General features: G+C 42.7%; 5 protein-coding genes across 9 annotated transcripts; 2 read left to right on the top strand and 3 right to left on the bottom strand.

Annotated features, from left to right (window-relative positions):
* Window positions 1–8,159: 8,159 nt before the first annotated feature.
* Window positions 8,160–20,305, bottom strand: LOC1268534 (glucose-6-phosphate 1-dehydrogenase). Of its 3 annotated transcripts, none has more exons than XM_061661493.1 (5): window positions 19,931–20,305; window positions 11,752–11,927; window positions 9,912–10,058; window positions 9,618–9,835; window positions 8,160–9,540 (listed from the first exon to the last, which is right to left on the bottom strand). In XM_061661493.1, the coding sequence occupies exons 1-5, from the start codon at window positions 19,968–19,970 to the stop codon at window positions 8,481–8,483; spliced, it is 1,641 nt and encodes a 546-aa protein (XP_061517477.1). In that variant the 5' UTR covers window positions 19,971–20,305; the 3' UTR covers window positions 8,160–8,480. The 3 variants fall into 3 exon arrangements, with proteins under 3 accessions (XP_061517477.1, XP_061517476.1, XP_061517478.1); XM_061661492.1 differs by lacking the exon at window positions 19,931–20,305 and adding an exon at window positions 12,591–12,968; XM_061661494.1 differs by lacking the exon at window positions 19,931–20,305 and adding an exon at window positions 12,136–12,262.
* A 4,320-nt stretch (window positions 20,306–24,625) lies between these two features.
* On the top strand, window positions 24,626–25,949 carry LOC133393960 (uncharacterized). Its single transcript, XM_061661491.1, has one exon. It carries the CDS (start codon window positions 24,792–24,794, stop codon window positions 25,743–25,745), a length of 954 nt encoding a protein of 317 aa, XP_061517475.1. The 5' UTR covers window positions 24,626–24,791; the 3' UTR covers window positions 25,746–25,949.
* Window positions 25,950–27,755: 1,806 nt separating this feature from the next.
* On the bottom strand, window positions 27,756–30,129 carry LOC1272539 (glycosylphosphatidylinositol anchor attachment 1 protein). The gene is made up of 4 exons (XM_311451.5): window positions 29,580–30,129; window positions 28,237–29,516; window positions 27,992–28,157; window positions 27,756–27,928 (listed from the first exon to the last, which is right to left on the bottom strand). The coding sequence occupies exons 1-4, from the start codon at window positions 29,946–29,948 to the stop codon at window positions 27,809–27,811; spliced, it is 1,935 nt and encodes a 644-aa protein (XP_311451.5). The 5' UTR covers window positions 29,949–30,129; the 3' UTR covers window positions 27,756–27,808.
* A 13-nt stretch (window positions 30,130–30,142) lies between these two features.
* On the top strand, window positions 30,143–33,209 carry LOC133393959 (serendipity locus protein alpha-like). Its single transcript, XM_061661490.1, has 4 exons — window positions 30,143–30,319; window positions 30,394–32,020; window positions 32,082–32,180; window positions 32,251–33,209. Exons 1-4 carry the CDS (start codon window positions 30,224–30,226, stop codon window positions 32,427–32,429), a joined length of 2,001 nt encoding a protein of 666 aa, XP_061517474.1. The 5' UTR covers window positions 30,143–30,223; the 3' UTR covers window positions 32,430–33,209.
* Window positions 32,899–53,577, bottom strand: LOC3291150 (uncharacterized). 3 transcript variants are annotated; one of them, XM_061661486.1, is made up of 6 exons: window positions 53,024–53,577; window positions 37,633–38,891; window positions 37,106–37,305; window positions 36,451–36,855; window positions 34,875–36,372; window positions 32,899–34,755 (listed from the first exon to the last, which is right to left on the bottom strand). In XM_061661486.1, exons 2-6 carry the CDS (start codon window positions 38,815–38,817, stop codon window positions 33,730–33,732), a joined length of 4,314 nt encoding a protein of 1,437 aa, XP_061517470.1. In that variant the 5' UTR covers window positions 38,818–38,891; window positions 53,024–53,577; the 3' UTR covers window positions 32,899–33,729. The 3 variants fall into 3 exon arrangements, with proteins under 3 accessions (XP_061517470.1, XP_061517472.1, XP_061517473.1); XM_061661488.1 differs by lacking the exon at window positions 53,024–53,577 and adding an exon at window positions 43,407–43,658; XM_061661489.1 differs by lacking the exon at window positions 53,024–53,577 and adding an exon at window positions 42,054–42,110.
* Window positions 53,578–62,895: the final 9,318 nt, after the last annotated feature.

Raw genomic sequence — 62,895 nt, 5'->3', positions numbered from 1 at the left:
TTTAAATAACCATAAAAAACCAAGTCACGCAATTTTGTTATTTTTTTAACTGGTGTTCAAAAATAAGGTTATTTGTTACGCACGTAAAGTACCAATGAATCTTATTTACTTACACTTATAAGTAATAACAATGATAATCATGATTGGCGAGTGTTGTGGCCATTTTGATAAAACAGAAAGTTCAGTAGCTGCATTCCTACTTATTTTCAATCGAAGTAATACGTTCAATGCCTCTGTTGACACAAATGTATAATTTTTTTATTATTATTTTTTAGTTATCGGCGTGATTTTATGGAAAGCATAGCTAAGTAGTAACCTCAACAACGTGTTGATTGAATAACGTATTGATGTGCAGTGGATTAAACAATTAGGGTGCCGCTAATACATATACAACGTGTTTAGATCTAATCCCAATTGCTTACTTAAAAACATAATATTTTTGAAATGTTCACTTCTGCTTCAATCCAACTTCTGTTTTTTGTGCCCATAAATGTAAAATTGTTCTACAAAAATATGATATCGCACGTGGTTAGAATTTCATTTCTACTCTTTTTTTCGACTTATGTTTTCTTCGTTAGGTAATACTTAATCGATGCTTACAACAATTTTAATGTAAATTTTATCGGTCTTTAATTTCATGAGGGTCATTTCCAAAAACGCTATCAAAATTTTATTTTATCGTCTTGAAATTGGTTTTGAAGTATTAAATGGAAATGGTATTTGTGCATGAGACTATTGTTATTGTTGTGCAAAATATCAAATTTCAACAGTGAACATATTACCTCAAATAACTATTTCAAGGGTGTAGTTCTAATATTCCGATCTATACTGTTATAGAAAAGAATGGTTCAACACTGTTATAGCCTTCCCAGATCAATTAACTAAATTCACGTTTACTTGCAAACTACTTTATTTACTCTTGCCGCCCCACATCTTTCAGATTTTGCTTCTAATTTGACGTGTCCTTAATTATAACGTGGTTGTTCTTAATCAACACCGGTGATAGCAGTACGGTGATAGCATCACATGGTAGATATCGCCATCACTCTTGATAGATACAGTCAGAATCAATTCAGCCCTCTTGGGCACGCTACAGTAAGCATAGTTTCATTGTGGATCATTCTGCAGTTTATGCTTATCCGGCTAAATGCAGTGCGCACGGTTGTCTCACCTAACGCGCTGTATGTTGCAGCCATGTTGCGCAATGAACCATCTCTCCCTTTAGTGCTTTGTTCCGGAAGGACATCCTGAAATAAGTAGTTCTTCCCACCCGCGAGCAAATCGTTCCAAATTCAATTTTAATTTTCAAGCCATCTACATCCGCCGCTTTCTTGCTCGGAATTTCAGCAAGGTTTTTTAGCATATGGCCGCTTAGGGTCTCTCGGCTACATCCGCCTCTTATTGTCATGCGTTTTCCTTGTCCCGACTCAGCCAATATTGCGGAGTAGTAGATTTTTGCCGGTCCCGTGGTACGTGGTCATCAATTCGAACGACTCAATAACATACCCGTCATGGGTTCAAGCCCGCGCACCAGCCCCCCGTAGCAAGGATTGACTATTCGGCTACGTGGTAATGAATTAAGTCTCGAAAGTCTATACAGGCCGGCATGTCCGCATAGGACGTTACGTCAAATAGAAGAAGATTTGAGGAAGTGTACATGTTCGACGTCCTGGCAACCCGTTTTACAGGATATTCTGTACCACACTTATCTGCCGATGACGATGGTGTATGTAGTATTCGAGGTGCTTAAGCACCAATAATGAGTATGGTTGGCTTTATTAATGATTGAATGAATTGGAATATCAATTATTTCACAATTAAGCTATTTTGCATAGTTTTCAAACATGTTTTTTTAAATATTGCCTTGAATATCTTGATTCATAATGGGAAGGGGTATGAGATAGGACACGTTATCATCAGGTGGCTAATTTGCAACTTTCATTATTAAAAAAAATCATTATATCCAATACCATGTGTTTTCAAATCGGTTTGTGTAAACAAAAAATCTAAGTAACCATTGCCCTCATTACCCGCAGGCTGGCAGTGTGGCATGGAGCAAGTGCGGAAAATCCGGAGCAGATAGATAAAAATAGTGAATTATGTAAAATACTATTTTACAATTTTTTTTAAATTTTAGGACCATTTTTACATAACTTAGTACAAAAAAACGAATTTTGTGGTCGTACCATTAAAGATACTTTGAAAAATAGGTTTTTTGCACTTAATAAATCATTTAAAAATTATTCAAAATATAAATAACATACTTTAGGAAGGTTTTATAGCAATACATTAAAAAAATGTTTTTATAAGTTTTTTTTAGGTTTATATGAGTTTTATAAGGAAAATTACCAACATATTTTTTTTTTATATACATATTCTCATATTCTCAGAAAACTCATTTTTTGCAGTTAATTATTTTTTTTCAAAATACAAACCAAAGTGAGGAAAAATATTTAAAAAAAATAATTTTGAATTGCCGAGAGCCTTATCATTTTAGTAAATAACGGTTCAAAACTGATCTGTTCAAACCAAAGCCACAAAAACCTCATTAACGATGTTTTAGCACAATCCAGATGTTTTCTATTGTTATATACATAGTTAAGGAATCATAGCCTGATATTTTGTTTCCTCCCAACACCCAATGCACCATAGATGTTCTCTTAGAAAGATGAGAAATAAATACAAATCGTTAGTGTGCTATGCTTGTTAGACGAAAGAAAATCAGTACGTACCATATCGTTAAAAAAATAATTACATAGGATTCATTCATACACCACGTAACACAATATGGGTAATGTTTTACACCCTTTCTTGTCCCTAATACATGTAATGTAATGTTGTGAACAGACCCCCTCCCCCCTCCTCTCACCCATTCACAATGTTCTCTCATTTTTAATTATCTGAAATAGGAAGCTTCCCTTTTTGTGAACGTTACGTTTTTAATGGAAGAGCCTTTACTCCATTTGATTTATTTATTGTAGTCTTAAGATGAAGTTACGGGAGGTTTTGAACTAGTGATGGATTTTTGGAATCGTACCCACGCCTCCGAACCACTTCCAATCATCGATTCCGGCTGAATTCAAAGCCACGTCGGCTCTGAAAGGCTAAGAAAGTTTCCCCGGATTTTGGCGATTCCAACGGTTCAGGCTGCTGTTTCCGGTCGCCTCCAAACGGATCTACATGGTTCTGAGTTTACAGCGTTGCTCCTATATTCCGAATTTTGATGAAATCATCCCGAAGTAATTTCGATTATTGTCTAATTTTCACTTTGAATCATCAATTACAGATTTCCAGCACCCTTCATTAATTAATAAGCATCTGCTTTCTCATTGTGATCATCTTACCCCATTCATAGCTCATTATTTGTGTTTGGGGACGATATTGAATTGTAATTGTCTTACTCCTGAGCTTGCTTTGAAGACTCTTATGGCGAAAGAACCCCATTTGAAAGCATCATTTCAAATCACGGGAATAAACGAAAGGAATGTCAAGAATTTTCTTGAATCAGCCAATAAACAAATTGAAAACAAAAAGGGTGATATAAGCCTGAATGTACGGTAAGATGAGTGCAATGTTAAAGCCCAGAGCTTGTGATTGCAATAATGCCCAAGGGAAAGCATTTACCGATTAGTGCCCGGCGTATGAAATTTCAAACGCAAAATATTTCATTTTTGGAAAGCTATTTTCTATGAAACTAAACTGTTTAGCGTATTGTAAATGATAGAAGCTGATCATCTAAGAGTGTTTTTTGTGTCAGAGTCACATCATTTGTCTTTTTTCCGTTACGTATAAAGCGAATAAAGTTTGAAGGTAAATCCCCTAAAATAAGTATTAAAGTTCTATTTTTTTCTCCTAAAAGAAACAAATCTAAAAAGAGATATCTAGCACAAGATCTAAAAAACAGTAAAATGCTCAAAAATTTGCGAAATTTCATACGCTGGGCTAGTACACTACAGTCTTTCCCCGAGATACGCGACACTAGAGTTACGCGTCTTCATCAAATTGTTACTGAGGTGTGGGATAGCGAATCGATGCCTTGTGATTGCAATCTCGGCATCATCTACCCCATATACAAGAAGGGAGACAAGTTGGACTGCAACAACTACAGGGGTATTACGGTGTTGAATACCGCCCATAAAATATTCTCCCTGATCCTTCAGGATCGCCTTGTTCCGCACGTCGAAGAGATAGTCAGAAACTATCAAAGAGGATTCCGAAACGGAAAATCAACCACTGATCAGATCTTCACCATGCGGCAGATCTTGGAGAAGATGGCTGAATACAGACATGACACATACCATCTCTTCATAGACTTCAAAGCCGCATATGATAGCATAGCCAGGGTAAAACTGTATGACGCTATGAGCTCTTTTAGAATCCTGGCCAAACTGATAAGGCTAATCCGAATGACTATGACCAACGACACTTGCCAGGTGAGGGTGGATGGAAAACTCTCATGACCTTTTGCTACCACCAAAGGTCTGCGCCAGAGGGACGGGCTTGCTTGTCTTCTATTCAACCTGGCGCTAGAGAGGGCCATCCGTGACTCGATGGTGGAGACTACGGAAACCATCTTCTATAAGTCAACCCAGATCCTGGCATACGCTGATGATATAGACATCATTGGTCTGCGGCTCTCCTATGTATCAGAAGCCTACCAAGGGATCGAGCAGCCGGCAGAGAACCTCGGATTGCAGGTAAACGATGCAAAGACCAAACTGATGGTGGCAACATCAGCGGGCCTACCGATAAATAATCAGAATCTACGTAGGCGTGACGTGCAGATAGGTGAACGCACTTTTGAAGTCGTCCCATCTGGGGTCAAAGATCAGCAACGACAACAGCATGGAAGCTGAGTTGCGCGCAAGGATGCTGGCTGCCAACCGGTCATTCTACAGCCTGAAAAATCAGTTCACCTGAAAGAACCTGTCGCGACGGACGAAGCTGGGATATGGATACTGTCCAAATCTCAGAAAGGAAGATGCTCAGAAGGATACTTGGCCCCGTATGTGTAGAAGGACAATGGAGGAGCCGCTATAATGACGAGCTATACGAGATGTACGGCGACCTCACTGTCGTGCAGCGTATCAAACTCGCCAGGCTCCTGTGGGCTGGCCATGTTGTACGCATGGAAACGGACGACCCTGCCCGTAAAGTCTTTTTAGGCCGTCCGCAAGGACAGAGGAGACGTGGTAGGCCCAAATTGAGGTAGCAAGATGGCGTGGAGGCGTCCGCCATTAAGGCTGTGTTAACGGACTGGCAGACAAAGGCGCGAGACCGTGAGCGGTTTCGGACACTCCTGAGGCAGGTCAAGACCGCAAAGCTTTTGTAGCGCCGGATAAGTAAGTAAGTAAAACTGGGAAAAATTATTTTTTTATGTTTTCCGTGTTTGATAACCAGCATGAAAGATAGAAAGAGAGAGAGAGAGAGAGAGAGAGAGAGAGAGAGAGAAAGAGAGAGACGTATCTGAACATCTAAAGAATTCTAAACAATTAAAAAGTGTTTCACCCTTGTTTTGGCACAAACCTAAGTGTAACAAAAAGATTCATTTCATTTGGATCGAGTTTTTGTACACTTACGCAGTAATGGGTTAATAACGCGTAACATCAAAATCATTCGCTATTTTACATAAATACGAAAATATGTTCAACATATCTCATCGAAATCGCTGCGATTTTGTCAAAATAAATATCATAAATCAATATTTTACATTCCATTGAAACAAATACTCTTCGAAAAATAAATCTTAGAACATATTTGGTTAAAATACGGGGAAATCTTCTCGTACCAGGCTGCTCCACCTCAACAAACCGCAACCGTGCGCCCAGAATAGCAACATCTCAACGGTGCCACCCGCATCCATGTTTAATGTTTCACTGCCCTGGACCGGCAATTTGCTTCTCCGATTATCGCACCATGACATTTAATTTCATCGCCTCCTTTCCCCCTAGCTGCCGTAGCCGGCCATTGTCACTCGCCACGCTTCTCGTTCGCCCAAGTCATTTATTATCTAATTAAGAGGCGAGTGGGAAAACAAATGACACCAATACCCGGGTTCGCGATAATTCGTCCGGTCGGTTTTGCAGCGTTCCGGGACACCAGGACCGATGGTCAGCGCGGTACGGTCAATTACAGACGCACAAAACGGAATGAAAATAGAAATGGAAACTAGCAGCAAACGCCCAAAACGTGGAACCCAAAACTAAGAGCACACGGAAAACCCCCCGAGCAGCGGCGGTTTGCGGAAGGATGAAAGCTACCAGTGGGCCGCGATGCAGTTGGGCACCGCCTGTCTGCCTTCCTGCTTCCTTAGTACGGCAACGCGTCACATCATTAATAAATTTAATTCCCTTTTCTGCCTCGTGCAAAGATCGTTCCCATTCGCACGCTGCTCGCGCACCATTAATCATTGATGCGTTTCGGGCTTGGGTAAGGGATTGTCCTTCTTTTCTTTTTTTTTTGGCGCTGCAAGTCAAGCACGCCGCCAGTCAACTTGTCGGAAAAGTAGGAAACAATACTAAACGCCACACATTTTGCGCGAATCATTCCATTCGCTCCTTCCTGCCCGCCCGGACACGGGCGGAAAAGAATCATTTGCTAGGCGAGCTGAAGAAAAGCTTCACAAATTTGCTTCGGTCAACGAATTTCACCCCGAAATTCAAAGCGCCGAGTTGTTATGTTCTCTATTGCGTACATTTTTTTGCGTTTTTTTGGCTTTTCCTCATTATAGCATCCTTCTTCGTGCGCTGTGAATTATTTTTCATTTTTCCCGTCCGGTAAGTCACTGTAACTAGTCCGTCCATTAATCGGAACCTACGGAACCGTCGCTTCGGTCACTCGCCTTTCGTCTCTTTTTAGGGAACTAAAAATGTGAATGAAAAAAAAGTTTCTACAGTAAAGATTGAATCGATTATATCTTACAAAGAGAAAAAACAGACTTACATTCATGATCAAATAGTAGCGTCGTCAACGGTTTTCTCATACTGCTGTGCTTCCCCTTCACTATTGAGCATTCGTCAGACGAATCGGCACGGTGCAATTCTTCGAAAGAACGATTTTTCCTCCCATGATTGATTGCTTCTCTAAATTGCACTATAATTGAGCGAACTGGCGCGACGAATCTGGGCCTACGGGGATTCCGTTTTCTTTCCACATAACACACACACATTAGAGCGTCTTCTTATATTCGAATAAAAATTAAATTAATCATCACAAATCTGGACAACACACGCGAAAACTGAACCACCGAACGACCGCATCACGATATGGAGATGGCCAAAAAACAAGCGCCAACCCAACCCCAACGTCAACGCCAATGCTTAATGATCTATTGAATGGTTTGAAGGTTGTCGCCGCGTTCGCTTTCTCTCTTGCTCTCGTTCTTTTTTACGGTCATCTCGCTGCGATCGTGCGGTTTTCGTACCAATTTTCCACCAATCTCCAAATGGGTAAAATGGGTTGGAATACGCAAAAAGGTAGAGAAAGGAGTGGGCTTCCACGAAATATTGCCCCACATCAATAATTCTATGCACCGGGGTTCGGGTTCATTTCCATTTATCACAACGCCTTTTGTCCCTTTGGAACCATATACTCGACTAAGCCCTTTTGGCGGGGAGCTCGAAGGAACGGCCGAGCAATAACAACAAGCGGTGATGGGTACAAACAAACAGACAAAAAAATCCCCCACCCAAGGAGAACTTGGTACTGTGTGGGGTCCGTCACGATGCTCGTCACGAAATCGTTACGGTATATTATGGGCAAATAACGGTGCCCACCACGAAAAAGCACGCTGAAAAATTGCGCATGATGATGACAAGACAAATCACTCGTTGATGTGTTTTTTTTTCTTTTTTGCTTCATACTCACTTATACTTTCCCCAAATTGTCCGGTCTGCTGCTCTAAATATGGAAGTTTTTTGTTTGTTTTTGAATACACTCTTCGGCTCTTCTCAGTAGCGAGCGTACACAGAAAAGCTCGCCGTATTGAATTGTTTTGCGGTGTATATAACAAAAAACCCCGTTCTAGGCACAAATTTCTCAAGAAATCATCATACTAACAGCTTTCTAATCAATATGTATGCTTGCGTGAAGAATGTTGACTACTGATCGTGGGAAGAACGCACCGTTGTAAAGAAATGTGGACAAGGACCGCGAGCTGCTACAAGAAAAATGCTTACTTCGTTTTTATTCTCAACGATCAATACAAAAACGGTTAGTTCCGAAAAAACAGATGAAGAAAATGCATTACTTTGCCATTGCCCTAAATACGAGGGTTCCAAAAGAGGTTAACAAACAACCACACAGAAGGAGGAAGGGGAATGATTTAAGTAGTCGCGTAAGTGAAAAGTAAAGGGTAGCAAAAATGCCTAACGTGTTCTGTTTGACGTATGTGTGTGTGTATAAATAAATAACAATGCTTCTCCTATCAGCAAACGCCCGCCATTCGTATCCACCAGCCACCAACCAGATCCTTCTCCTGCTCAATGCTTCTGATGCCACTTGTACGAGCCGTAGTACTTGAAATTGTTCTCATCGCACTTCCGGTCCGCTTCCTTCGGGCCGCGCGACCCGTACACATACTTGATCGGTTCCGGACGCTCCCGCTCGATGTAGTGCAGCAGCGGGGTAAAGATGCGCCACGCCTCGCTCAGCTCGTCCGAGCGCACGAAGTGCATCTGCGAGCCACAGAACACGTCCAGTATGAGCCGCTCGTACGCGTCCGGCAGTGCCACGTCCTTGTACCGATGCCCGTACGTCAGATCCAGCTCCGTCTCCTCCATGTCGAACGTGATGCCGGGCGATTTCGTCATCATCTTCACGTACAGCGCTTCGCCCGGCTGCACCCGAATGACGAGCTCGTTACGCTTCGGCTTGCCGTCGAAAATGTCCCCCGGCACGTCGTGATACTGGATGCGCACTTCCGCCTTGCGCTCGTTCAGCGCTTTGCCGCAGCGCAGTATGAACGGCACCCCGTCCCACCGCTCGTTGTTGATCTTCAGCACGGCCAGCGCGTACGTGGGCGTTACCGAACCCTTCGGCACGGTCGGATCGTCCAGGTAGCCCATGCGCGAATCCTCATCCGCACCGTTTGGATCACCCACGTACTGGCCCAGCACCACGTCCTCGATCGCCAGCTCGCGGATGCTCTTCAGCACCTTCACCTTCTCGTTGCGGATGTCGTCCGGGTGGCAGGTTGCCGGTTTTTCCATCGCCACCAGCGACAGTATCTGCAGCAGATGGTTCTGCATCACGTCCCGTATGATGCCGAAGTCGTCGAAGTAGCCACCGCGGCCCTGCGTCCCGAACGGTTCCTTGAACGTGATCAGCACCGAGGCCACGTGCGCCCGGTTCCAGGTGGGGCTGAAAATCTGATTACCGAACCGGATCGTCATCAGGTTCTGAACCATCTCCTTGCCAAGATAGTGATCGATACGGTACAGCTGATCCTCGGTGAACAGCTTCGCCAGATGGACGCTCAGCACGTTCGAGCTTTGCGCATCGCGACCGAATGGTTTCTCCACGATGATACGATTCCAGCCCCTGCAAGAAAGAGAGGGAGAGAGAGAGAGAGTTAGCAAGTGATCGTAAAAACACACTGCTCGGCTGCTTTCACTTACTTCTCGCCCATGCAGGTGTTGCGAATGTGTACCGTCACCGACTCGAAGACGGATGGTGGCAGCGCAAGGTAAAACAGCCGATTGGCCGCACGACCCACCTCGAACTTGCTGATCTCCTGATTGAGCAGCTCAAAGTCACGGCGCGAATCGTAGCTGCCGGCGACGTAAAAGTTGACCGACCAAAACTCTTCAAACTTCTCCACCTGATCCTCCTGCACCTGTATGGAGGAAAAAATCAGAAGCAAAATTGTTACAGATGTTTTCCTAAAACGATTGGAAACTTTAACACATTACCTTCATGTACTGACGACATTTCTCCTTCAGCTCGGCCACCGACAGCTTACTGCGTGCGTAACCGATAAACTTCGTGTCGGACGGTAGCAGATTGTCCCGGAACAGCCACCATAGGGTTGGATAGATCTTCTTCTTGGCCAAATCTCCCTAAAAAGAAATGTTAAAATGGAACGGATGAGTTTCTGCCAATTACGTTGTAATAACATCTTTTGAAGGCTTTTGAGAAATACAGTAAGATCTGTTTAAGTGAGTCAAAATTAGAAGCTCAATTTCTTAAACTAAACATAAGAAAATAAAGCAAAAATTTGTTATTTTTATGTACGAAAAACTGCCGATCGTTATATCCCGACCATTAAAACCGCATTAAAAGAGTTCTCTTTCATAGAGTGTTACACTGTTAAATAAAAAGGATTATAGAACAAAAACTATTAGTTAATGACCTATCCACTTAAAAACCACGGTTATTGATTGAAAAAATTTTAACAATTGATAGAAATTAAAATATTGGGCAATACCTTAATAAGAATGAATTATATATTGTTTATAGTTTTGTTAGTGAGCTCAATAGTGTTCAATTTTTTAAATTCATTTTTTTTAAAGAAGACATTTTTTTAAAGTTTTATAAAAAGACACAAGGAATAGACAGACAAGGAAGAGAAACACTTTAATAAATATTTTCTTTAGGATTCTCCAAAATTTTCAATTTACAGTCCGCATTGCTATTTAACGTTTTTTAACGTTATTGAGGGTCATTTTGACGTTTCTTTTAGCTAAAGGTAAACATTTAATTTTCGTTTTAATAGGATCATATTAACTGAATATATTAAATTTCTTCCGCTTTCTATTATTGAAGCTTGATTTTCGCCTTTTCAAAGCTTTAAATTTAGATTTTTATGAAAATAGTCAAAACAATAGACTATTTATTTTAAACGCTAGAAAGTCTTCGCAGGCCGTATTACAGGCTCTCCATACTGACCGAGATGGAATAAAGAGATCATGAGGGAAGAAACTCAACCCCTAAAAAAAGCTTATAATTAGGTAAATTAGTTTACGAATACTTATGTTTTCCATCTCACGACAGATAGAACTCAATGGAAAATATTGCTCTGGGTACGAAAAAGCTCGTTAATTTGGCCCAAAATCGGCTTAGCCATAGAAATGGCATTTAACTACGGCACTTAACTAATATCTCCACGGGTAGGTAAATTATATTAAATGTATACTAAACTCACATATGTCTCATACACTCAAAACCACAGCGATACTTGATACATTAGCGGTTTCTTGCTGATCTTCATATCTATCATGTTACTATTATGACGTCGGATTACGTAGCTAATACGAACAACGAGAGAGATCTCATGCGACTACAATTTATTATATAGAACACGAACACGTGCAACGGGTTAGATCGAAGCCAGCACGTTTGCGGAATTCCATTTAGCAATGTCTAATTCTGCTCACATTATTTAACTAAAAAATAAAGGTATCAATAGCGTGCGAGGGTCATTTTTTCTCCACCTTCCCGAGCATTAACTTTGCTACAAAAGCACACGCACAAACGAACACACGCGTAGAAGAGCAAAACGAAAGTATCTGCTCATGAATTTATTCCACGCGGTCAAACCGACCCAACCGTCAACCAATATTGTTACCATAAATTATCGCATGTCTCACTTGTCGGTCCTCCAGCCTGAAGGTCTGAAAGTTCTAGGGCTAAAAAGCACTCCGTTCGTTCTAAAAAAACAATCAAAGCAACAAAAAAACACCTTCCACCATGTTGCGTGTTGTCTGTCACGCGGTGACCGGACACAGCGGTTTGCTCGCCGGCTACACTTACCGATGCGCCGAACACGACGAAAATGTGCGGACAGTTGCAGTCGAAGTGTGTGCCCTCCGTGTCCATCGCGCTCGACTTTAGGTTGCGCCGGATGATGGCCAGCGCCTGTTCGCCGTCCAACGATTCGCCGTCGAAATGGCGACCGCTCGGATGATGATTGCTGCTACCGGACAGTGCTGCACAGACACGAGCGTCGTGACGAGCGTCATATGCAAAGAGAGGAAAGAGCAATAAGCGACACGTGAGCCATTGGAAACGTTCGATGATAATTTAGATAATTAGAACCGTGACTGGGAGTTAGCTGCTTCCGCGGAAGCCAACAACTGCCAATAAATTAGATGGAGAGATAGAGAGAGGGAAGAAGAGAAAAAAGTTCTAAAGCACCTAAAACTGATCTCCCAAAAAACAAATCCACCCCAATCGAGACTTGGCGGACGAACACGATCTTCGCACTTGTACGGCCGCGACGCGACTAAGATGGTTCGCGCTCGCGCATTGTCTTAGCGCGAGGTGTGCGCGCGAGACCACACACAACCTAACACACGCTGCTACTACTCAACCACATGCGTACGATTTTGTTGATTCTTTTTTTTCGCGAATCAAAACCACGCAACCTCACACAAGCACACAATATAGCGCAAATCATCAACCGTGAAGGTAACGTTCGATCAACTGGCAGCTACACGAGAGGGGGAAGGGAGAGGTTAATCGAGGATAAGAAAAAGCCTCGTTTCGTTTTTTTTCCTTCCAACAGAGCAAAGGCCACCACCGTAAAGAACAGGCTGGGATGCGAAGGGCCCACAACATTTGTTGCAAATTCTGGTGCGCGATCCACTTACAGGACGAATCGGCGTCAGGTCCGGTCGACGATGGTATGCTGGACGTGGAATCCGTCCGGGCACGGAAGCGAGCATGAAGCCAGGAACTTAACCGTCTCATGATGTGTGTGTGTCACTGTGTGTGCATTGAATTGAGCACTCCCGAAAGAAAAACGGTGTACAAAGCGCGCAAAACCCAAACTGATGCTTCGTTTCTTTTTTTTTTCTATGAGAGTTTGTGAAAGGGAAAAGACGAATAAAACAATGATTACACCACTTTCGCGACCGTTGTAAAATAAAATAAAACGGTGATCGCAACCCCAAAAGAAAACAATCACCACCACGATCGGCTACCGATCGACTGACTGGGCGGCTGGGCTAGCGATCGGCTACAGCCGTGAAGGTGTGCGGTACCCATCCGTGTCGTATATGTAACAACCGCTACCGCGCGGAGGGTGGCATGCAATTATAACCACCCTTTCCTCCCACTCCACCTCAGGTAAGCTCAGTAACTAGTAGATGCAATATATTTTCACCTCTTATGTGCTTACTTACTTATATATAGAAATATTTATTAGAACTACCTTCAAAACAGTGGGTGCCTTTTCGTTCAACCTCTTACGATCGGGTGGACCGCCGCGTCAGTCACGTGTACGGCACGCTTCGGAAGTGAAGATCATATATTAGCACCCGCTCACCCGTGATAAGGGGACACGTTCTTCAGGGGGACGACGCTTGAAGTGTTTCGCCTTCCCGCCCCTTTCTCTACACACATCACCGATCGTCCGGTGTGACGTAAAGGATGAGAGTCATTTTTTACCAATTTGTCAAACACATCTACATTCACACACACACACACAGGCACCTTTACCCGCGGTTGTGGAATTACGTAAATTAGAAGAAAACGGAATTGGAACTGAAGGAAGTTAGCAAAAACGAAAAAAAAAGCAGAAACCTTGCACGAAGGTTTGGAGAGGTTGCTGCAGTTCGTGAATCGTCCGATACATCACCGTCACACACCGTCTGCTTCGAGGCGGTCGAGTGTGTAGTTTCAGAAACTTGACGAGTCACTCTTTTGCTTCCTTTGTCCACCACGCCGCCTTCGTTGCCCTCGGAACTGCAATCTCGATGAGGGTAAACACAGTGGACGCAAACAGTGAGTTTGCCATCGATTGCTGGGCCGCGACAGTGTAAAGGTGGCCAGTCTGATCGTCGAAGAATTACCCCGTGGTTTGCACTAAATGTGTGTTTATGTGTGTGTGTATTTGAAGATTTTTAGCAAACAAACAATAGTAGTAGTAGATTGTGAATTGTTGTGAAAATAGGAAGAGTTCGATCGTTTGAAATCTCGCATGTTATGAGACGCCATTGTCATTATGTTCATCATTGTTCAAGCAGTGTAGAAGAAGTTGCTATAACGTGTTAGACCAACGCATAGTATTATTTTTTACTTCAAATATTATGTGCCTTTGCAATAATTTTACAAAAAATTACAAACATCCACATGGAAGAATATCTTAATTTACTCAAAAAAAACCTTTAAATTTGATGTATAAAAACCAACCACATTCTAGTGAAAAAAATATACCAATTAACAGTCTATATCACAAATCCCAAAGATCCAATAATATTGTGAGAATTTGGGAAGGAATCAGTTCATATAATTCAAGTGCGGCCTGATACGCAATTTGAATTTAATCCCAAACGGTAGGTGATGATCAATCTATCCGGCACAGAAGCGATCGATATCAGGAGTATTTTTTTGAGGAAAACAATTTAAAACCTCTTTTTAGTAGTAACATTCACGTCATCTGAGTATCTTTACCGGTTATAAGGTCTCGCTGTGTCTAATTAGGCAGCTCAAACGATCTTCACAACCTGGAACAGTTAGTGCCATCGTAATGACATGGCTGCACAACATTGACGCAACTGTACAGTTCACATTGATGTTCTCGTTGTACAATTATCTTAACATCTTCATATCAAACACAAAACATAGATATTTGCCATGATATGTCTCACTTTTTCGTAATATTTTCTACATATGTTACTGTTGCATCGATCAAGTAACAGGATTTTGATTGTTTAATCATTTTATATTTTAAATCACATCCCAGTAAAGTTTTTGTTCGCGTTTTGATGTACTTTATACGTTTTTGATATGTATAATAGCATGGTAGAATTTATATGTTTTAAATACAGATCAACTTACTACAACTACAGGGATTTGTATTTTACGTTTATCTTTCATTTACTATGCTTTAATAAGTCCACACATCTAATGAAAAACAATCATTTTGATTTTTACTTCTCTCTTAATGGTTGGAGTCATTTTTGTGGACCAAAGTCAAATAAAAAGAAAAATAAATATTTCCCATTCGTTATTTTGACAGAAAATCCATAATTAAATATATTTAACTGCATTTCACGATTACTTTATAACAAGTGCTTTCAAATGTACTTAATTCGAATAACTAACATAAAATTGAGGACAAATAAGGATAAAATTAATTATGCAACGTTATTGAATATAACAAATTTAGAATACTGATGTGAAAAAGTTCTCTGTAAATAAAAGACTTGATCATACATTCTTTCAGGTTCATCGGAGTAGGTTTATTGTCCTGAGAAATCCTATGCCATATCCTTCGACTATTCCTAGTAACTCTTTTTATAGATCACAATGATTTAAATATCTAAAAGGCAAATAGCAACAAAAAAAGTTCAACCCCATTTCGCAGTAACTCAACCCATTCTTGCTATTTCGGCATTTACACCTGTTTCCATCTACGTTCGAATCTCGTGCCGTTTGCATCGAATCGCAAACCGCCTGCTTCGAATCGCATGCCACTACGATCGAATGCTTGCACCCATGGTTGAATCGCGTGCCAGTACGGTTGAATCGCGTTCCACTATGGTAGAATCGTATGCCACTACGATCGAATCGTGTGCCGCTACCATTGGATTTCTGAAAGCAAGAGCATAGTGAACTGTTTGTTTACGTTTGAAAGCTGTTTCCTTCTTCGCCGACGGCATTTCGTTTGTAAAATAGTACTAATAAAAGGCAGTTATTCACTGATTACACGTAAAATCCTTGTTATCGACGAATATCGTGGTCCCTTGTTGATGGTAAAATCCTTGTGTTCAACTAATATTCGGTGTTCGTTATTGATGGTAAAATCCTTGGTTTCAACCAATATTCGTGGGGTTTACCTATAATCAGAGAATAAATCCCATTTATTAGTATTTTACAAATGAAATGCCGTCGCGAAGAAGGAAACAGATTTCCAACGTAAACAAACAGTTCACTATGCTCTTGCTTTCAGAAATCCAATGGTAGCGGCACACGATTCGATCGTAGTGGCATATGATTCGACCATAGTGGAATGCGATTCAACCGTACTGGCACGCGATTCAACCATGGGTGCACGCATTCGATCGTAGTGGCATGCGATTCGAAGCAGGCGGTTTGCGATTCGATGCAAACGGCACGAGATTCGAACGTAGATGGAAACAGGTGTAACTGATCTTTAGATCTCCAACCATTGTTCCGTTCACATTGTTCCTTGTGTCCCAATTCCAGGTAGTCTTAATAAATCATGCAGAATTCCAAACATTTAAGGCATTGATCTAATGTCGAATGTTTATTGAACTCAGGGAAACAAGGAGGGCCAGCAGTAGTGTTGAGTGCAACAACATTACAGGGTTTCCCTTGCTAACTCAACACTGTAAGCTTCATTTCCAATACGTAAAATCCCAATTCAACTTTGTCAAATGTTAGTCGAACGTATACAAAGCAATCAATGACAGATCATTCGAGTTTCCATTGTTATTGTTGAAATGTATTTTACGGGATTGAATTGTTGGCTTACGTTGTTGTGCTGGCTAGAGCAACCCTGTAAACCAATGCTTAGCTTAGAATAAAACAGTACACAAGGTCGGTCTCGCGGTAGAGTCGTTAACACGCGCAACTTAACAACATGCCCCTCATGGGTTCAAGCCCCGTGGACCGTGCCCCCATACATACTGACTATCCTGATATAGGCCAAGTCAATGAATCACTGAAAGCCAAGCCCACACTAGTGGTACAGGCCGGTCTTGACCAACACTGATTTTTGTGCCAAAGAAGAAAAAGAAGAAATATACACGTATAAATCAGTTAATAACATATATGCAACGAGACTAGCCATAAAAAACATAAACACATAGATTTGATTGTAGATATAGGTGGATTTCAAATTTTCCATCAACGATTTTCATCTTGAATGTTCTGATCGTTGAATGTTGGCCCTAAAGTTGAATTTTTGAACTGTGACACACCCTCACCGAAGATAGCACTTGATCAATCACCCCAAAATCGTGACAAAATCTAGCTCAAATCACTTCCCCATCCCTCCCAGCCGATCCTTCTCACTCTCGGTGGTACATTGTGGTAAAGATCGTAACAGGAACCACACCGTGCATCACAAAGTAGCCACCGTCAAGCGTCACCCTTCTGAATTGACCTTTACTTTTGTTTTTCACTAACCTAAAATAACGAGATCAATCGGAACTTGCAGCTCGAGAACCGTCCCAGAGGAAGGTTTCCTCCGATGATCCGTTCACTTTCGCAGCAGCATTCGCTACATTCGAAATTCAACCTCAGTCCGGAGCGAATCGTGCACTGGCGAGCACGAATTGCATTGATCCGCCGAACCAGAGCCCTTGGCCTTGAACGGGAGAAACTGTGGAACATGCGAGCGGGGTCTTGGCAGTGGACCCGGTGCGGTAACAGTGGGACGGCGGAATCTGAAACGTAAACATAAGCGCGGACGGGGTAGGACGCTACACATACCACCACACCGGCCTTAAACCGTTGCTATGCAACATGCGGTCGGTGGCATTGGGTGCACAAGTAAGTATCGATACTAAAAGTGCGTTTAAAATGGATAGCTTTCTTAAATAAACCAATAACAATATAACAATATAATGATCTTCTAAACGATGATAGAATTTAATAATCATTCGGCAATTTAGAAATTCCATTGTTTTCCATTGAGTTTGTTTATCTTTTCCATTCTGAAGAATGTGTTTCGAATTATGTTTTTACTTAATTATAATAAAACTGTTTTTTTACAAGTTGCTTTAAATAAATAAATAAATACATTCATTATCCGATATACGCTATCGTACCGGACCGAGCGCAATAGCGTATCTCGAGTTTTCGCGTATAGCGAATTCTTTTGGAAAAATAGTTAACACTACCGGTTTGAGGGTTGAAATATATCGCCGCAGAGTTTTGCATTAAAGTTTTTTGTTACAAAACAGGTATCTTTTGCACAAATTTAATGCAAAATGCATTAAGAACATTAATAAAATTCAAAAAGAGCATAAAATATTTGAAAGAATTTAAATATTTGCAAAAAACATATGGAGCTGTCAAATTTAGAGGAATCGCGTACTGCGAATTAGCGTATATCGAGTATCGCGTACTGTAGATAATTGCTGTATGCAATATACGCTATTGTACAGGATCTTGCATAAAAGCGTATTCCCGAGCTGTTCTCAAAAAATTGGTATGTTTTACCTAAATATCATGATATATTATTTTTAATAATAACAATGAAATTCTGCCGAGCATTAAATATGTCAAAAATGTAAACAAAAAAGTACATTCACAAAAAACAGGACAATGCAAAACAAACAATCACATGCTGCAAATTCGCGTATATCTCGTTATCCGGTTACTAGCTGCAATTTAAAAAACAGATTTGTATAGCAGCTACAGCCAGCAACTTCACACCTTGTTTTCGAGCCCATACAGGCTGCACTTATTTTATATCTTGTTATCGAACAATTGCAATTCGGCCCATTTCAATCAACTCCAAACACTGGATGATTTAATTATCAACACTTTTTTACAAAAATCTATAGGCGCAAAAACGGGAGTGACAAAATGCTATTTTTTCGAAAACGTGAGCTTTTGTCACTTTTTTTAGCTTTTGTCAAAATTTCGTAACCTGGAGCAGCCTGGAAATAAAGTTGACAAAAGTTGACAAAAAGTGACCAAATTTGACGTTCGCGAAAAAGCGTAAGCGTAGCTATTTGGCGCAATTGTGACCCATTGCTATGATAATAATGCTAAAATGCATGTTTCTATTTGATTTATGTACTTATTCAGTACTTCTCAAACAAAATATCGATGATATTCAGATGTTTGAGCTTTTGGTCGTTCATGCATAGATTTTTTATGTGGTCACGAGAAAAGCTCTTTTTTGCAGTTTTCTAACAGTTTTCACAAAGTTGAAATTTTTTTCAACATTATGTCACCTCCGTGGCGCCGTGCCATTGAAGTAAAGTAATTTTTTTTTTTGAAGATGAGAACGAAACTAAAGATTTTTCGATTGTTCTGGGTTTGACAATCAATTGTGACATTAATTTTTATTGTTTTATTCCAATTTACAGAATAGGGATTAAATTCCAACAATTCACCTGATGATAAAATAATCCAATTCAAAATGTTTCTAGAAACATCTTCATACCCACATGTAGCAGCGCACATTATTCGGCAAGTCACCGAAACCCCGCAAGCGCTTTCTTGTATACCCCACCTGACCGCATGTACACACACACATACACACGCGCCCAAAGACGGCCACCGTACGTACGCAGCACGACGCGCAGAGATTACGCTTGCCGGTTATGTATGATGTGTTCGCCCTGTCCAGGTTTTCCCTCGTCCCTTCCCTTCCCCCTCAATCGAACCGACCCGGTTCCCCCCTCCAGCAACACATTCCATGACATGACGTATGACTAATACTATCGGGCCACGCTTCACTATCGCACGGCGTCGTACACGGCATCGGTGTGCGAATTTACCCTTGTCCCAAAGTCACATTCACCACAAATTCGACGCGTTCTTTTCTACACGCGGGCCACAATGCTCGAATGACCTCCGCGGGATCGGATCACCACCATCCAACACCAGCAGGCGTTTCGCTCTGACCTTATCTCGCGCCCAGAGCAACTGGAACACGCCACGACTGCAGCCAGCCGTCTCAGATCGCGTGTAGCGCCACCAAGGTGTACCTTCTCGCTCACTCCATACGAGGCACACCGCGTACGAATCACGTGATTTAAAAATGCAGGATTCCTTTCAATCCCAATTGACCATCCTCGTCATTTGCGGGAGTCAAAGGCTTTGCACACATCCGTCCCAATGTCAATGCGGAACCACCGCAGACGCGCTTCCCGTATCATCCCGATCGCTTCCCTTATCTTCCCGCAGCGTGCCTGATGTGGAAGATAGGGGCGATTGTAATGATGACGCAGGCTGGCTTAAATGGGGTTGTGAGAGTTTTTGTATTTGTTGATTTGTTTACCTGTCGTCCCATTGGAGGACAATGATTTAGCAGGATTCATGGTGCTGGGAATAAGCGGGAACGATCGGGAACTGAACTCGGGAACACAAGAACAACAACAACAACAACACGGCTAACAGTAGCACAAACGGAAGTTGACCTCAGACACGGCAGTGTGCAATTGTGGGTTTCTTATTTCTCTTCTTCTAGCCTCGGTACGCACAACGAATCCACAGCGCGACACACAGCGACGTAAACGCACAACCGCACGGCACAAGCGAAACGTCGAAAATAAGTGGCTGATCGCTTGGCTGAACGTTCGTCTCTCTCGCCCCAGCACAAAGCAGCGCAACGCAGTTGCTTGAGCCCCGTGCGGAGCAGTGATCATGAGTCGGCCTTTTGGCTCTTTCGCTGCGTACAGCGCAGGGCTCGTCGACGTGGATGGATGGATGAGCTGGGGTCGCAAATTTCGACAGTTTTAAAAATTTGCATTCAACTCACCAACGCACAGTGGGCAACGGCCATACAAACGCCGGGATGAAAATCAATTCCTCGTGCTATTGCAGTTTTTCTTCATTTAATACAATTGTTCTTACTATACAGGGTAGTCCTACACTAAAATCGTCAAGACAGCGAATAAAACTTAATAATTATCGCTCACAACATTGCATTCTTGCGTATGAGTTAACAGCATCAACAGTAAGTATTAGGAATTAAAACGAAGGTGCAATAAGTTTCTGACTGAACATGAATTTTTAAAGTATTACGCACTAAAAAAGTTGTGTTTTTTATGGTTTGTTTGGAAAAGAACTGATTCCTATCTTACGACCTTTTTTAAACGGTTTTTCCTCTCTTCAGTTTTGTTTTTGCCTGTTTGTTTCAAATGCCCGTTTATGACAGGTAGTTGGATACTGGTGGTTAATGGCTCATACAACAACACGTCAAAATCGCTCGCGCTATTTTCAAGAAAAAGTTTAATAATTTTCGGGGTCGCAGATGGTCGCAGCTAATTTCAACGTCAAAACGTAGGAAAAATGTTGATCTTTCCTATGATATACGACACACGAGTGAAATCGAGTCGAATCATAAAAAAATTCACTCTCCAAAATGAAAATATCCAAAAATTCGGAAGTGATGTTTGGTTTTCAATCATTAATGAACTTTAACAACAAGTGTTTGCAAAATATTTAGACATCACATCAAAGTATGACAAAAAACCTTTCCAATGACACATTAATTATCAAAATCTAACCCTCATATACTAAAATATGATGGTTTATGTTCGGTCGAAAAATAGCTCAAATTTGGGACAAAAAACACAAAGTTTACACTTTGATGGCCTATATCTCAGTAAGTTTAAGATAAAAACGTGAAATATTTTGGTTTCAACTAAGTTTAAGTATCTTTTTTAAGAAAATGATTATGGTGTGAACCTGCGATGAAGTTGGTTTTTCGATTTTTATACAGGCGTTTGCCCAATGTGCAACGGTCAGGTTTGTTAACAGCGTTTAAATAACATCCCATTTAGATCAGTAAACAACTGAGATATTTTAAAAACCTTCTAAACATGCTGGTTTCGTGGTACAGTCGTCAACTCGTATGACTTAACAACATGCCCGTCATGGGTTCAAGCCCCAAATGGAACGTGCCGCCATACGTAGGACTGAATATCCTGCTATGGGGGGGAGGGGTAATCCATAAGTCACTAAAGCCAAGCCCACAAGTAGTACAGGCAGGCCTTGACCAGCGACGGTTGTTGAGCCAAAGAAGAAAAAGAAACATGCTGGTGGCGCGCCATCTGTTGATGAGTAGCTAGTTCAGTTTTCATCGCTTTGAAAGCGTTTACCTTCTCTCTTCCTCTTCTCTCCCATGCGGCACATATATCTTAAATGACTTCTAAATGGGGTTCACACAATCTCCAAATGGTAACACGGCTCCATTTAACAGACACTAAATAACTGCAGCATTTAAAAAAAACTAAACAGCTGTTACCCAAGTTCCGCAGATGCACTAAACGACTCCTACGGGGTCTAAACGACTCAAGTTGTTGGGCTAATAGGAATCCTACTGGTGCATTTAAAAATATAAAAACAGTCTTCAGTGTCTACTTAGTGGAGCAAACCAGAGAAACTTTATAGCTTTAGATACATTTTTCTTTTTTAGATATTTAATTTTCTACTCATTTAAGCTTAATCTGTGGAGGTTGTTATGTGGATTGGATTATACACACGCTTTTAGGTGCAACTATATATCAAGCTGAAGGCTAAAGTTAAGCAGTACTGAGCGCTATTGTTTCAATTCGTGCATTCCTTATTTTTTTCCACCAAACTTTGCAATGGCATTTAGTTTTTTTTCCGTTACGGTCAAACGGTGTAAAGTTCGATCAACGATTAATACACTTCCCTTCATATACTCACTGATTGGACTGCGTCCTCATTCCACTCGCTATTATCTCTTTGGAGCACTTGAATCGCTTACCTTCATTGTTTAGCACTTTAACTTCCACACCCGCTTCAAGTCACGTTACTTCCGCAATAATATAAAAAAAAATAATCGGAAGTGTTTTTGAAGTTAACGATAAGCGTATAGTCCTTATCTAATCCAAACAGTGCCCAATCAGCTTTGGTGTACACTTTATCAGAAAAGTATGTATCGCGATAATAAAGTGTTACATCAATGTTGAAGAGGATAAATATAACAAAAAAAAACCTTACGACGATGCACACAACGGTTTGTAGGAATGTTTTTTATGTGTGTGGATCCCTACCAGCATTAAACGGCTTCTTAATAATTTCTTGCTATAATTAATATAGACAAAAATTTTTGAGAAGCAAAATTAATGTCGTACTTTTTCAAAAACCTTTAAAATTTCACTAAGTTCACCCCTCATTATCAGGATGCGAGAAATATGTATCTCATTTCTTCTTTAATTAGAGCTATCAAAATGAGTTTGATATATTAACACCTTTCAACGGGTTGGTATTTAAGAACTGAATAATGCAGACCATTTTCAATAAACTGAAATAGCTCAGGGTTTGACGCAAGAAATCAAACCACGTAAATCGTGCTATCGAATATCATGCTCATATATGGGAACAATAAAACAGTGCAGTGTGTTGAAGACGCTTTTGAGGTTTTCTTTTGGCAGTTGCAAATTCAAGTTTCAAATTCAAAGCGAAATTTTTCAATGACATATTTCAAAGGCATTTAAATCCACTGCTAAATACCTTCAATTCGCCCGCGATTACAAGTCGATTAGAACGCATTTAACGGAAATTTGCAGGTAGGATAAAGAAGGAACATGGAGTTAATTGATTATGGTTTTTTTTTTAATAAAATATGTGAAATTACGTGAAAATCAAGAACGTTTAGAATTTAAAAATAAACACACCTATAAAAAAAACACAAATCGTGTTGTTTATTTCATTGATGACGCTTTGCTTGAAAATAAATGGCAAAGAAAAAACCGGCAACCGGCAACCTGGCTTAAGGAAGCTGATTAAGCGCTATTTAGAAGGACCAGCTGGAACGTTGATACTGTTTTACTACTTTCATTCAATCAGCGATCTTTAGCGTACCGAAATTGACTGCTTAAGCAAATTTGACTTTTTGAGTGTTTGCATTTGAGTGTAGTATTTCAACTTTTAACAATCGTATTGCCATTTTAGTTCTAGCATAACTGATGCATAACTTCAATGCGAAACCATACAACAGTACATGTGGAAGAAGAAAGCTCTTACAGCGAGGAAAGCTCCACAGTCTAGCTATATCTCCAACAGATGGCACCACTAGCTTTTTTGCTATTTTAAAAATGCGCCAGTCGTTTACCGTCTACTAAACGAAGTCTTTTTAGATTCCTTTTAGGCTGAGAACTTGAGTCGTTTAGAACCCGTTTAGTGGTCGTTTAATGGATTTGTGGCACTTGGGTACCCAAGTGCCACAAATCCACTAAACGACCACTAAACGGCTTCTAAACGACTCAAGTTCTCTACCTAAACGGAATATAGAAAGACTTCGTTTAGCAGACGGCAAACGACTCATGCATTCTAAAAATAGCGAAAAAGCTGGTGGCGCTCTCTGTTGGTGGGATACCCCAACCAGTTGAGCTTCATCGCTTGGAGGAGAGCTTTCTCATTTCCTCTGTACTGTTGTATGGTTTCGCATTGAAGTTATGCATCGCTAGAACTAGAACGGCGATACGATTGTTTAAATACTAAACTCCAACCGAAACCACCAGTACTGACGCAAGTGAGATTTGAGTAATGGTCGACCATTCATATAGATTTTTGCTCAGAAAGTTAGAAGGCTATATAGGTCATGATAAGATGAAACTTGTCGAAACACATTGCAAGAAAAGGATAGCAATATAATGATGAGTTGTAATACGCCATCTATTGATAAAACCAATGAAGCTATGGAGCTTTCTTTTTTTTCTATGGATATTCAATTTTCCAGTCGTTTAAGCTTAATCTGTGGCGCTTGGGTAAAAAGCATTTTACAATTGAATTCAGACTGTACTCACCTCTTTTGTTAAGATTTAACACACTATTCGAACAAAATTTTCAAGATATCTTTGAGGAAAAGCCGTATTGCTGAATAATATTAAAAATTATAATATTAAATAAAACGCACTAAATATTAAAAAAATAATTTTCTCACTCACTGTAAACGAACTGCTTCTACATTTACGTTACGCACTGTTGATCGAGCTGTCACAAAACTGTCGATCGGGCTTTACCACAGTACATTTTCCGTTGCAAACTGCGCCACCTCCGTCACTATTCTTTGTACTCGTTTGTTTTTTGTAGGAATTTTATTTTTCAGACTATTTATACAAAGTGCCAAAGCATTTGCCTCGTAAATCAGTGTACCAGCAGTGACCATGGCATTGTGCAATCCGTTCAGTGTTGCCACGGGAGAATACAAGAACAGTCAGCCGTACTGCCCAGGGGAGCCACTATTTCCAGCGTATTCACACGCTGCGGATAGTAGCACCAACAGCAGCAACAACAACTACAACAGCAACGTGGGTGGTCTTTCTGACTTCAGCTACAACTCCATCACGACCACCCCCACCGATGCAAGCATTAGCACCACTGCTATCTGCGCCGCCAGCACTCCGCTGTACGAAGCAGGGTCAGCTCGCCGTAAGCTGTTCAAAAAAACGCCCAAACCACAGCAGCTCTCCAAGCTGGCCAGTGTGCTGAAACCGTACAGCTCCGGTCTCGCGTTGCACAATGTACTCAGCCCAGCCATGCCGGAGATCACCGTCGCCAAGCAGCGGGATCTTGAATTCAAGGCGGAGATCGTCGTCAATGCGACCCGCTACGAAGCGATCGGGCAGAACAAAAAGATAGCGAAAGCTAATGTGTCCGAGATGGTGCTGCGTGACCTTTGTTTGCAACATTTGTCGGCCCGGGGCGACGAGGAGCAGCAGCTTGACGAAGTCGAGCCAAACTCCTACGAAGCGTTGCTGATGACGAATGTGACCTCGTTTGCCGTCTACAAACTGCTTGAGGAGTGGAACGCGAGCCTGCTGGCTGTGAACTGGCAGCCGACCGTTTCGAGCCCGACGGCCGACGGCATCAAGATCCGGTCCCAGCTTCCACCGAATCCGACCAGCTACGTTCCGACCTCGCTGCTGGTGTTCATGGTGCCGCAGGCGAAGTTCGAGGATGATGGAGTAAAGATCCTCGGGTCCACGGATCAGAAGATCTACAAGGCACGGGCACGGGTACACGAGCAGTGCTTTTTCGGCACGGGGTCGTCGAAAAAGTTGGCCCGCGTGGCGGCAGCAAAGGACGCGTGCAAGACACTGTTCGGGGTTGAGTACTAGAATTTGACGAAATTATTACCTCCTGAGGTATTTGGCAGCGAAGTGGAAAGGAAGTGTTTTTTTAGTGTTAGATACACTATTAGCCTTCTCGTCTGGATTACGAATACGAACTACAGTGACGAATAATGTTTATCGTTAGTTTTTACACCAAATCCAAACTGAACTGAAATTCAATTTAAATAAAACTTTACCATCACGTATGAACCGACAAGTGTTAAGAAGCTTCAACCATTTCAGCACGCAAAGAAAGATGCATCAAATCTGTTCAAACCCTCGGACATTTCATATGCTTACCATTGCCTACCGACGAAAATGATCCTAGTAGCCTGGGGTAACAAATTGTGCCTCGCATAAACTATCCTGTTGAGCAATCCCTGCCAATATCAAGCTGCATAGGGTATGTGTATGCCCTTCGTTCCACGTCCTCACGTCAAGTATGGCGAAAAGCATTTCAATTTTCATATTTCCCTACCGTATTAGCATAATATTTCACTTGTTTTTCTATCATTCGTACGATGCGCACTTGCATGCGTACGGAGCGAAGAAGGGAGGATACAACGAAAGGCGAATCATCTTCTTAGCACGACGTGCTCCTCTGCCTGAGTGCATTCGAAACAGACACACACGCACACAAACCACACTAACCACTCTAATCTGTGTTGCGTCTTGGGAGGAAAATTGCGGCCGGAAAGAATACGTAGGACTTTTAGTGGTAAGTACTAGAGAGTCACGTGTGCCTAGTCTTTTTGTGGGAATTTACATGTTTTGAGCTAGGAGAAGTTGAAGCACATGCCTTAAGAATTGGCGTATACGGAGTAGAAGGCTTGCAATGTTGGAAAGGAGCTTATAGGTTCCTAATAAATCAGAAGCTTTATTTAACGGTAAGATTTTTGCCCTATTTTTGCACCTTGCAATTTGTAGGTTGAGACGTCTCCTCCAAAGACACTCCACTCTTTTCTGTCCCTAGCTTTGCCAATGAATTGCACATCAGTATGAACACGTGTGCATAGCAATGGCACGTGTTAACTATTCGGCTACATAGAGGTTTCGGTGGGTACCCAACGACGTAAGCAAATAACCAGAAAAGTAACATGAACAGCAGTTTGAGATTGAAGCGTACAGTTGATCGATGTACTATATTAGTACTAACATTTCGAGATTAAGCAGACTTTCGGAGGGCTCCAGCTCCTCCTTCTGCTTGAAGCTCTTGAAGCTCTTAAACAACTCCAGATATTCCTATGTTTAAAAAGGCTCAAAGTTTATTTTAAGAACAAAGAGTTCCAAGGATGATAGAGCAGAAATATTTACTTACCTACCCCGCACTACAAAATTGTCCAGAAATCGCTGCTGCTCTCGCGCCTTCGTGTGCTAATTTGTTATCCCATACTTGATGCCAGACGCCACTATGCCATTTTCCTACCTGTACTTGGGTCTACCATGCTCCCTCTGTCTTTGTAGAAGAAATTGGCCAGAGACCCCGGAGCCAGCGCTTGATACTAGTGGAACTGGCCATATTCTGTCGCAGTTGTATCCTGATAAGTAGTGCGCCGGATCCATCAGTTGGTTCATGGCGAGCTACGTAAAGGATGCTAGAGAATTCCATTGTATTCGATGGATAAGACCCATTTTTTCTTGATGCAGGTCGTCTTGGGTGTGTGTATGACTCGGACAGTTCCTCTGAGAGTTTTCCGATGCCCCACCAATTGCTCGTTTTCTTTATTACAAATATTCGAGTAGAATTATCTTATAGATACTTTCGTCCCTCTCAAACCTGTGTTTGGGTAAGAGGTGGAACTTATCATCATCATTTAAGGATTTTACAGGCTTGGTCGTCCGGCTCTTCCATATGTTCCGCGGAGCAAAATGTCTAGCAAAAATGTTAGAATTTCGGTGGCAGGCAAGTTGAATTTTTACAAAGTGTTTATTCGGTCTGGAAACGTCTACTTGCACAATCGTAATAGAAAGATAGGGATCGCTAATTAATACAAAATTCAAACGCATCATACCATATTCATTTGCGGCCATATTTAGCCATTCACGATATTAGTCTTTATTTGCAGGATTTATCGCCCCACCGTTTGTCGATCGTTTGTGGCAGTCTTTGGGAAGAGAAGTACCCACAGCAATACCCAGCATGGGACGAAGATGAGCGATACCATATCGAACAGCCAGTTACCATAGATCTAAAGAATAAAAGAAGAATTTATTGAAACAAAATTATACCAAGTACAGCAATGTGAACTTACCATTGAATCCACCACAGAGAACGTCAGTGCATCCATCGTGGCTGTAAGAGCTTTGTTAAGCATTGGCTTAAAAGCTAGCTCGGGAAACAGATACCACGTGAGAGCAAGCAGCACGCAGTACAGCACCACCAGCGGGTTTATCAGCAAGCAGCACAGACGGGAAAGGCTAAAAAGTCAACACAAAAACAACTCGTTAATGTAATGTAATTTTCCCTAATTTTCACACGGCTTTTTCCGTCACTTACAACATCGCACCACGTGATGCTGCCGGTCGGATAAGAATAATGAAAGGTACGAGCAGCACGGAAAGGCTGAACCCGAGGGAAAAGTTGAGCATTCCCACCGCCAACAGTACGGTGCCGAGCTCGAGCAGTACGGCCACATGTAACGCTTCCCCGTTGATGCCGCTCAGTGAACAGAACGCCGGAAGGGTAAGGGCCACTACCAGTACGGCCACGAACAAACTGAACAGTCCGAACTGTGTGGAGAGCTCGGCCTCGTGTAGATAGTGGCTTACGGCTTTGCTTTGTGGCAGAAGCACAACCAGCGCACCGAGCGTATGCGCTACCAGCAGGACGATCCCGACGGAGAAATACCCTATGTCTATATTTCCAGCCTTCTGTTTCGTTTCTACCGCATCCGTTTCCTCGCTCTTTTCGGTCTCATCATTGTCCCCGGTGTAGTACAGCGAGAGGTAGTGGATGAACGCTTTGATTAGCAGCGCACCCGCCATCAGTGCCAGACTGGGCATGTAGTCGCCGATCGATACGAACCGATCGTTCGAGACGAGCAGATAGAAGAAAAAGCTCTGATGAAAGCGCTCGAGCAGATTGTTCAAGCTGCGGCTAATTCCCTCGATGATGCGCAGCATCGAACCGACCTCCTGAAACTGCTGCTGCTGCGTCCGTTCCCGCTTGACCGCTTCGAGCGTTAGCGCTTCGATGCCGTACTTGTGGAAAAGACCATGATTTCCCGTCGGTACGCCGCTCGCCTGCGAAAACACCATCGACAGCAGGTTGAGCAGCTTGTCCTGGTAGCGGAAGGATCGTTTCGGGCTGGAGGAGGATTGTTTGTATCCCGCTATTATGCCATTCTTCGACGAAAGTTTCTGCACCAGATTGTGAAGGTCCAGATTGGGAAGCTGTCCGTTGAGTCCTTCAATTTTTAAGTTTATATGACTAATGTCCAAACTTTGCACTTCCAGATTGAGGGCTGCTTGGATGGAGCCGGCCCGAGCACGCAACAGTCCCGAATCGAGAATGCGCCCCTCGTCGCCGCCATGGTACGCCTCCAGCCAGGCCTGCATTCCCAGCTGCTCCTGCTCGGTGACGAGGAAAATAATGTCCTTCGCCCAGTACTTCTTACGGCGGGCAAAATCGGCGAACGCGAGCATTAACGGCACACCGGCCGAAACGTCCGTGTGGACGGTTTCCGGTGGCCGATAGGGTACGCTTATCACAATCGCTTCTGTGGATGCAATGCGCGGGGCGCGCAGTATGCCGTACACGTTTTCACCTTTAAAGCGCTACAAGAAAAGAGGGGAATTGATATTGAAAAAAATCACACCGAAGGAGAAACATTTTCATACCTTTCCACCCCCGAACGGATAGTTGAGCGTAAAGTTGTGCGTGTGTGTCTCCAGCCCGAACCGTCGCATCTTTGCCAGCAGCCACGGGTACGGCATCCCTTTCGGGTAGTTTTCCCGCTCCCGTTGCAACTCACTGGACAGCGATTTGACCAGATTGACCGTTTCCATCTCCAGCTCGGAGTTTACCAGTCCCGGCAGTAGCGCATTCTCGGAAAAGTAGGTGCCGGAGTTAAAGTTGGCATCCGGCAGGGCGCAGAAAAAGCCAACGCCCAGCAGATACAGCGTCAGACAGATGGCCGTATTGTAGCGGACCAGCTTGCGGCAATATTTAGCCTTTTGCGAAATGGATGGATTCGTTAGCAAACCCATCGTGCGCGTTTATCGATTGGTTCCCGGCGCTTTTTTCCACTCCGTTCTAGCCGGTGTGCACAAAAACCATGTAAAAACACACCAACATTGGATGGGAGGGGGGACAATTCTGTTTTCAAAACAGAAGATGACAGCCAATGGAACAATCCCTTCGGGAACGGAACCGAGCTCACTGTGAAACGTCAAACCGGCAGCCGTTGACAGTTTGAAATGTTTTGAAAGCGCCAGGGAAGGAGCGCTGCGTCGTTTTCCTGTGCGTGATTTAGAATCGAAAAATGTTTCCCGAGCTACGGGAGTGTATAAAAGCGGCGCAGGATAATCTGTACCGGGGTTTCATTCCGACGGACAAGGCCGGTCTGCAATGGCTCGACGTAAGGGAACATATTCGTCCGGCAAACGGTTTTGGTTCGTTCTGGAAATCATTCCCTCCGGTTTACACTTTCAGTCCGTCTGTGCCGATCTGCATCGATTGCTGCGATTCGTCCACAAGCATCTGATCTTCGACGGAAACGGTAATGCCGGCACGCTCGAAACCTGCTTCCTGTGCATCTCGCAGATCGTCATGTGCATCCGGTGGCTGGAGAAAACGATCGCAGTGGAAATGGAAACGCCCACTGGCAGTTCCCGCTCGCAAGGACTGCCGCAGGCAAGACAGTGCTTTCTGGATCGAATCATTTGGTGCTTGGAGCGGTTGAAGGCCGTACTCGAGACAGACGACGCGCCGGAAAGTGTAACGGATTCCAACTTTGTCAGCTACCTTGACCTGGCGCTGAGTCTGATCGCTCCCTTGACAGTGGCAAGTGACGAGGGGTGCGGAGAGGATGAGTACGCAACCCGGTACAACGAGGTGATTGTGGAGAGTGGCCGAATTCGGTCCGTTATCGAGGCGCTCATATCCCAGACGTTTAGCTTTTGTAACGTGCTGCCCGAGGAGGATCGGAACCGCGTGACGGGCTTCTGCCAGAAGGTGCTGAAAGAATGCGTGGCCCTGGAGCGGGATAGTGAAGGGAAGGATACGAGCGACAAGAAGCTACGGGTCAGCGTGCTGGAAAGTGCCATCTACCAGCTGGAAACTCACGTAAACGAGTGCCTGTTGCGGCTCGTGTACGACACGTTCGGGGACACGGATCGCACACTGCTAGCGCAACTGCGCACCCACATCGCGGGCGTAAGCTACGAGGAGCAGATCGACGAGCTTACCAAACCGTTCGACAGCTTCGTGGAACGGTTGATGCAGATCGGGCTGTTTGCGATCTCGTACGCGGACAGTTTAAAAATAGCCTCCTCGATACGGAGCTGTTTGGCGTCGCTGGAAGCGCTCGACTCGTACCTGATACCCTCGCTGTACCTCGGGGCGGACCGTAACTCCATACTGCTCGAACGCCACTGGCTCGAAGAATCGGCCAATCTATGCCGGCTGGTGCACAAGATTATCGACACGAATGCATTTGCTCTATCTTTGTTGGAAATGCTGGACAGTGCGTTGGATGCGTGGCAGCAAAGCTTTAACCTGCCCCAAGCACTGGAACTGTCACGAAAGGCGGACGTATTTTTGCAGCATCTCGAGCTGAACGCGTCCGAAATAAAACTACACGAGGAGCGGATTAGCCTCCATTTCGCCGACTACCGTACGATGGTGCTAGAATGTCGTGCGATCGTGCAGCGCGCGGAAGGGCCCGATGCGAGCATTGACGCTTCGCGCATCATCAAGCGGTTCCGCGTGCTACAGGGGAAATTGCGCAAAGTTCAATCGGCCATCAGCACACAAACGAAGGAAACGCGGATGGCTCCCGCCGAGGAGGGTGCGTCATCCCCGGGTGAGGAGAATGGCACCTCGCCCGACCGGCACACGATTGAGGCAAACGTGCGCGAGCTTTTTTCGGCCAGCCAAGCACGGCTGTCCTCCACCAACATTCTGTATCGAAGCCGACGCGGTGAACCGGGCAAGCGACGGTTGGAGGCAGCATCACTGCTGGAAATTAACACATTCACCGATATTATCGCTCACCGAGCACGGGATCGAGCCGTTACGACACCCGAAAAGGGTTCGGTTCGGCGGAAACCCTTAAGAAGTAAGAGCGCGATGGAAATACTGTACTGTACTGTTCTAATTTATCTGGATTATATTTACAGGAAACAGTCTCCGGGTGGCAATGTTCAAAAAGCAACAGCGCGATCAAACGGCGGAAATGTATGAGAGTATTAAAAGTGACATTGATCTACAGATTACCGGTAAGATGGCATCTGCCACTTACTTTCTTCCTAATAGGCATTATATTTAATTATTTTTTTTGCATTTTAGAAATTCTCGACGAATTAACGGATTTGTCACACACCTTCTCAACGCACCCCACGGGTAAGTCAATGTCCACCGACGTACAGCAACCGCCAGCGGCGCCAGTACGCAAATCTATCACCAACGAGGAGATAGCGATCGTGGATGATAATAAAATAAGAATCAATATATACACCGACATATAGGGATAAGGAAAAGCCACATAATCCTATACGATAGGAAGTCGTATGGATTCGGGGAGCAATAGGGCCATGCAAGGGGGTTTGATTAATTACGACAAAGTATTAAGTAGACTCAGTTTAGACGGTTCCAGCGGTGAACCATCTAAACCTTCTTATTCGTCGGTTGAACGCACCATTAAGACAGGTTAAAGTGAGGAAAACTGTCTTAGGATCGAAAAAAATCTTGATAATATTTAAATAATCTAAAATTTTGTATGATCTTTCGAATAACATCCTTCTGCTGTTTAGTTTCTGCTGTGTCTCATTTAATCCTTTTTTAACTCTAAACCTGGACTTTTACCTATAATCTCATTTTATGGGAGTAACTTTTTTAAGAGGAAGAGGAATTTTTAAACCAGTTTCCCCAAATGTACCCATTATGCATTTCCGTTTCTCACACAGCCATGTAACAGTGACCACATATACCGACACATTTTAATTACAAAAACTATTTTATTTTATTAATTTTCTACACGATTTTAAGTTTAAAAAAAAGTCTCATCTTACGAAATCGACCTTACATCTAAGGAATGTCGCAATTAAAAGAAATTGTCGTATAAAGTATTTTATATATAACCTATAAAAAGTTACACACTTTCCACCAGGCAGACCGTAGCCTGGGAGAAATAATGCACCGCGGCTTTTACCACACACTGACGTTGAGCGAAATGTTTCTGTGGTGTGAAATCTGTACATTTGAGTATAGTTTAATTAAGCTTTAAAAAATGCATTTCCGAAATCTAACCATTCTCGCCTCAGTCTGTTCTGTACGTTTCCTTTTATGCTAACGTTCATTTACTAAAGCCGAAATCGACATACGCTAGCATCCGCAGTGAGATTTAAAATATATATTCCGAAAATAATCAGCTATCACACACAAATTGCCCTACTCCACTTTTTTTATCTTAAGCGCGGACACGTATTGTCTATTGCGGGGGTATGCTTACGTGACTAAAAGGGACTTGCAGTAAAAAATGCAGCCAACTGTTGTGTCGCTTCCGTTGGCACAGTGAAGGGAGGGATCGATATCTTTTGTTGGTTCTAGGGGATGCTACGTTGAACGGGACGCAATAAAAACGAACACATACACACACACAAACTAGTAACTAGCAAACGAACCAACCGCACCGTAGCGGGTCATGGACGCCTGTCACCATTGGGATGTCTCTGTCGGTTGCTCTTACCGTGTAAAGGCAGTGTAGAAGATGTACAGCAACATGTAGTAGCAGATATACCGCAGGGTCAGTTCGTTTGCTACCAACCGTCATATGAGGTGTGTAATGTAGGGATGAGCGCCACCTCCACCACCGTTGGTGCCATTCGTGGTCGTTGGCGTGTTGGCGGTCGCCGCCGTGACGATGGTCGGCGAACGCATTCCAAAGTTGGCGGGCGGTGGCATCAGCAGATGGTTCATGGACGGCCGGTAAAATCGCAGATAATGGATGTACCCTTCGTCATCCATGGTAAGAAATTTGCTAAACTCCCGGTTCATTATCAACCGCTTCGCCCGGCCGATCAGCTTGATGCAGGAGAGCAGATGCGGCTTGACGGTGGAACCGCGCTTGTCGAACCACTGGGACGACTCCTCGAACCGTTCGCCCAAAAAACTTCGGCTCACGGGACTACCCACGACCGGGGTCGAAAAGCCGGAATGGTTGCTACCGTACGATCGGCGGTTCTCGCTTGGCGATGACACGTGTGCACCGTCGGGTACGGGGGCCGTTCGGCGCGTGTTAAACCGACCAGACAGCCGTATGCTGGTGACACTTTTGCGCGGCTGATTGTTGTACAGATAGTCGACGCTCCAGAAGACGATCTGATCACCGACGCTGACCAGTATGTGCGGTGCGCTGGGGTCCGTCCAGCTGCTGAAGTACAGTGCGGACACCGGGAACTGGTGCGATTCCAGCACGCCCAGCTGCCGGTTATGCTCCATCAGATGCAGTATAATCCGGCCGTCGTGGCATCCGATCGCTAGGAACTCGCCGTCAGCCGATAAGGCACAGCTGCAGATGACGGTCGTTGCAGCGTGGTGACCCACGTCGGATGGCATGCTGTGACTGCTGCTGCCGCTGACACTTTGGGGCGGTTTCACTGTCAGCAGCATGTCGAACGGGGCCAAATCGAACGACTCAATGGCGGCCTGGTGCAGTCCAAGATGGTACACGATCCCGTCGGCCGTGCACAGTATCAGTGCGGCGCGAGGCGGTGGCCCATAAACTGCCGCCCCGTACGTACGCTCCATTTCCTTCTGCACTAGTTCCAGTGTTTGGTTTTCAAAGTCGTAGATCTGCAAGAAAGCAAGACGAAATATGTTAATCTCAATGAATGATTCAAACATACGGATCAAATGAATCAATTGATGTAATTTGACCGACTTCCGATGCGGATAATGCGCGGACGCCTTACCTGTATCGAGCACCGATCGCCAATCAGCAGCAGATAGCGATCGTACAACAGGTAACAATTGCGCACCGTTTCGCTCAGCTCCAGCTCCACGCACTCGTCCACACAAATCCTGCAAACGCCCTTCCCCGATGCCACCAGTATGTCCATCGCCTCGAGATCATCCTGCCGTACGCGACGGAAACATTCCAGATACGTTATCTCCGTACCCAGTTCGAGCACGACGTGCACCACAGCCGGATCCGCATGCCACTGGGTCATCCCGAGCAGCTTGCCATTCTCCAGCCCCACATAGTACATCGATCGTGTTTTGGCCAGACACAGAACCGGTGCGTCGATCGCACTGTTCTGAAACGTCTTCTCGTGCGACACGCCACCATCCTCGTCGTGGAGCAGCGTCTGCTGCAACCGACAGTACCGATCGACCGTGTTCAGCTGCACCGGATCGTCGTCCAGCGTGGCGAGAAAGGCAGTCGTCCCCTCCAGCTGGTACTGATCGCTGACCGGGCCGAGCGGCAAGCTGTACAGGTTCATCGCATGCTCCCCATCCTTCGAGATGGACGCGAGCAGCACCTGCGACATGCCGTCCTCCATCAGCACGTCCAGATCGACGATCGAGTGGCTAATGTTCATGCGCCGGACCTCCGCCCCATCGCCAATGTTAACCACCGAGATGCCCCGCTCGGTACCGAGCACGAGGAATCGCTTGTCCTCCGTCACTACGCTGCACGTATTGGTGCACGCCTTGCGCTCGTACACCGTTTTCGCCTGGCCCAATCCGTACGATTCGAGGGGTCGCAGCCGCACCTCGTGCGTGCTCACGAACAGAAAACCCTCTGGCAGCTGGTACACGTTTAGCGGCGGTTGCTCGTCCACGAAGCACGACTCCACGCTCGTCGACATCATGTTGAACACGATGCCCCGTGCCGTACCGTCTTCGCTTCTGACCAGAAACAGGCAGCGTCGTACCGCGCCACCGTCCGGTTTGTCCAGGTCGCGGAACGGTTGCAGCAGGTACGCGTTCCTGATGTTCGTCGGGTGCTTGATGTCGGGCTTCTCCGTCCGGAACACGGAGCTGTACACCTTGTACACGCACAGCACGCCCGACTCGCTGATCGCGATCAGTTCCGTGTGTCCGGATCGCTTCAGCACGCTGAAACAGGCGAACCCGCCCGTGATCGTGAGCGTCATTTCCGCTTCCCGTGGCGATGCCTCCCACATTCGGTAGTCGGGCCGGTCGGGCGGGTTCTTCGTGGACCACACCTTTATCAAGCCGCGCCGATTGAGCGCGACCAGAAACTGGTTGATGCGCTGCACGTCCTTAATCTGATCGCCGTCGCAGCCCTTGAACGTCATCGGCGGCAGCTCGTACTCGACCGACAGATTCCACAGCTGGATGTCGTTGTTGGCGAGCGACACAAACACGTGGTTCGCATCCTGGAAGCGGACCTTGTCTGGTCGGTGGCAAAGCTTTATGACTGACGATTCGAAACAGTGCACGCTGGAAAGACAAAAATCGAATTAAATGTTACATGACGCCATCTTCCGAGGCGATCCAGCACACGTCCCGAGCACTTACACATCACGTAACCAGACCCGGTTCTTGTACCGATCCACCTGCTGCTTCGCTAGGTTGCCGATATGGCCGGGAAAGTTGAGGGCTCGCTGCAGCAGGCGCGTATCCTCCGACAGCAAGCATTCCGCCGCCATCAGGAAATCGATCAGCGAATCGATGATCACCTCCCGATCGTCCACCGTCGGAAAGATGTGCTCCTGGTACTTGCGCAGATCGCCCACCGTGTTGGGCAGGCCGGCAATGCGCAGCTTCTGCTCGAGGAAGCCAAAGTCTTGGTACAGCTCGGGAAAGAGATCATGCTCGCCGGCCTGCTCGATGTGGTAGGCGATGTGGAAGTGGAAATAGTCATCGTTCGGGAACACGTTGGTCAGCTCCAGCTCCCGGCGGTTGGCGAGATTCTCCCGGATGCTGTGAACCGTGGTGGCACGGTGCGTACACCAAATGGGAAAGAGCACAATATAGATTAGTCATATAAAAAACAAACACAAATTATACTGCAAGCGTTCGATACCGTACGATCTCGTGTCGTTAGTATGGAGCTGGAGCGTTACAATTAAAGAATCGTTAGTTCCGCGTGCACGCGTGCGATAGTTGCTTGCGGATATGTTCTGAACGGAGTGTGCATATACAGTGGTTGAAAGCGTGCAGAGAGACGTACCTATAGTTTTGGAGTAGTCGGCGATGCAGATTGACCATATTGGAGCCGGGCGGAAGCTTGATATCGTTATAGCAAATGTATTGCATTATGTAAAACATCTTACTCTTGCAGACACGCTTCTCCAGCAGCCCGCTGCGCTCCAGCCTCGTTAGGAGCGCCTCCGTTGTGTCCTTGTCCAGCTCCCAGTACATCTCCAGCAACTGCATACCGTGGCGTGTTGGGTGTGAGAGGAGCATGTCAGTATTGAGGTGCAGCAAATGGAAACGTGAAAAAGGGGGAAAGTGTTAGTTAACGGTTACTCCTATAACTCTGTGCCACGGTTGTGAGGGTTAATGGACAGTAGTAAATGGTTTAGTTGTGGTTAGCGTTGGGTCGCGAGCAAATGAGCGTGCTTTAAGTGAGTGATGAACGAAATTTACGAAAACTTTCATCGCACCGCTCATTCAAAAGACTGCTGCTACTAGACCCAATCACTAACCAGTGACTTAAAATACTTAAAATAAGTTTAAAAAGAAAAGCATCATTACACGCAACGACATTGGCACATTGTCCCGGAAGATCACCAGATCGCGGAAACGCTGCTGCTCCTCCACGCTAAACTGCTCCAGCGTCGAGGCGATCGTGCGCGACACCCGCTCCGGCCGCGGCATGCTAAAGTTCTCCAGATTGTCAATGTGCTGCTGCCAGTTGATTGGCACCTCGTGCTTGCACTCCTCGCTCATGCGCAGCGCGATCAGGTTGATGAGGAACGGGTTGTACTTGCAAGCCCGACACAGTTCCGTCGCTTCCGGCGGCAGCATGGTGTTTTTCTTCTTCAGCGCTCTTGCGAACAGCTCCAAACCCTCGGCCTCGGTGAAGCCCTGCGGAAGCATCACCACGAACCGCTCCGACTCGCTGACCGCGTTCACCACGTTCGTGTCCTTCGTGATGACGACCGTTTTGCACTTAAAGTCGAAGTCTTTGATCAAGCTCGGCCGGTTGACGTGCGCCAGCACCAGCAAGCTTTCCGACAGCTCGTTCGCGAACGCCTGCGTAAAGGTGCGCTTCCAGTAGTCGATCTTGTTCGACGGGTAGCTGTAGTTGTTGCCCCGCTCCTCCTGCTTCACCGCGTCGCCCAGCTGGACGCGCAGCTTTTCCAGCAGCTCCAGTATCGCTTCCTGCGTGTTGCAGTACGCCAGATCTAGGTAGAAGATTTTGTAATTCATCTGCGTCACCACGGTGTAGTCTTCGCAGGCGTGACAGACGAGCGTCTGCTTGCCGGTGCCGATTATGCCGCACACGAAGAGGTACCGATGCTCCGCCACACCGTGCCGCAACGACATCAGGTGCTTGTGCATCGTCCACCTGAGCTTCTGCCGGTACACGCTGATCGATTCGTGCGAGGGCATAAACGACTCGTTCCGGTACGCCACGTATCGGTTGTACTCCTTCGTTTGCACGCCCCGGCACTGCTCCCAGCGTTCCACGATCCAGTCGTAGTACAGGCGGAGCGCGTCCATAAACCGGGCCACTATCTGCGAATCGCGCTGCTGCTTTTCCTCCAGCAAGGAGAACATTAAATCGATCTGAAACATTTCGTTCGGCTCGTTGGTAATGTCCATACACTCGTCGTTGTTGAACACGCGCTGCTGCTGAAACTCGTCCAGCACATCGTACACGTCCAGATCGCGCATCATCGGGCGGAGCGACTTGAGGGCGGTAAGGTCGTTCATCTTGAGAGTGTGGGTGGAGGTTGGACGGGAACGGATGGATTTCTTTTCCTATGTGCAATAGTTATCGATGAGTGCTGTAAGGGGGAGAGAGAAAAGAAGGACAACACATTAGGTAGATCATGATTGTTTTGAAGGAATTTGATATCGTTGCGACCTTTAATCGCTATCGTATGATGAGGGCTAACGAAATGGAAACTATACGTTGTACATGCAATGAAAGTGCTTTTAGATTGTAGATTCAGCTTATCAGGCTATTGACTAATCACACATACTTGAGGTTTACCGCGAAGATAACATGTGCTTGATTGACATAGGTTTAACATGTCACTGGAGAGAACTATCAACGGAACTGAGTCATGAATTCTTTTCAACAAATATCTATGCGGTGTTGAGATAATGAACAGGTATGAACAGTTGAAGATTGCTCCATTTACAACAGTGTTCAGAAGAGTATGGAAGATTGGTACGGTAATCTACTATTCCGCCCACGGATTTGATGATAAAACTATATTTTAATGGTTCAGTTATCATTTTTTCTCGGATTCTATGTAAGAAGCTTCGAAGACATTTTATACATAAACTTCAAAAATATTCTAATCTTTGAATTTAAGTGTTTGATATTGAAAGACCTTGGTCAGTTGTATATTTATTTCATTCTCAAATGGAGATAAATTTAAAAAAAGCTCAAAGTGCGTGTTTCTTTTGCCCTGCTTAAGTCCAAGTCCACACAGGTTGAGTCCCAGTATGCAGGAAATATTATGCTGCCTATGGCACCCAATCAATAACTCATATATAGCCAAGGCGATCGTTGGCTGGTTTGATGGTTTTAGTTGACCAATCCGGCTGTCCAGTATCGCTGCCGCCTAAGTGTTTTTAGCACATCTTCTTTAAAATCGTTAAATAAAACCAATTGAAATTCTAGTTGAAAATCAAGTTGGATCAAATTTGGATGAAATCTATCGCAAAATTCCACTATAAAACTGCTCGATTTTGCTCTGCGATTTGTTGAGCTCTATAAGAATGAACAAGACTCGTTTTAAAAGAACTAGGGCGTAGTTGAATAAATTTCAATATCCTATGATTCCAATCCAATACAAGTTTATCATCAATTGACAATATTCACTAATGTCTTGATAAATACGTATCCAACTGTATCCCGAGGACAATATTTCAAGTTGCAGTATGAAGATTGCTTTCGATCTTCAATTATGGAATAACACAACATCTTTTCACGATAGGGAGTTTTGAACAACTTTCGACAACATTGGTATAAAGCTTTTCTATATGCTTGACGTATACTAAGGGATTGGCGGCAGGTTTCAGGTTGGCGAAGAAAAGATCTAATTGATTATGGCATAAAGAGTGTCTCTAGTAACCATCTTAGGATTCACTTAAGGGAAGTCGCCCAAAACATAATCTTTCCTGGGTAGAAAGCCAGTATTGCACAAAATCATATATGCTAAGTAGAGCGCCTCTTGATGTCTCGATGGATGTCAATACTTCTCCTCAAGATACCGCTAGGGTATCGATCGTTACTATAGTTGTACAGGACCAGTATTCTGTTCTTAATACATGGATTTTGTCCAAATCTGACAAGCCGCGACAGCCCACACATGGGGAAAGGATGCCCTACAGTCTATTTTAGTCGATACCCAATATTTTGTGGAGATACTAAATGAAGAACATTTATTCTAACGAGTTATGCGAGCTGTAGTATGCTTTTACCATAATGCGTAACATGGCTATGGACAGGGAAATAGATGAATCAGTTGCTATCAGTTGCAGTAGACCTTATTATTCCAGAAGATAGAAAGACCCAAGATGACGAGAGTTTAAAGAGGTAGCAAGATGTAAAGATAAGCTGGAGACGACGTGTCCGTGATCGATTCCGGGCAACGAATAACGCAAGGACAATCCAGTCTGAAAGTCACGTATTCTACACCCTCTTAACGTTGTTTATCGACTGGAAATGGTAATATCTCATATCAGATGAGTTTGATATCATCCACCAGAACAAAGAATGATCATCAACTGAGCTTTATTCCACTCCCTGTTCTAACTCAAAGTGCGCAACACCGTGCTTGTATTCCACCACTTCAGCGAATACCACACCGTTCTAATAAAGAACAGCAGCTGGTATGACCACCACACAACAAGGCCGCTCATGGCGGTATTGCAAAATCACATTCTAGCATGCTTCTAGCATCGCATTGCCCCATGGCCATCGTTTATGTAGCTGGGCCGTACACACGACCCGAGCGTGTATGGAGCCGCTCATGTTCCGCTCAAGTTTGTCATCAAGAAGCTGATGACTACCAAATATAGCTGAATTCGAAAAACCTTCAAACAGCCGCTGAATGGGGACAGTTTCAGAAGCGAAAGCAAACATACCTTAATAACTATCGATAAAGTCTAAAATGTGTTTTCAATTTAAAGCTAAAAAAAGCGTTTAATTGTTTCAGAACGAATCTAACGATCACTTCATCTTCAATGCAATTGAGCATACAATCCAATTCAACATCTTCATTGTTGGTGCAGTGATTTCTATCTAATACATTGTTAACACACGCTTGAATGAGATGACATTGATGACACCCCTTTTTGCGAACGACACGGCGATCGTGCGATCGATTAAACTTTCCCTCCTATTAGCATTGCGTCTTACAAGCAGCACACAAAAAAACGAATACAACTTTATAGGCTGCGGAAATTAAAGTGCGACAACACACTTCTCTCAATCACCTTTGCCGGGTTACATTATATGGGGTCGTTACTGATGATGTTTGAGTCGCGCTTGATAACGACCAGGGCGCAATAAAATCCAATTACTACACGTACGCCAACGAATCGCTCGCGAGAGCGCTCTACTCAAGCAGCTATGATGAGTCAGTGCGTCATCGTCGAGACATTCTTAATCGAACGACAAACCTGTTCCACGAATGAAATGGGGCGATGCGGTAAGGGAAGCAAATAATATTCTAATAAATGGTTGAAATTAAACCATTATATATGATATTTAATTGCTATTTTAACATACGGACAGAATCGCGTCATTCACTGGAGTTGGAGTTCACCGCATCAGAACATTGGTTGCTTCTCACAGCTCTCACAGCTGATAAAATAATGTGGTTTTGATTTACCAATTTCCCAAATTAACTCCTACCTCACATCATTTCACTCAATGCCAGATGTCCGCAATTCATGTAAAAACAACAAAATCTCATCGATATATTTACCGACACGGCCGAGCAACAGCGAGCTACTTCAAACTGTTTGTTCAAACAACAGCATCGACACTAGCTAGCCGCTACACGGTTTGACCATTGGAAGACGAACCGGTCTCTACACACGACTTCAGCTGTGCTTTCACCTCCTTGTGCTGTCTTCTCCTCTTCCAGCCAGTATCACAAAACCAAGACATATGCAATGCGCAACATTAACTTGCACACACAGCAGCAGCGCGCGTTCAAAAAGATAAGCCCCCCCGACAACGATCGTTTGGTCCACATAGCTGTATGCGAATGATACCCTCAAGAATAACAGAAAAAACACACACAAGCACACACTGGACACCCTTCCATCAGAGCGGTTAGTTTCGCCCGTCGTTTGAAATAAAACTGAAAAAAACGCACGAGAAGTTTCTCCCAAAGGCACCTTCATTAAGGAGGAAGATCTTCTTATTCCAGTGAGGATCGAGTCGTTCGGTGCAGTCTTTCTCTCGATCTGCTGGTTCCGATGCACAAACGAGCACAATTTGATGCGCACAAAACATAAAAAGGCAGCGTACGTACACAGCCTGATGGACCTGACATCGAGTTGGGGTTGATGTGAACGAACTCCGGACGCGTGTTTGGGGGGTTTGTTTAAAAATATCTCGATCCCCTTCTGCGCTACGATCGCAGATCCTTCTCTTTATGCGCCTAACGTCACCATTTTGAAGCACTTTATCTCAGTCGCACACGCACCACAATCCGTCTCTCTCTTTTGTAGTTTGAAGATGTTTGGTGTTTCAATCCACGCAGCAGCACGCATATTTGCATAAAAGTTTGAAACGTGCTAATCAAACTTCTTCTGCCTCGACTACTACGAACGGTTCGTCATTTTCGGCCATGAGTCAGATTTGAGGTGAGTTAGATAGCGATCTTGAGCAGCAGCTTAGAATGTTGATTCCCCAAAACGTTACCATTCTTACGTCACTTGTTCGCAAAAACACACTCATATGGAACGACACAACACAACATCGGGCCCATAACGAGCGGAGGCACCTGCCTTTAATGGAAGTTGGGCCAACAATTATCCAACATTTTCGTTGTAAAGGAAATTCCACACGACACGTCGCGAACAGTGAGTGGGTCACTGGGGTAGGCTCTATTCGAATGTTGGGCTTCTCCTGCCAAAGCACGCGAAGGAAAGGCCACCGGTACAAAAGTGCACCGCCAGCGTATCAAACATACACCCATATATGGGGAATGGCAAAGGGACACTACACACAACACACACCGCATAGTAGAAGAAAAGAAGAAAAACACACAAAACCGTGCACGAACCCTTCAGATTAGCGGCGTGATCACTGCACTCGATCGCGTTACCTTTTTTGATGCTGCACATGGGAAATCTACTCGGGGTAGAAAAGTGGCGACGTGCCGTTACGGCTGTGTGACACACCGGACACACACACACGGTTTTTAATGTTGCTGTGCTTTGCTGACAACGCGAAACTGTCCAGCCGAGCCTACTGCTCAGACCTCGCAGCTCACGGACGGACACTTTACACGGGGAGCCTGCTGCTCTCGAGCTCCATCCACCAAGGCACACGGACTACGACTGAGCGGTAGCAGAGACCCGCACGAACACGAACCATCATCGTTTGAAACACACTCCACCAACACCAGCACAACGACATGGCCATCATCGAGCATGGTAGTTGGTGGGAGAGGGGAGGGAAGGGTTTGAAGACCACCAAGAACTGGTTTAAGTTTTGCACAGCGCCCTCCGCGCCTTGCCCTTACGCGCTACGCGGTTTCCGTTTTCTTTTTTATCGAAATGTATGGCGAAGCCCCTACAGACAGACTCGTTCCGGGTGCGGTACGGTGCGGTGTTGAGCACATATATGCTTGTCTGTGTTTGATCGTGCGTATCCGCGTCCAGTGAGGAGGGGGGCTCATTCCCATACACCCTACTGCTGGAGCAACATAATGATGAGCACAAACAAAAATCGTTCCGAAAATCAAACCAGTGCCGAATAAAAGGCGTCTTACACTGCTGCTCATTGACCAACCTTTCTTTGTCCCATGTGTCCCACCGGTTTGGGAGGCAGCTGTATCGATGTTTTCGGCACCAAGCATCGCTCGGTACGCACAGGTGAACGAACTGCGACGCCACCCATCATCACCCCACAACAATGACGACAGTTGACACAGTGCTGGCTGGCTGGCTGTTGCATTTCCGCTGCGGTTTTTCGGTTGCGCGGCCCCCTCCTGTGGGGATGCAATGACCTGGCGCGGCACAGTTTTTCTTTCCCACTGTCAAGGACAGCGGACCTGCGCACCACAATGTTTGTGTGTGTAAGCAGGGAAGAGCGCGCGCTTTATTCCATTCAACAGCGTACCACCAAAACGTAAAGCGACCAAAACGAAACACTACAATGCAGTTCATTGTTTGGTGTGTAGTGATGGAAAACAGGAGGAAATTATATCGTGATGTTTTACGTTACGCTGCTCAGTAGTGGTACGGCAAGGTGGTTGGTAGCTAAATAAGAGAAGCATTCGTTTCGTTATCAGGTTTTTTTTTTCTACAATATCTCGGTAATATAAACTAAATACCTTTACGGTTACTATTTCCCTGGAGTGTATCTTATCTTATATAGATCTATGCATTACTATTATAAAGCCTAAATCCAAACAGCCTAAACCAGGGAACCAGGGCTTTGCTACCAAAAGAGCCATATTCTACAAAAACGTTCGCAGAGCTCTACGTGAAGAGCCAAAAAGATAAAAGATAATAAAATGTTTGAAACTTGTATGAAATATACGAATGGCAAAGAGCCACATGCGGCTCGCCAGCCGTACTATGCCGATCGCGAGCCTAAAAGCCTCCAAAACAAATAAACAGAGTTTGAAAATAGTAGAGGCGTAAAAGCTACTTAAAAGTTTGACTAAACCATGGATCGCTTAGCGAAAATAATGAAAAATATAACACTTTGTAACATAACTTGTATAATATAAAATACTTGAACAAGTAGTCTAGCCAACTAGCGATGAGGCTCGTCATCTACCAACGTTCACTCGACATGCACTGAAGTGAATTACATCCATGATGTCCTGGTACATTTTGGATACAATACCGTGCTGCATTTGAGAGCATGAAATGTACTGAAGCCAATGTGTTAAGTGGCGGCATTAATTTACGAAATAAAAATTCATTACTTATCATTGCAGGTAATTATTTAAAAAAAAAATACAATGCTGAATAAGACATTATTTTCATAAAGAATTATTCAATTGTTATCGTTTTAATCGTTAATCGTAAAGGGAACATGAACTTTGTTTGTACATTTTCTGAGTTTGTTCAGGAGCGTTACAATGTTTTTTTTTCTATAACAGTTCTGTAAGAATATTAATAAATCTTATCAACGACCCAGACAAACTGGGGTTTATCAACGACCCAGGAAATCTGAAAAATGTTTGTTCGATACAGAAAGGAGAACTTGTTGCTTGTTTGGAAGCTGTGTTAAGCGTAAAGCCAACTTAAGGTATCCGTCAAATAACGCAAATTAAAAAGCGCTGAGCATTTAGATGAAGCATTAAAGCAGAATTTTCTTGTGCTTTTTTATTAATAAAGCCATTAAAAGAAAGAGCTAGTTCAACATAAAAATTTAAACGATCTCGCCAGTAGATTTGCAATCTCCTTGGAATCATTCGCGAAACGATCTTTGTTACCCGAACGAGACCTATAATTCAACCCAATTAATGAATTAATTACCGCCACTTAGCAACTAGCTATTTGTAATTTAATACACAAGCAGTTAAACAACCACGCCACACAATCTGCCATCGCAAAACGCAAAAATCTCACACATGCTTTTGCAAAGTACTACACCGCCGACGGTTGATTGAAACGTTTAGTAACGGAACCGTATCCACGGTATCGGATGACCGTATCATAACACCGCAAACAGCCACACGCGGTGGAAGGGTGGTTTCAGTTCGAATTTCAAACGACGGTAGCACCTAACCGCAATCCCGCGGCACATTCATTCCTGCGTGTTTTCCACCCCTTGGCACTCAACAAAAGCCGTACGAGCGCATTGCGAAACAAAGAAATGTGTGCAAGCACGGATATTCACCACGGATTCACCATCACCAACAGTATGCGAAAGACATGCCCCAAGATCACACACACACATTCACTAACCTTTCCTTGGTGATGACACACCGGTTGCGCGGTTATGTGGGAAAATGCACTGGACAAACGAAAAACTGCGCCGGAAACTCCCGTCTGGCCCCCCCGAGAGGTCATGGGCGAATTTCCCACAAACTAGTGCGCAAGCTAGGAAGCTAACAAATAGAACTGTGTCGGTCGTTCGCCCCTGCATGCCGGCACCGGGCCGAGGGGTGGTTTTTCCACTTTTTCCACACGTATGACAAAAAAACCCCTTTGTTTGGGCAGGTCAGTAACACGGTTAATGTCGATCGTGTCGAACTGTTGGAAGCGTTGTCGCTTACAACACCGCTTTCTCAACCACTTACTACACACACGTCGTCCATCTCAGACACCACGAGCGACATAACTGGCAAAGGAAGGTGTACCACCCACCCCGAGCTGGAAGATCCGGTTATTTGGGGTTTTTTTACCGCACTTACACATCAACACTTGCGGCGCCCTGAATGCAACACAAAGCCAGCCAGCCAGCCAGCCAACGTGCTGGGGGATGATTTGCCTTGTGGTGGGGAGCCATACCGTACCGAAAACGGTGCTAATGATGAGGGTGAAGATGCATTTCTCGTCTGGTTGTGGCGTTTGTTTTTGTTTGTTTTTGTGTGTTGTTACAGACGGAAGGTCATTGCCTTCATGGTTGGGTGATTTTTACCGCCACCCAGTCCGATGCAGGGTGGCAAAGTTACGGCGGCATCTTTTTTTGTGTGTGTCATAGATTAGCTTTGTACGCCGAAAAGTGTCTGAGGGTAGGTCAGTTATGGTTAGATTAGATGTTTTTTTCTCTCTCTCTCTCTCTCTCTCTCTCTCTCTCTCTCTCTCTTCCTCCTATTCGTATTTTCTTTGCATTGTTCAATCCGGTGACGAATGACTAAACGTCACCGAACCCGCGTCGACGGTGTGAATGAACTGGGTCGTGTTGCCCGTATAACAACGACTACCGGTTGAATGTGGCACATTGGTTCGATCCGGTGGGCAAACTCGTCTATGCAGGGCAGAGGACGGTAACCTTTTGCATGTGCGCAAGGTCTTAAAATTAGAGGTAGTGGATTAAAATGTCCTATGCAAGTGGTATTCTCTTACAGAGTTTTCCGAGTTACTTTCGGATGTAAACATAGTTTTTCACCGCGTGCAAGAAATTATTGCACATCATTCTGATATTTCATTTTCATTATTTTTTTTATTCAGGAGGGACGGCTTTGCCGTATTGCTTAAGTTTCATTTTCATTAAAATAATTTGTAATCTTTTCAGTATAATTTTCAACACTTCATGGATCTATTTCTATTGTTTTTTTCACCGGGGGTTTCAAGCCGGATCCCATCACCCGTTGAAGTGTTGAAAACATTATGAAGGAATTAAAAAATATCATGGAAATGAAATATCATATTGATGTGGATTAACATATTACACGCGGTGAATAACAATGTTTGCAATCGAAACTGTCTTGGAAACCCTGTATTCTACTTACCGGATTTCTCCAGTCAATATCCAATGTCCCCAACATTTTTCATTGTTTGCGAGATGGTTTTCAACAGTAGTCAAATGTTGTAGTTTCATTAAAAAAAACAGTCCTTTCGCATGATGTTCAACACGTCACAATCTGAATTGAGTTTTACAGGTCTTTGTGATGTGTTAAAAATCATGTGTAAGAACTGAAATGTTATTGTGATACCTCGCAAATACCTCGCCATGCCAATTGACAGTGATTTGCGAAGGCGCATGAGGGCTCGCACACCATACAAGTTCACAGCCCTCGCATTAAGGAGCTTGCGAGCCTAGACAGTTTTTTCGTCCCTAATTTTAGCAGTTATAATTATAGCACCCTGAGAGTAGGTATAACAGTGCAAATTGTAGCATACTAAACACCTGAATTTTGACATTATATTTTGCAAAAATCCACAAAATTCGAAATAGAAATGGTTTTGACGAAAAACACCTCAACAAAATAAATATGAATGAATAAAGAATATTTAAAATACCATAAGATTTCGAGCAGATGATACTACTCGTAACCCTCGCAATGTTTGACGGGACAACACGTGACTGTTGTTGAAAAACATCTTGCAAGCGGTGAATAATGGTGTTCACATTCGAAAGTGATTGGAAACCCCCTGTAAATTTTGTCGTGTGAACAAATACGAAAAAGCTTTCATTCGATGTTATTATTTGAATAACATAATAGTTAACGTATCTGTTATAAAACACAACATTAGGCTTGAAGGAATGTATAATATTTTTAAGAATTGCCTTTTTACCAACTATGCCTTAGTTCAGCGTTTGTTATCATAATATATCTTCTGCTTCTTCTTCTTTGGCACAACAACCGCTGTCGGTCAAGGCCTGCCTGTACCCGCTAGTGAAGTGAGCTTGGCTTTCAGTGACTTATTGTTACCATAGCAGTATAGTCAGTGCTACGTATGGGGGCACGGTCTATTCGGGACTTGAACCCATGACGGGCATGTTGTTACGTCGTACGAGTTGACGACTGTTTCACCAGACCGGCCCATCATCATAATATATACTTTTTCTGAAATTCTTATTGAATTTCTTATACAGCAATTGTTCGCAGTACGCAATACTCCATATGAGCGAATTCACAGTACGTGAGATTCCCCTAAGTTTGACAGCTTGATGTGTATATTTATTTATTTTAAAATATTTTATGCTCTTTTTGAATTTCTCTAATGTTAAATAAGTTTATTGCCTCGAATGTATGCAAAATATTCTTGTTTTTCAATTAAAATACTTAATTTAAAATTCTGTTTCGATATTTTGCGACCCTCGAACTGGTAGTATTGTAGTATTGCGTAGTATTGCGCTCGGTCCAGTAAGATAACGTATATCTTATAATGACTGTACGTTCAAAATAAATAGTTATCAAACCCAAAATTACTCAATGTAAGTACTTTTTATTACACGCTTTCAAACTCCTAACACAGAAAAATGATTGTTTTGCGTTTAACATTTTCGTTTTTGTTTAACACAATCGTTAAGAAAGTAAACGCGTAGAGCAGTAGTTGCCCATCCCTGGCTGTTTAACGCATTCGTCAACCTGCACTGTGCAGCAGTACGTGTTTGTTTGCTTCGTTCGCGTAGGAAAATATTTGTTTATCTTTTCATGCAATGTTACGCTCAATCAGTGTGGTACGCGATTTGTTTGATGCGTGCAAATGCAACATAGGCTATTGATTTACTGAATCACTTGCCTAACGTGTTAATTAATTGATTGTCTCAGAGTGCAGATTGTAAATTTAAAGTGGTTTTTTCAATGATAACCTTATTATTGTGGCATATTGAGTGGAGGTGATAACCTAAATGAATGTTTCCTACACGAAACAGCTGTTTGATAAACCGAACGACCCTTCCCAACGAATTCTTCAAACTAAGCAATGACATATTCATTCGTAAATAGACCGCAATAGAACTCATAATGACGACTTTGTATCAAAACACCTAACAAATATATTATAATAAATTGATTGTTACAAGCCTTTATACAATATTCCAGCATCTGAATCCATGATGTTATTTTGTAAACATGGAAATCAAAATTATCCAATTCAAATGAGTATACCCCAAAGCCTATTAATGGATGGATTTTAGCCAATATCATCTTTCCAATTTCGTCAACTGCAGACAGTCAATCATTCCAAATTGTCCATGACTGCTTCTTCTTCTTAGAGTACAATTTGTTGTTTTTTCCTGTTTGTAGAATATTATTATTATTATTATTACTATTTATTTTCATATTATTAGCCGCATAGGGTTTCACAATAATATATCTTACAAACTAAGGAAAAAGGAAATGTTAAAGATGAGAGATTGATGATACAGACAAGGACTCGAAAAAACAAGAGCGACTCGAAAAAAACTGGACAAGGGAACATGGTAGTCGTATATATCATGAACTTGATTAAATGAGGCGCAAGCTCCCAAAAACGGATCTTTCTGATCAAAAGCCGAACGACTGGGGATGATAAAGTGGAATATAGCTGAGGAGCGTGGGAGCATCGATATTGGAGGACTGTGCTTCTGAATGTCGGGATTGAATTTCCATCACGCCCAGCATACGACAGCGGAGAGAATGTGAGGGGGCAGGTGCATTATATCCGTGCAGAAATCTAAGTATTGCGATACGCGTAAATTTCCTCTGCATTCTCTCCAGTGTCTGCATAGTGGCACCTACAGCTGGGGCCCACACAACACCAGCGTAATCCAGCATAGATCGAACCCAGCATCAGTACAGTGCCTTAAGGTATAGTGGATCTCTCAGCTCAGAGAGTAGACGAGTAATGAGTCCCAGCACTTTGTTCGCTTTATCAACAACATGGTTGATTTGGCCGTTGAATGCGAGGGTGTCATAGAGCCAAACACCAAGGTCCTTAATTGAAGACTCTCTTATTATCTGGGTTTGATCAAAAAAAGTAGTCCCATGTAATTTTTCTAGCAGGACGACCAAAAGAGGAAACGTAACATTTAATAATATAATAAGATAATAATTTAATATTATTTCGATCACTCTTTCACCTGCACCAACATGCCATTGCTATGCTTTCGATAAGGTACAGGTATCCCGCATCGCAATGATTAACGACTGTGGTATATGGCTTGAGAATGACTTGGGAATCTTCAATGATCATTTATTAGGAAAATGCTAGGCACGATTGATCACGCGTGATGCTTGCGGCTTATCCGCTCTGCTCTGCCTACAAGCACTGTTCTGCTCGCGGGTACGATCTTCTCTGAAGTCTTATTTTGTAATCTGGGTCGCTGTGGCCCTACTGCACAAAAAACGCCACGATCAGGTGTATACAGTATTTAGCAAATTTACCGTTTGCTGCATATGAAGTTGATGCATTTTTTGCATCCTTAACTGGCTATGAGTCCAGGTGTCCACCAGTTCGTCTCGACTCATTCGAAAGCCGCCGCACAAACGCTAAACCCTGATTTGTTGCATCCCTCTTTATTGCACGCATGTACGTTACTCAGCAGTATCCCAATTTATGAGCCCAACCGAACAGACGCCACTCGTCGTTTGACCTTAATGATTTTTTTCACATACGTTGTCCTCATTTAATTCCGTCGTCCTACCTATTTGACTTTCGTATGTAAACCTGTCCTTTTTGTGAGTCCTTAGTCATAATTCAGTCACCCAGTTCCTATTCCTTGAGCATAGTTAACAAAATGAAATTAAAATGAAATTGCAGATCCTTCGTTTTGAATAGAAGATGCGTTGAAGACACATTCGAAGTATGTACTCTTTTTAAATTAAAAACATAGATAACTATAATATGGTTGAAGAGAAATTCATTGTATAACTCTTTTCAAATGTTTAAAAAATAGTTTATAACATGATTACATAATATTCAGATTAACCCATACAGTCGAATGTTTAATATCTTCTAGTACTCTTCATAATGACACTCAGACTCTTAAAACATGATAAACCTCTATTGAATTGAAACCCATTGTACACAATTATTCAAAAGTGAAGCAATATCATTCGAGCTAAACGGGTGTTTATTTTGCTGCAAATTCCCATACAACAAGGCGGAAAATCATAACACATAAACTACACATACCAGCAATGTTGGTTAATGATCCATCGCAAAGTGCAGCTATCATTTCCGTGCACATTCTTCTTTGTTTCGAAACATGTACCGTGCGGCAGAAATCACTTCCGCAAAGTGTAAGTACAGAATAGAAATAGAAAATAGAAATCATTTTACGAATTTGTAATACCACTCTAATTGGTAATAGGCGACGATAGGAAATTGGTTCCTTTCCATTTCCCATTTCCCCGTTCACCAATGCCTCCTCAGCCTGAGCTTATCCTTGGGCACAAGCGGGAAGGATTGCATCCGAAAGGAGAGGTCAAATACGGTTCTCTCCAACCTCCGTGCCCAACAAAGGACCGTCAGGTTGGGATGGTTCGAGGCCAGGTATTTGGCATAGCAAAAAATAGTCCTTCCTTCCGTTCGTTCGGTCGGTCGGTCGGTTTTGCTTTGTACGAAACGGGTCTTCCGGACGGGGTCGAATATACCAGCCCGAAGTCAAGGTTAGTAGTAAAGTAAAGGAAGGAAAATCTACAGCACGTGAGGGGAAAATGCAAAACGGATGCACTTTTGCGAGTACGCGGAAGCAGTCCAGCCCATATACACACACACACACACACTGTAATCTGTTGCACTTGCAATGGGACATGTATGAGGGTGTGTGTGTGTGGGTTTGTTTACGCGCATCCTCACGTACCTCTGGAATGGTGACGCCGTTGTCGTTGTCATGGGCAACGCCTTACAACCGTACGGTGTGTTTCGTAGTGGTGTGTGTGTGATTGCTGTTTACTTGGTGTTAGGATTACAGCATAACCCCGCGCGCACACCACCACAATCGGGAGGGTAAATGTAATGTTGGCACGCGGTAAATGAATCAAAATAATTCCAAAACGGTCTCCCATTTAGCGTTTATGTTTTATGAAGACTGCACGATTCTAGTCAGCCAGGGCCGAAACCGTGTCAACATAATCCTAAAAAAAAAGAATGAAAACAACCCTTACAAGAGCAACCGTGACACGAAGAAACGCATTTCAACGCAGAGGGCGAGCACGAACACGCTCCTTGAGCATTCTTTGTTTGGGGTACGAAGAAATTCCCTCGTTTTTTCCGACGTTGTAGCAGTGAGGATGCACCAAAAGTTCACGGACAACCATTCGTCAGTGTGCATTTGACTGTGTTAGGCGAGAAGGTTCAGGGTTGTGGCTGGGACGCTTACCTTCGAAATGTGTCAACCGTTTTCCCCCCAACATCAGCCACAACAGTACCGCGCCGTTGTTCCTTGATTGTAGAGAACGTGGCTGCTTCTAGCGAAGATTATTCAATTTTCTACCTATTTACAATAACACTGCACACCGAAAACACACATTTATACGAGACACAAACACACATACAAAAACGCAACACAAATTGGCTACCCTTTACTGGGTTTACTTTTATAATATTGACTAAAATAAATTCACTAAATTGTACATCGCACCAAAGGTAAGGTATAGCAGCACCACATCGCTACAGCCGTTCACTCACGGCAAATGCACCACACCACACAACACAGATCGGATCAGATGCAGCGTATGCATCGTTGTTTTTTTCTTTCCTTCTTTTCTTTACCCGACAATCACTACACCGAGAGGATCGAACCGCCGCGTCGTTACGATGCTGTACCACTGCATCGCGTAAACAAAATGAAACGCACTCGACTGACTGGTGGCTGCTTCCGTGCAGCTACTCTAACGTTGCTTTTGCCGTCCAAACCTCTTGAGCGTCCACACACTAACGTTCTTTGTTTCCCTCCCCTGTCCTATCGGTTCGCGTACGCTCCTACGCGGTACGTGTGTGTACGTGTCTGCACCAGTGGTGGTGTGTTGTTGTGTAAGTGTAGGCGCCAGTCGTAGCGTTAAGGAACAGTGCAATGTAGTTGTGTGCGTACGGACCAGCACGGCTCACAGGGTGTTTTGCAGGGGTGCTCAGCAGTGGTAAGTGAATGCATCGTTCTTTGTTGCAAATTTCAAACGAAAGGTTGTTTTAAAGCTTGTTATATATTTTTTTCTATGTTCACTGCAGTGAAGATAAAGATTGTCTTACAATTTAATGCTTTATTCAATGGTTATTTTGTGTTTGCTGAGTACTTTCTAATTATTCCGTTTATACCCATTGAAATAAACTACAGTGTGTGACACAATTTAAGAAGCAGTCACAATTTCATTGTTGAATGTTTTAAGGCCGGGCTACATTGATCGTACTCGCAAGTGTAATTTCAATTTTCACTAGCGCATCTGGCGGCGACTGGTGGAAGCTTTTTTTGATCATCGAGGGAATGGTCATGCCGGATCTCAAAATTAAGTAGTTTTCCATCGTTTTCCATTGCAAAACTGGATGCAATGCGTGCAAAACATGTGCATCTACGTTTTACAAAACTTTTCTCCTCCGATTTAAGTAAAAAACATGGAAAAATTACATATTTTCTAAAGCGGCTCCAAATTGTTTGGAAAAATGCTTCGGTCAGCCGCCGCCAGGTGCGCTAGTGAAAATTAAAATTACACCAGAGAGTACGATCAATGTAGCCCGGCCTTTAAAGTTGAGACGTGTTTTAGTAGGCATTTGTTTTGAAAATCATACTTGCTAGATAAATCCTAGGAAATGAATGCAAATTGTTTTAAAATAATAAAATATTGTTAGTTGTAAATATTGTTCAAAAAAATATTATAAATCCTTTGAAACTAATTCTATTTGGCATGTTTTCTTACCTTATCTAATCAGATTTATATCATTTTTTGTTCACCTTAGGTAAACAAAACATTTCAACTAAATAACGTTTTCATTAAAAATAAGGATATTTTTCGGATGGCTGTAGAAAGAAACTAAAACAGATTCATAAACATGCTTTGAAAGCAAATTGTTTAAGCTTACTTGTCAAAATAAATCTACGAATAAATGCCTTTCATCATTTATCCGAAATTTTCACCATGACAGACATGCGTGTAGACAGAGGTGGATTTTCCTATAAGCGGACTGAGCGGCCGCGGGAGGCTTCGAGCTAAATATTCAGATGTTATATCTATTTTATAAGCGATTTTTTTTTAAATAATACACATATGAATTAAAAACTAAATCTTTCTCAAAGTAGTAGATTCTTACAAGTAAGTGTGTAGAACGTGATGATAACGTTTGTAGCAATCAAAAGTTGTTAGGTACTTGAGAGATAATTTTTGAACGCTTAGAAAAACTTGACATACTTTCCTACTCTTCCCCATTAGCAATTTCATGACAAGAAAGAAAACATCTCATGACAAGAAAGCATGAAAAAGGTGCTGGCACGTTAAATTTATTTTTTTTAAGAACTTCGTTCATGATCATGATTGCAACGACGACAAGTCTATAAATACGCGTGTATAGGACAATCGTTGTCGGACACTTAGGCGGCGCTCTAGCAGCAATCGAACACGACATCCGACACGAACAAACCCATATAATCATATGGAGGTACACTGTCAGACACAAACAAACAAACAAGACAAACGTCGAGTCGAACATGTCAGTTGATTCTGTCTGTGATGTTCGATACCCACCTGTGCTGTGAGTACCTTGGCTGTCAAACGCTTCACAGCTACAGTAGATAGAATTCAATTCGGGACATTTTTAAGTTTGTTTACGTAGTTTGTCTCTTTTTCTTCTTAAAATTGCGTGCAAAATATTTAAAATAGCTATCAATAATTATTGTAAAGCTTTACAATCAATTATAACATCAAATATAAAGGATTGAAACGTATTAAACTATTGCGTGTACATATTCCATGTGTATGCACTGTATGTGTTTTGGCATGGACGTTTGTTTACATTTTTCTATATTAAATTTGAATGATTTCTATGTTATTCTAAATGTGAATAACTAGTAAATTATTTGTTGAATCTTCCCCCTGCAGATGGATATTCATTTAAACTATGAAAATGCTTCATTTTCGAGACGAAAAGATAGGCGTATTTCAGTGCTTCATGACAGGTCTATAAGACATCGAACATCTGACAGAGCACTTATCGAACAGAGTCGTGTTTGTTTGTCTCGTTCGATTGGTCCCAGAGCGCCGCCTTAGATTTCGGGCAATTATCATGTATCTGTGAAACAAGAAATTACAATAGCTTTGTGCAGTGGCATTCAGCTCTCATATACATGATTTAGCAAACAAATGAATAGCCAAATCTTCTTTACAAATACAAAAGTACAAAAGAGTAAAATTCGGTTTTTTGTTAGGCTTTCCAAATATTTTAAGTATACTAGACCAATTGACAGGTTGTTACAGTGGGCAAATTGGCCAAGTTCAGGGCAACGGCATCAAGCTAAACTAACTGGATCAGTACCGAAGTTTCTGGAATGTCTGTAGTTTTAATGACGACAGTTAATCTTTTCATTGTTTGGTTCATTTCCATATAAACTTCATTTAGATTAGAAAAACGACACAATGCGTAATTATTATGAAAGACTTCTGTATAAATTGATTTTGTTCCACCAAACACTGGCTAGTATTTGATTATAGTTTTGAATTTTTCACTACCACAAACACCGATGATGGATAACCTAAAAATATGCAAAATATGTAGACCTGATTACACAACAACTGTAGATACCATTACATTAATATAATAACTGTCATATAAAGGGACGGAAGAAAATTAATCTTTAACAATTTCAGGATTATGTATTTGGTATTCGTAAAAGGTATTCATAAAAAAATGCAAAGAGTGTTTTTTGATATTAATACATTTTTGGGACTTTTGAGGAAACTAGGGGCCCCATTTCGATCCTCCGCTTAGAGCCCCGAGATGAGTAAATCCGTCTCTGCGTGTAGGCATGTTTTAAGCTCTATCTTCGATTTTCATCAATATTTTTGCACAATGTTGGTTCAAAGATTCTCAATGAGTTGGACCAGTTCGCTAACTAGAGCGTTACATTGATTTTTAGTCTTTTCATATTCATCCGCAAAAGATCGTCACTAATTTCGGCTTCATTGGCTGTAGCTCCGAAACCAGTGGACGCGATTATCGCTTCCTGACATGTATGTTCCTGTTTTTCATGTACTTTTTTGTGTCTGACCGGTATCATCAACCTCTCGGCCAAGCGAACACAGCGATGTAGCCACTTTTCCCATGGTCTTAAACTTCCCTGAGAACTGGGCTTTCTTTCGATGCTCTGATTGTTGTCTAATAGTGCCAAAATGTTGTAGATGCCAGAATGGATTTATCCGACTTTCACAAACCGGAACAATTAAAAAATCGTAGTGTATTAAAGACCGCATAAAATAATGTTGCAAACCTATTCTAATTGAAAAAATGTACCGTGGGAATTAGATCTATTAGATTAGATAATTTAAGCAGACTTATTGCAAACCTTCAGGCGCTCAAAACGACTGTCGAGGGAAAATGTTATCTTTTGCCTAAATAGAAAAGACAGATAATAACGATAAGACTTGCACCAATACGCATTGAGTTTACTTAGTATTAGTTTTGTTGTCTTCATTGTGATTCAAATTTTGAAAAAATACCAACTCTTATCCAATCTCTATCCAACTATAATACATACCTGAAGCTATACACCAGCACTAGTCTTAAAATTGGTTCATAAAGCGAACGCACCTATAGCGGCGCCGGGGACCTAGAACAACTAGATGGTTCCCCTCACCAACTTAACATGAAAATTGGCAGACAAGACAAGACATTCAAAACTTTGCGAACGAAAAAGCCAATTTCTACAAAAATGTTCGTAGAGCTGCATGTATAAAGCCAAACAGATACATGGTTTTACAGTCCAATAAACAATCGTCATGCTGCTTAAAACAATGCCTGATTTCAAAAACATAATTGTCTACCACTTGTAAATAGGTCAACCCGCATTTTGTATACTGTCCACATGATTTAAATAATTGTCGACTTCGATTGAATAGCTGTCCGATCCGGTACGGTTTGTTTGCCGTTCGCTGAGCTAGGCCATAGTGAAGCAGCTGAAACACAGTATACATTTAGGAGTTATACATCGGGTACTGATGATGATTCATAACCATTGTAACCGGCCTGCTGAAATCAATTGCTCTTAGCCAAAAATCCATTGCTCTTAGTCTAAAATATAGGATACTAGTCAAGAATCAATTACAACGATGCATAAAAAATAATGTTTAAATTTAGAAGCAGAAAAACATATGACATAAAGATATATTTTATTAATTAAAATAGTTCGTCGAGGTTACTGTTTCAACGAAATAAGGTGGAATAATAGTTATTTATTATCACTCAGAATCAGCTTCTTGTTCAATTATTCATTTAGCATGGCCTTCATGAGAGGCGGATTAAGCAGTAGGGGAAGGCGATGCAAAATGGCACTGTTAAGGATTTTGCTATGTATCTCATTGAGTAAACCACTTTAAACTGATATTTTGTCGGAAATCGATGCTACAAATAACACACAAAAAAACAAAAATAGTTGTAAAAATAGTAATAATAAATATAAATGCATAAAATGAAATTTAAAAATCAACATCCAGGGTCGTAAAAATTTATTGAGCATGGGGCAAAATGGTCATACACAAAATGTCAAAACACATCAAGTGGAAAAATGGACCATAACATTGGACACAACTTGATGGTAAATTAAAACAATTTCATACTTTTGTAATTCTACTCGTTACTTTCAATTTTACGCAAAGTTTTTTTTTTTTATTTTCTACAATGATATTTCAATTGTAAAAAGTGGAAAAAACCATTGCGTCCAAATTGAACGCAACTACATCTATGAAAATGGGTGTCAAACCATGTTTGCAATCGAAGTTGTAATCGAAGTTTTGTATTAAAGTGTTTTGTTAAACAATTTAATAAATTTGTAGAATATTTCGATAATGCACGTGGTGTCAGCATTTGTTCTTGTCGGTATGGTATACATAAACCATAATTGTATGTATGTAAAACAAATATATTGTAATGATCTTTGCTTATGTTACGCCACAACCTCATCATTTCGCTTCCGTCAAAATATACCGACCATTTGGCCCCATCTGGAACGACCATTTTACCCCTATTTTACAAAATTTAAGTTGGCCTACTTAAAACATAACATAGATTGTTATGTACTTGGATACACATCCTTTTTTTCTCTAATTATTTGCTAAATACTTACGAAAGCTTATTTTTCAGACGATCAAAATAACATCGTTTCTATTATTTACTTGTTTTTTTTTTGTTTATTTGTATTGGTTAAGTGATTGGCCACCATTGGCCTTGGGAAGTTGGATCTTATAAACTATCTAAGTATCCTAGGGTAGTATCTAAGTATCCTTATAAACTATCTAAGTATCCTAGGGTAAATAACATAAAGCATCACGGTACAATGTAACATTAGCACAAAATAAATAACAAAGAGTATCACAGAAAGAAATACAGGTTAACCCAGGGAATTCCAGTCAAAAGAGTCATAGTGTGCATTAAATCTGATAGCCATCACAGTCAAAGGTTCATTATCGCTATATGCACGTCTAGTTTGGTTAACTGTTAATAGCGCATAGCTTCTTAAATTACGAGCAGGTATGTGGAAATTAACTCTAGCTTAAAGATCCGGTGAATCTATCTCTCCTAGAATGATTTTCTTCATAAACATGATTTGCGCCGTTTCGCGACGAGTAGCGAGAGACTCGAGTCCAAAAATTAAACACCGGGCATGACCTTTGCTTACACCACAACCTCATCATTTTACTTCCGTCAAAATATATCGACCATTGTTATTTATTTATTTATTTATTTATTTATTTATTTGTTTATTTTATTTCGAATTATTCATTTATTTACAATCCTTAGGTTATGAAATGTTTATGATGTGCATCTAACATTGTATTGCATGTTTTTCAACCATAAGAAGTAATTTTAAACGTGTTAATTTTCCAATAATGCGATGGTGACCATTTCGCTCCATCTAACCACTTTACCCTGCGCCCCGGAGATTTCCTTCCGTAAACTAAGCGGCCACGTGGGGGCCCGGTGTCTCAAGGGACTCCGGGATAAAGAACCCATCCCCCGATCACTAGTAAATTTCCTTCTCAATCCTTCTGTGGTTTAGAATCCCTCATACAACTTCTTGCTCGACAGAAAGCCTACATTCGTGTGACTGCTTAGGATCTCCATTCGTGTTAATCCACCACTTGGCTTCATTCCCTTCCATCGAAGTTGTGTGATCATTCCATTGTTCATATTAATTGGAGCATACTCTTGTTCTTCCAGTTTTTTCATGCGTTATCATCTGTAATGACATCTAAGTCTACCACACTTTTGTACATATCCGATACCTTCGACAAAAAATGTACAGCAGTAGATCCTATCCGCATTCTTTTGTTTTTTTTTTCTTTATATTTATAGAGACTTTGAGCCAACATTCTTTTGCAGGAGTTAGCTCAAGTGGTAGCACCACTACTTCTCATAACGTCTAAGGCAGGGGTCTCCAAACTTTTCAGTTCGCGGGCCGCATTGCTTCACAATCAACTTTGTTGAGGACCATTTTGACGCTACCTTTAGAATGGGTGGAAGTTCAAATCTTGTTTTACTAAGAAAATACTAGCAAAATACATAAAATTTCTGGAGCTTTCTTTTATTGAATCTTGATTTTCGTCTTTAAAGAATTTTTAAAAAATAAATTTTGATTGATTAGTCAGAAAGAAAGCTATTTAATTTAACCTTTACCCAGTCATCGCGGGCCGCATTAAAGGCTATTGAGGGCCGCATGCGGCCCGCGGGCCGTAGTTTGGAGACCCCAGGTCTAAGGCATCAGCTTGAGTTCGATTGTCTTGTCAATCATTGAATGTTTCCTGAATATTTACATATTTTAAATATTTCTGAATTTACATCGAGACTTACAGTTACTTTTATCCACTACATCTATGTGTTTTGTATGTTTCATCAGATAATATACTCCTCCTTCGCGTTTTCCGGTCAGGCATACTTTTTCTCCTTTCATGTCACGACATTTAAACCTATCGAATACTACTTCGTATCCTTTATCGGTAATTTTACTCACCGATATCAGATTTGTTGATAGCGACGATACATGATACACGTTATATAGAGAAACTTTTTTGCGGTTACTATTTCCATCCATAGAAGCTAATTGATACTTTTCAACACCGGCTGATTTGATAAACTGCCCATTCGCCAACAAAACCATTGATCGTTTTGTTTTGTCTATTTCTGTTAGAATTGGCGCATTATTTGTCATATGAAATGTTGCGCCTGAATCAAAACACCATTCTCTAGATGTATTTGTTTCTCTAGATTGAAATCCATTGTATGATTTTGTCAAACTGGATAATGCAATGCAACGAACACTGGATCTTTCATGTCTATTCCAAGTGCAATCGATCGGAGTTGAAGCGACCAATTTTCTTTTAAATGTTCAGAAATGTCTCCACCTTCAGGGATTTACACCTGTTTCCAGCTACGTTCGAATCGCAAACCGCCTGCTTCGAACCGCATGCTACTACGATCGAATGTGTGCATCCACGGTTGAACCGCGTGCCAGTACGGTTGAATCGCGTTCCACTACGGTCGAATCATATGCCACTACGATCGAATCGTGTGCCGCTACCATTGGATTTCTGAAAGCAAGAGCATAGTAAACTGTTTGTTTACGTTTGAAAGCTTTTTCTTTCTTCACCGACGGCATTTTGCTAGTAAAATACTAATAAAAAGGAATTCTCTGATTATAGGTAAACCCCTTGAATATTGGTTAATACCATGAATTATACCATCAACAACGAACACAGAATATTAGTTGAAAACAAGGATTTTACCATTAACAAGGGACCACGATATTCGTTGATATCAAGGATTTTACGTGAAATCTGTGAATAATTACCTTTTATTAGAATTTTACAAACGAATTGCCATTGGCGAAGAAAGAAGCAGCTTTCAAACGTGAACAAACAGTTTACTATGCTCTACCATTCAGAAATCCAATGGTAGCGGCATACGATTCGATCGTACTGGCACATGATTCGACCGTAGTGGAACGCGATTCAGCTATGGTTACACGCATTCGATCGTAGTGGCATGCGATTCGAAGCAGGCGGTTTGCGATTCGATGCAAATGGCACGAGATTCGAACGTAGATGGAAACAGGTGTAAGTGGCAAACATTTCAAGCATTACGTGAATTTTATTCAAGACAGATAACCGCTAGTGATAAGCCTTCAGGGCATTGCATCTGTCGTTTGACGAATTCGTTTGCATTGCATGGATGATCTGGCTGCTGTTCAACGACAGGCCGATCAGTGATCTTGTTGTCTCATGATTGGCGATCGATATATCATAAGACATCGCTGGTTTGGTTTCCTTATGACTTTCAGCACACTTTCCCTGGATAATAACAGTTCAATCCATAATTTCTTATCATATGTGAGAAATATGTGATTTCACAAGAACTGAGGCTTGTCAATCTTCTCGAAGATTTGAGGTTTAATCATTTTCTTCCAAATACAACCCAGTCGCAACGCTTCACTTCAGTATCTATAGCCTAAAGGTTTAAATATGCGATGGAAGTTGGAAGTTTTTTTATTCTGCTTCACACGTTCTCTTTTTTTCACAAGTTTTTTTCGTTTAATAAAATTAGTATATATCAAATTGATGATGTTCTGATATTTTATACACTACTGCGAAGGAAAACATCATGTTACACATGCTCACCTCTCCAACATGAATGATCACTTGCTTGCTCCGTCGATAACAAACTGAGCGACAGTTTGACAGACACTGTATTTGCTTGCAAAAGCAATACCAGAGCAGAAACAATAACAGTGCCAACTGTTCTAATAGATCGCCCAACAGGATAGGTAAACATAGTGATTAATACTGTTGGTACTGAATAACCGCAATAGATCGACCTGCTGGTACAATGACATATAGCCTACTATTAACTATAGTTTACTGAACTTTTTTGTTGTATATTATTGTGTCCTCTACCACTCTCAACCTCTATACCTTTTACAAATCGTAAATATCGAAACGCTATCAAAATAGTACAGATATCCAATTACGCACGAAGGTACAATTGTAAGTACAGCAACATCGG

The sequence above is a fragment of the Anopheles gambiae genome, chromosome 3 (genome assembly GCF_943734735.2).
Source record: "Anopheles gambiae chromosome 3, idAnoGambNW_F1_1, whole genome shotgun sequence".
NCBI lineage: Eukaryota > Metazoa > Arthropoda > Insecta > Diptera > Culicidae > Anopheles > Anopheles gambiae.
Note: the sequence above shows the minus strand (reverse complement) of the source record. Positions and strands in the feature narration are given on the sequence as shown.

Bases quoted from the DNA above. Each gene is read 5' to 3' on its own strand.
- LOC1268534 (XM_061661492.1), bottom strand. From the start codon at position 12,690: ATGAGACGGTTAAGTTCCTGGCTTCATGCTCGCTTCCGTGCCCGGACG. The intron at 11,928-12,590 runs GTAAGTGGATCG...GTGTCTGTGCAG, and splicing joins ACCTGACGCCGATTCGTCCT to CACTGTCCGGTAGCAGCAAT. The intron at 10,059-11,751 runs GTAAGTGTAGCC...ATTTCTTTTTAG, and splicing joins TCGTCGTGTTCGGCGCATCG to GGAGATTTGGCCAAGAAGAA.
- LOC133393960 (XM_061661491.1), top strand. From the start codon at position 24,792: ATGGCATTGTGCAATCCGTTCAGTGTTGCCACGGGAGAATACAAGAAC.
- LOC1272539 (XM_311451.5), bottom strand. From the start codon at position 29,948: ATGGGTTTGCTAACGAATCCATCCATTTCGCAAAAGGCTAAATATTGC. The intron at 29,517-29,579 runs GTATGAAAATGT...CTTTTCTTGTAG, and splicing joins ATCCGTTCGGGGGTGGAAAG to CGCTTTAAAGGTGAAAACGT. The intron at 27,929-27,991 runs GTAAGTTCACAT...TTTATTCTTTAG, and splicing joins TCTCTGTGGTGGATTCAATG to ATCTATGGTAACTGGCTGTT.
- LOC133393959 (XM_061661490.1), top strand. From the start codon at position 30,224: ATGTTTCCCGAGCTACGGGAGTGTATAAAAGCGGCGCAGGATAATCTG. The intron at 32,021-32,081 runs GTAAGAGCGCGA...TTATATTTACAG, and splicing joins TCGGCGGAAACCCTTAAGAA to GAAACAGTCTCCGGGTGGCA. The intron at 32,181-32,250 runs GTAAGATGGCAT...TTTGCATTTTAG, and splicing joins CATTGATCTACAGATTACCG to AAATTCTCGACGAATTAACG.
- LOC3291150 (XM_061661486.1), bottom strand. From the start codon at position 38,817: ATGAACGACCTTACCGCCCTCAAGTCGCTCCGCCCGATGATGCGCGAT. The intron at 37,306-37,632 runs GTAATGATGCTT...CACGGTATGCAG, and splicing joins ATGTGCCAATGTCGTTGCGT to TTGCTGGAGATGTACTGGGA. The intron at 36,856-37,105 runs GTACGTCTCTCT...CACGGTTCACAG, and splicing joins CGACTACTCCAAAACTATAG to CATCCGGGAGAATCTCGCCA.